This window comes from Ctenopharyngodon idella, chromosome 19 (genome assembly GCF_019924925.1).
Source record: "Ctenopharyngodon idella isolate HZGC_01 chromosome 19, HZGC01, whole genome shotgun sequence".
Classification (NCBI taxonomy): Eukaryota; Metazoa; Chordata; class Actinopteri; order Cypriniformes; family Xenocyprididae; genus Ctenopharyngodon; species Ctenopharyngodon idella.
In genome coordinates, this window is record NC_067238.1 from 17983851 (window position 1) to 18055939 (window position 72089).

At 38.1% G+C, this 72089-nt stretch overlaps 1 protein-coding gene and 1 long non-coding RNA gene across 2 annotated transcripts; one reads left to right on the plus strand and one right to left on the minus strand.

The window, feature by feature from the left end:
* Window positions 1-13743: 13743 nt before the first annotated feature.
* On the minus strand, window positions 13744-16986 carry scrt1a (scratch family zinc finger 1a). The gene is made up of 2 exons (XM_051873815.1): window positions 16188-16986; window positions 13744-15629 (listed from the first exon to the last, which is right to left on the minus strand). The coding sequence occupies exons 1-2, from the start codon at window positions 16300-16302 to the stop codon at window positions 14905-14907; spliced, it is 840 nt and encodes a 279-aa protein (XP_051729775.1). The 5' UTR covers window positions 16303-16986; the 3' UTR covers window positions 13744-14904.
* A 9623-nt stretch (window positions 16987-26609) lies between these two features.
* On the plus strand, window positions 26610-37574 carry LOC127501248 (uncharacterized). The gene is made up of 4 exons (XR_007926563.1): window positions 26610-26803; window positions 33043-33078; window positions 33282-33409; window positions 35384-37574. It is a non-coding gene; the product is annotated as an uncharacterized LOC127501248 (long non-coding RNA).
* Window positions 37575-72089: the final 34515 nt, after the last annotated feature.

A 72089-nucleotide genomic window follows, 5' to 3' on the forward strand; every position in this document is an offset into this window, starting at 1 on the left:
TGATGGTAAGTCAATAAAATGGGGTTTCTTATCTGGCTTGCCTTTTTGCTTAAATCAGACACACAAATCTGATATTAATATCTGCCAAAGCTGACTGCTCCTGTGATAAAGATCTTGCAGTAATTAAATGAGTGTCAGATGCTGGATCTACATGTCTTTTGCTGATGAATAAAGTGGCATGCATCTAAAACAACATACAGAGATAGTTTACACTGCTAAAGCAAGCATGTTCATCTAAAGACAGTTTTGTGTTGTTAATGTGTGTGTGTTTTGCTTCAGACTCCTGGTTGTGTCGTCAGATTTTCAGCTTCCTTCATGTTCTGTCTCACCTTGAGACAACCTTACCAACATGAGTGCTGTATCCATCAAGACAAGGTTACATAACATCCTGCTTCTCTCTGTAAACTCGATCAATCAATCAGTCGATCAGTCACAAAGGAAACAGTCTCACACTCACTGCTCTAGAAATGGTCCCATTAACCACCAAAACATAGTGGCTGTTCTGATCTCTTTACTTTAGTGTCTATCTATCTATCTATCTGTCTATCTATCTATCTATCTATCTATCTATCTATCTATCTATCTATCTATCTGTCTCTCTGTCTCTCTATCTGTGTCTATCTGTCTGTCTGTCATTCTCTCTATATCTATCTATCTATCTATCTATCTATCTATCTATCTATCTATATGTGTCTATCTATCTATCTATCTATCTGTCTGTCTGTCTGTTATTCTATCTATCTATCTATCTATCTATCTATCTATCTATCTCTCTGTCTGTCATTCTATCTATCTATCTATCTATCTATCTATCTATCTATCTATCTATCTATCTATCTATCTATATGTGTCTATCTATCTATCTGTCTGTCTGTCTGTCTGTCTGTCTGTTTATCTATCGAACTATCTATCTATCTATCTATCTATCTATCTATCTATCTATCTATCTATCTATCTATCTCTCTGTCTGCCATTCTATCTATCTATCTATCTATCTATCTATCTATCTATCTATCTATCTATCTATCTATCTATCTATCTATCTATCTATCTGTCTGTCTATCTGTCTGTCATTCTATCTATCTATCTATCTATCTATCTATCTATCTATATGTGTCTATCTATCTATCTGTCTGTCTGTTTATCTGTCTGTCTGTCTGTTTATCTATCTATCTATCTATCTATCTATCTATCTATCTATCTATCTATCTATCTATCTATCTATCTATCTATCTATCTGTCTGTCTGTCTGTCTGTCTGTCTGTCTGTCTTTCGTTGTATTTCTGCTGTGATGTGCTCCATCATTTTTCATTTTGCCGGAGAATTTTGATAAACCCTTGCCATAATAAAGATGCATCTTTAAGGTCAAGTGGAGGAAATTCCAAATAAAAAATTGATTTAAATCAGATTATGTCATGAAGCTAAATCAGATTATTCATCAGTATTCCTGACAGATCCCTTCATCTTCCTCTGACCCCCTCCATTCCTCACTATTGATCCTGGGTGAGTTTGTCCCATTAAACAGCCGGAGTCAAGCAGTCGAGTAAACAGAAAAGCCTTTTCCAGTCCCACCGTTTCTGCCCGCTTCTTTAATTATTTTTCACAATGACGCAGCACATCTCAACAGATGGCACACTTGGCTCCGCTCGGACATTCTGCACGTCAGACGTATTAGACTCTGAGTGTCCGGTGGTGAGCAGTGGGCCGATATCCTACAGCAGACGAGCTGTCTGTGTTTGATTTGTTTGAGTCTCGCCAGCAGGACCTCAATAACGGCCCGTCACGGCCTGAACCCAAACCTCCCGCAGGGAATCATCCTCTGGAATAGGTTGAGTGTCTTGCGAGTGTTTTGCAGGTGATCTGAGCACTTTATAAAGCTTTAAACCATGTTCCAGCCGTACAAGACCAATAAAATGAGGCAATGCTGTGAAACAGAGACTAAACACTGTCTGTGCACCGTCATCACCCAGAGGAGATGTTTATTGCTCTTTCAGAGCTCTGGATTTCTCAGTTGTGTTTCATTTTAGATGATCCTATTCCTCAGGGGAAATAAAAACAGACACAAATGAGTCTGACATACAGTAAGAGTAAAGAGCCATACTGGCAATAAGCATTGTTCTGCTTATACTACGGTTACCACACCTCAAGACATTGTATTTCAGTCAGACATCATATCTTGTATTTCAAGACATTTGTCAGGTTTTTGACAAATGCCTCCGCTAATTCCAAAATGTAATTTTAGAGCTAGTAACGGGGGCTTGAGCCATTGGTAGCAGACTAATGCAGTTATTAGAGAGAGAGATTAAGTGTGTGTGAGTTCGTCTCTCAGTGTTTGGCAGCAGTGTCTCTACTAATAGTGAAACTGTTTATCTGCTTCAAGAACCGCACAGTTATTACCTCGCCAGTGAGAAATGTCATGTAGCTTTGAAGTTGCCAAACTATTTTACTGATTAATTCATCAGAGCAGCGCTGACAAAATGTTTCTGTGCGAGTGTGTCCGACTCTGTACTGTACGTGTGTGTGTTTGAGTGGGAGAGAGAGTGGGACAAAGAGTATGTGCTTTCCGTACATAATAAAACATAATTTTATGGCAAAAACATGGAAACAATTTGATGTTTTTATCCAGTTGTTTAATATATATTTTTGCTTGGTCAGTGTCAATGTGGGTTTTGGTTCTTTTGGTGTTGTGTCTGTAGGACCTTTTGAAAAAACCGAAATCATTTGGCGAAGTGATATGGAACTGCAATGCGGTGAAGACCTGCCTGGAACTACTTTAGCCGTGTGTTTCCCTGAAAATAATTGCACACCTTAGAATGATCGTCAACCAATCAGATTCGAGCATTCAACAGCCCCGTAGTACAACTGTAAATAATGACTGTCTGAATGTAGTTTTCTTTATTGTGACTCTGCAGTTGTGAGTTGTTGCACCTCTTCATTCAATTCACAAATGATTTTTGTTGCAAGACCATTTACTAATTAAAAAATTCTTTTTACAGTGATGCTATTATGTTAACTAACACTAAATGAATTAAAAACATTTTTATGAATTGAAATAAAGCTGAAATAAAATATATAAAAAGTTTGTTGAAGCACTAATATTAGCTTAATAAAAAAAAATAAAAAAAAAACTAAAACTTGAACTAAAACTAAACCTTAAACTGAAATACAAATAAATAATAATACTTTTTAAATAATAAATAAATAGAACTGGCAAAACTACATAAAATCAAGAAAAACACACAAAAATTAAAATAAAAAATATAATAGTATATATTAATGAATGTAGTGGGTTTGATGTTTAACTGTAAGATAGATGTGTTCAAATCATTGCATGCATGTATGCATATTTACATATGTGCATGTTTGTTTTGATAGATGTTAAAGGGGTGGTTGATTATGATTTCACTTTTTTAACTTCAGTTAGTGTGTAATGTTGCTGTTTGATCATAAACAACATCTGCAAAGTTACGACACTCAAAGTTCAATGCAAAGAGAGATATTTTCTTTTAAAGAATTCTGTTTAGGGACTACAACAAGCGGCTGGTAGGGACTACAACAAGCTTCTTCCTGGGTTGGTGACATCACTAACCCTAAAATTTACATAAATCCCGCCCCCGAGAACACGCAACAAAAGGGGGTGAGGCCATGTTATTGCAATAGAGTACATAACACAAATGCAATAGCATGTCATAAAAGCAAGATGACAACATGACAAGTTATAACCGTAATTAAAACTATACCTGTTCTGTCTTCATGCAGCATATATTCTCTGACTGTGTAGGATCTTACAACAGTTCCCACACAAGCGATTTATACATTATCATGACAGAATATGCTAATCAATGATTTTAAGATAGTTAATTCCACATCAGCTACATAAATTTATCAACTAACCTTTCAGAAACGTCCTGTTGCATTCTACATGTTGTCACTTCTTCTTGAGTCTCTCCATTATTGTCTGACTTCGGTTTGAACATAAAAGGCTGAACAGTTTCTGACATTTTCAGTGAGGTAATCGGACATGATTACCATGAGCTCGTGAAACTCCACCCTCTTCTTGGGAGCAGCAGCTCATTTGCATTTAAAGGGACATACACAAAAACAGGGCGTTTTTGCTAACCCACAAAAAGTGACAAATTTAACATGCTATAATAAATGATCTGTGGGGTATTTTAAGCTGAAACTTCACAGACACTTTCTGGAGACACCAGAGACTTATATTACATCTTGTAAAAGTGGCATTATACGACCCCTTTAAAATAATTGCATGCATATATTCACTCTCACGCACAAAAAAGCTTCTTTTTGTTCTCTACATTTCTCCTCTTCTATAGCTTGCTTTCTAATCAAGTTGTCTAATAAACCTGGCATTGTATATTACGATTATTGTCGGCTCTGTGACAAATTGCTTTTGTTTATCTTTTTTTTTACTGTAAGTTGTTTTGAATAAAAGCATCTTCTAAATGCTTAAATTTAAATATTTGCAATATGCATATTTGTTCAGATGGTCCCACAGATCCACTGTGTTTGCCTTTAATGTGTGTTGCAACAATAAATAGTTGAGTAAAATAGTTTAATTAGATGAAACCATTTGTATCACTGCTTTTTCATATCTAATTGAAATATAGGCTAAGTATATTTTAAATGAGCATTTCTCTTGATTCATCTGCTTTTCACTGAGTTTGCAGTGCATTCTGGGATTGCTCTATCTAGCTCAGCTCATTTGTTCTTGGAAGAATATGATGATAAAGAGATCTCCGCTGTGATTTGTCGCTCTTATGGGCTCATCTCTTACACGAGAGTCCTGTGAATGCACACGGACGATCGGCCCACAGATCCAGTGTGGAAATTACACAGACACCGATATGAATGTGAGATCTGTCCATGCGCCCACACACTCGTTTACCAAGCCCAGTGCTTTCCACTTACTGTACAACCGGCCCAAATTCTCAGACAGACGCCCGCACACTGGATTTCTTTAAAACAAGAGTCACTGGGCCGCGATTCGCTGATCTCAATTGTGGATCACAGCACATGTTGCTGCTCCTGCTGAATATGCATGAGCTTTCCGTCTCGGTGACACGCTCAAAAGAGCGATGCCGTGTTTTTAACCTCTGGATGACTCGACTGAATCACCTGCTTTGTTTATAAAACCCAGAGAGAGAGAGACTAAAGAGACAGGCAGGCAGCGAGAGAGGCGAATCAGTGAGAGAAGGCGTACGTTTTGCACATTTTCTCTGCTTATCCTGCCAGAGCAGCGCGCTCTATAATAACACTCCTACACACACACACACACACTCAAACTAACTCATAACCTCGGCGCGCCTTCCAGCTCAACTGCCCCTAACCAAGAGCTAATCACCTCTCTCTGCCTGAGGCGACGTCCATGTGTCAGCGACATGCCCAAACCAATGCCACACGTCTGTCTGCAACTAACACACACACACACACACATACATAGAAACACTAAAAGTGGTCCTGGTGAATGTCACGAAAACATGCACAGGTCACGTTTCATCCCAGAGTCAAAAGAAAAAGAGAACGAAACAAATACATTTTTAGAAACAACATGCTTTTGTGATTGTGACATTATTTTAATGACAATTAAACACATTTCCCAGTTTTATTTGTTATTCTCAATGATTTTCATTACTGTAATCCAGTTAAAAATGATCATAAAAGTAAAAACGTCCAGATGCATTATGGTAATGAGAACTTTTGGGAGTGGAATGTGCTTTAAATGGCATGAAACTAACAATCACGATGCAAAATTGTGTTGAAAATAGAAAAAGACCAAAATATAATTCCTTATTTTGTGGTGAAATATGACCCAGACGAGTTCTTGACAGGTTTAATGGGATACACCCACACATACACACTCGTGGGTATAAATATAGCCTACATGAACACACACACACACTCACAGCAAGAGAATCATTATTGTGAATGATTCATCAGCGCATGATGTTATTACAAAGAAAAAACTCTTTGTCTTAGAGAATGGAGGGCGGGGCCTGATTTATTTATGTGGAATTGATTGGATGGTGAAAAGTGTCTTAAATGATGTAAGAGGCATTGATGACGCCCCATTTGTTTCAGTAGCTTTATTTTTCACCAAATTCAGACTGTAGCACAACTCACAAAATCACGCAATTCTTTGCTGTGGTGATGATTCAGTTGAAAGTTGTGTTGACTTTTTGCAATACAAATACCTACAGTCTCTAATGCTCACCAAAGCTGCATTTATTTGATTAAAAAAAAATACAGTAAAAAATACAATAAAAACAGTAATATTGTGAAATATTATTACAATTTAAAATAGCTGTTTTCTATATGAATATATAGTAAAATGTAATTTATATCCAGTGATCAAAGCTGAATTTTCAGCATCATTACTCCAGTCTTCAGTGTCACATGATCCTTCAGAAATCATTCTAATGTGATGATTTGCTGCTCAAGAAACATTTCTGATTATTATCAATGTCAAAAGAATTATATTTTTGTGGAAACTGTGATACATTTAGGTTTTCAGGATTCTTTGATGAATAGAAAGTTCAAAAGAACAGCATTTATTTGAAATAGAAATCTTTTGTAACATTATAAATGTCTTTATTGTCACTATATATATATATATATATATATAATTTATTTATTTATTTATTTTTTAATCATTGTAAGCAGTTTAACTGTTCTTTTCCTCATTACTCACACACACACACACTCATAGAGTAAAGTCAGTAAGACACGTTGCCATTTCAGGCTGATTTCTCATGCAGCTCCCTCGGGCTAATTGCGAAGTCTTACTCAGAGCCCCAAACAGCCAATCGGGAGGCTGGAAGTGAGGGATGATTTCAGCTGATCTCAGAGAGGCGGAGGCAGAGTCTGGGTTCGCACCGTCACCCTGCTGTCCTCGGAGGGGGAAACACAGGGGGCTGTGCAGAAATGTGCATCTCCTGCGCTGCCTGGCAAGACGCTCGCTGCATGTCAGCCAAACTGGGTCAGCACCACCCCTCGCTCGCTCTCTCTCTCTCTCTCTCTCACACACACACACACACACACACACAGAGCGTTTCTTGTGGTTTTGGAAATATTTGCCTAGCTACTGCACTTGCCCTTTGGAAAGTGCCTTTTCTGTCAAGACACGTGTGTGAGCAACAGCCTGTTAAAGGTTGATTCAATCACATTTATGAAATGTTAAGTGCTTCCTCCGTCTGGTGGCGAACACGAGACGGATGGAAAACAGCTCGGAGTGAACGAATGTGTGTGGACGGAGGGTCTCTGTTCAGAGAGGTGTCAAACCGTGAGGTTGCGTTTCGCAACACTGAACTGAACTGCCAATCAGCTGCTCGAGAGGGTGTGATGTCACCGTGTCACATCCAGACCTGTCAGAGATAAACATGCAAACAAACTAACACAATGCTAACTAAAATATCCAAAAACTACTTTAAAGCATCCCTAAAAAGGGGATCATTTAACATTGTAAAGCTTGACATATAAAATAATAGTCAGAAAAATAAAATCTTTTGAAATGCAACAGTTTATTGAAACTTTTTTTTTTTTTTAATCTAAAAGCAAAGTTTGCATATGTGTATCATATTTGATCCATCAGGCGTTTATGGCTCATATAGTCTGATATAGTAAGAATATGGAGGAAAAACAGCTCAGTTTTATTCTGAGGCTCAAACTGAGCAAAAATATGCAGTTTAATGCAGATGCTGATATTAATATGGACAAAAAGTGTTGAAATTCTGATGCTTGTAATGTAAATCAATGAGATCTTTATAACAGTATAGCAGATAATGACATAAAATGCATATAAATATAAGTCATCGCTCTATATTTGCCAATGATATGATATTTAAATGCTTAGTTTTATGATCAAAGCTCTGTAGTTTTGAAACATATAATGCAATGCAATACAATGATGATTGAGAGATGAACAAATAACCCTTCCTCAAAAGCCTGATGATCATATTTGATACTCATGATTTTTATAAATGATGTCTGGATAATCAAGTAAAGCTGCTTCAGTCCAGTTGAAATATTACTAACAATATCAAAGTTATTTTTACGTTTACTTGATAAAATCAGTGTAGATTTGACAGACACGTGAAGCTCGAGCTGAAGGAGGACGCTTGTACAATTATGCTAAAAGACTTTTACTTGATAAAGAGTCTAAACTATCAATCAGAGACAGAAGGACTGGAGGAGATTGTGTGCGACAGGTTTATCAGTGAAGTTTTGATCATTTTTGAGGCCTTAGAAATGAGCACATTAAATATGATCCAGTAGGCTTTATGGGGTAAGATTGTATCACCTCAAAAGGTGAAAAGGACAGAAACAGTTTATTTTTGTGACATTATTCACAGCACGAGTCTGTCTGCAGTCCTTTCTCTCTCAACAGGAAGTGTGAAAGAGCGCTTCCTCTCCAGGCAGGAAGCAGCAGCGCAGGTCAGGCTCTGCAGGAGTTTTGCTCTGACGTCAGAGTCCTGGCAGCTCCGCAGACGCCCGGCCTGAGCGCACCTGTCTCCCATTTAAGTAATGGATTCTGCTGATGCTGCCCCTCGCTGCACAATTAGATGTTTCCTCTGGAGACCGGATCCGACTCGGAGCGCAGGACTGATAATGATCCGCAAGCTCAGAGCCCGGAGATGTCGCAGAACCGCAGTCTCCAGCTCAGCAGGAGATATGCTTCCTTTACAAATAAGATCCGGCACGTGATTGTCACTAAACCCTCGTGCAGGAATCTCTGACCTGTGGAGGCCCGCTTGTGCCACAGAAGAAAAATAGGTCACACTTTAGATCAGGGTCCAATTCTCACTATTAACTAACTATTAACTATGACTTTTACCTCAATAAACTCCTAATTACTGCTTATTAATAGTTAATAAGGTAAATGTTAAGTTTAGGTATTGGGGAGGATTATGGGATGAAGAATATGGTCATGTAGAATAAGGCATTAATATGTGCTTTATAAGTACTAATAAACAGTCAATATCCTAGTAATATGCATGATAATAAGCAACTAGTTAGTGAGAATTGGACCCTAAACTAAAGTGTTACCGAAAAATATTTTGACATAAAAAGTCATAATTATGACAATCATAGTTGGGACATAAAATGTCAAATTCATGACAAAAATTTGAAATTGACATACTAAGTCATAATTATGACAAAAGCAAAAATTATGACAAAAAACTCAATTATGACATACTAAGTTATAATTATGAGTCAAAATCATGACAAAAATTTGAAATTAACATACTAAGTCACAATTATGACAAAAATTCAAAATTATGACAAGTCATAATTATGACATTAAGTTATAGTTAAAGTAAAAATTATGACATGAAAAGGCAAGATTATGACATACTAAGTTATAATTAAGACTCAAAAATTTTAAATTATTACATACTAAGGCACAATTTTGACAATTTAGGTCATAACTGTGACAAACATTTCTAAATTATGACAAGTCATAAAAATGACATGCTAAGTAAATTATGAGATAATTGGCATATTAAAGTTGGCATATTAAGTTCAATTGAATTAAATTGAATATTAAGTCATAATTATAACATACTGAGTTATAGTTATGACACAAAAAGTCAAAATTATGGCATAAAATGTAGAAATCATGACATACTAAGTCATAACTATGAGATAAAAAGTAGAAATTATGACATAAAAAGTCAAAAGTCATAATTATGAGATGAAAAGTCTTATGACTTTGGTTTTTCCATCTCATAATTATGACTATGTCATATACATATATATATATATATATTTTTTTTTTTTTTTTTTTTTTTTTTTTTTTTTTTTTTGCTTATGTGGCAGAAATGTGGTGTGGAAACAGATCCAACATCCATGATCTAAACATCGGCTCTCGCTCTTATAGTTTTTATTTCGGGTTCTCGATGCTGTACGTGTGCAAATAATAATAACAGAAATGTTGAAGTTCCAGGGAAATACATTCCTCTGACCTAATCAAAAGTGCAGATATTATTACTCTGTGTTGTTTCAGCGAGGCAGGCGTGTGTGTTTCAGAAAGGTCAGTGTTATGCAATACAGTCTCTGCAGCCAGATTCTGACCACAGCGTGAAGTCTGGAACTATTTACTGATTATTTTGACTAAGAAGACTCGCCTGACTGTCATGTACTGTAAAGTGACATTTATTCATGCTGTTCAGTCAAGTCAGTTTAATTTGTGTAACACTTTTCACAGTGCGCATTATTTCAAAGCAGCTTTACAGAAAATCATGATGTCAATGTTTATAATATCTTATAGCTGCATTTATCAGGTCGATATATACTATATAGCAAATCTCAAGTATACTGTATGTATGCAGATAAAGTTGGACTTATATATATATCTTTATATAAAGAGCTGGGCGATAATGAAATCAGGCAGTTGAGATTTGCTATATAGTATATATCACTTAACATACCGTATATATGCGGATAAAGTTGGATATAATAGGAGCAGGATAATCTGAATACATTATATTACAAAAATAGATAGTAAAAAATAGATTTAAATAATAGCACATCGGTATCTGTGAACAGTTTTACAGAAAACACAAGGAAAAAAACAGTAGAAAATGCATCAGCTGTCGATTGGATGTTGAGATGTGGGCGTGGCTCTCTAAAGTGGAGGAAGGGGCGGAGTTTAACAGACAAAATGATTGGAGAAATCCTGTATACGTCACCAGAGAGAAGTCTGTCATCTCACCGAAGATCCAGTTATGACTTTTTGATTAAAAATTACCAGGTCAAAATGTAAAAAACATCTATAACAGCATTTAGAAAATAGATAGGGTGAATTTCATTTCATGCTGACTTTAAAGTATCAACCCTATACTTCAGTGTTTTTGAGTTTCCCATGGTGCAAAGCTGGATTTGACTCCTGTGGAAAACACATACTGGGATGTTTTGAATAAATATATTCGACTGAATAAGCAAAAAGGAATAGTTCATCCAAAAATAAAACTTCTGTCATCATTCTGTCATCATGAGACACAAAAGGAGAATCTGTAACATTTATATTTAGGAGTGTATAAATGTTCATTGTGACCACATCTTTCAAAAAGACTCCAAAAAAGAACATAAAACGCCACAAAAGCATCATTCCAGTGATCCACATGACCATATAACATATTCCTACAATAGATTTGTGTGAGGAACAGACACAATTAATTTCATTATTCACTGACTTGATGAGCAATTTTTGGGTGAACTATTCCTTTTATTCCATATAGTCTTAACTCGAGTTGTGTATAGGTTCAAAGTAAGAAGCCGGATGATTCACGTGTCACGGGTTTGGAGGTTGTGAAGAGACACAGGGAGAGTCGCAGGGGTATTACTCAACACACGCAGGGTCAGAGCAAAGTGTTGTGTGTCATCCTGGAGAGATGTTCAAGACTGGAGGGATTGTGATGTTCCTTCACCCCTCTGCTGCTAATGTTCATGAGTCATTCTGGAGGAGCAACACTGTTTGCAGCACGTACACACACACACACACACACACACACACACACACACACACACACACACACACACTCTTACTCTACACCTCTGCAGTTTCCATCAATTAAAGGATTAGTTCACTTCAGAATTAAAATTTCCTGATAATTTACTCACCCCCATGTCATCCAAGATGTTCATGTCTTCTTCTTTAGTTGAAAAGAAATGAAGGATTTTGAGGAAAACATTCCAGGATTTTTCTCCATATAGTGGACTTCACTATAACGGGTTGAAGGTCCAAATGTCAGTTTCAGTGCAGCTTCAAAGAGCTGTACACGATCCCAGACGAGGAATAAGAGTCTTATCTAGAGAAACCATTGGTTGTTTTCTAAAAAAATAACAATTATATACTTTTTAACCACAAATGCTCATATTGCACTGCTCTGTGATGAGCCATGCATTATGTAATCACGTTAGAAAGGTCACGTGTGACGTAGACAGAAGTACCGATCCAGTGTCTACAAAGAGAACGTGCAAAGACTAAGTCAAACACCCTTTACATAAGAGGTAAAATAATGATGTCAGATGATTTTAAAGTTGGAGGAGAAAATGAGATGGAGTTTTTCGCCCTCCGCGGTACTTCCGCCTACGTCACACGTGACCTTTCCAACATGATTATGTAATGCGTGGCGCATCGCAGAGCAGCGCAAGACAAGCATTTGTGGATAAAAAGTATATATATATATATATATATATATATTTTTTTTTTTTAGAAAATGGCTGATGATTTCTCTAGATAAGACTCTTATTCCTCGTCTGGGATCATGTAGAGCTCTTTGAAGCTGCACTGAAACTGACATTTGGACCTTCAACCCATTGAACCACAGTGAAGTCCACTATATGGAGAAAAATCCCGGAATGTTTTCCTCAAAAACCTTAAATTTCTTTTCGACTGAAGAAAGAAAGACATGAACATCTTGGATGACATGGGGGTGAGTAAATTATCAGGAATGACTAAAAAATACCCTGATGCTATTGTGAACAATTCAAAATGTAATAACTTGCTCCACCTCTGAAACCCGTTTCTAACCACCTGTCTGCTGCACGATGGAACCAACGCATGAAAATAGTGTAGCACGAATGCATTTTTGGTTGTTTCCCAAAACCCTGTTCCTTATCTCCACACTAAACTGGTTGTGGGCCTACTGGTGTGAATTATTGCAATTTAAAGGAGTAGGAATAGTGGATGCATTCAAGGCATTTCACTTCTGAATGCATCAAAAAATTCTTTTTCGAAATTCTTCGGAAAAAATTCCGAAGTTCTTAAAATCAGCATGAAACCAAAACTCTGTTTATTTGGTCTGATTGTGAATGATTCATCAGTGCACATTAGTCTGATATAAAAAGTTTGTCTTGTAATAAAAAGAAGGACTCAATGCCCTCCCCTCCAACCACTTGTCATATCGAGACCATCTTCATGATGCAAATCAATTTCAGATCAATAAAACCCCATCCTGCATTTAAGTTCTCAACAAATTTCACTCAGGAACACATCAGATTACAGAAGCAAAAAGGCTTGCATTTCATGTTGAATCTTGCAAATGACCTTGCAGCCAAAGGCTGTAGTTTGCAATATGAATGAAAAACCTCTCTTTCGTCCCCGTGCATGCACTAAAAATATTCACGCTTTCTAAAGCAGGGGACACAGGTAAGGCGTTTGGTGGGCTTATGTAAAAGCAAAAGCCCCAGTAATGAAGCCACAGTCAGCAGGAGGCACTTTGAAGTGCTTTAGTCCTTGTTGATAAGAACTCTGCTGGGACCTGGATAAAGCTGACGGCCAAATTCCCTCTGTCACACGCATGTCTCAAGGTTACCGCTGCAGCACGGCCAAACGCATAACTGTACACGAAGAACCGTAATGCAACTGCTATATTTGCCAAAGCATAGGGGATCTTTCCAGAAAGAGAACGCTTTCTTTGATCACATGCCTTTTTTCTCAAGAGCTCCTGGTGAACACAATGCGGATAAAATTCAATCATGTGTAACAAAGGCGTCAGTCAAGGATTTAATTGAGATGAAAGCATGCTTTGAAGCCGTAGCATCTTAGAAGTGATTTTTGGAAGGCACTGACACATTACGCACACCGCATGCACCACAAACGTTGCGTCACTGAGCTGACATCATTGCACGCTTACTCAAGCGAGGTGCATGCATGTCTCTCTCTGAATCAGCATGTTTCCGGCTCCAGCGCTCTGAACAAACAGGACCACAAACACGGAGTTACTTATTGGTTCTTTATTATGAAGTGAGAAAATGCCCGGTGTCGTTTGTGCTTTACATTGTTCAAATGCTGGGGGAAAAAAACCCAGGGAAAAGAAGTCCAGAAATAAGTTCATTTGATTCTTTACAGCTTGTAGAAATATTCAATTCCAAAGGATTATTTACAAGGCGTCTTGCATTAAACAGTTAGTTCTCCTTGTCCGTAAATACAAAAACAGAGGTTCGACTAATACAAGGCCTGTCTACCTGAATTGCTAAGGTTTGTGCTACTATTTGTATTATCATTTTTTTCAAAAAAAGTCTGAAATGTTCTCAAAGAAGTGCTTTTCAAAGATCAATCTGCTGTCCGTGTTGCGGCGTTCGATCTCCTACGACAGCGTTCCCAGGTTTGCGCTGCTACGTTCTAAAACTACGTTATTAAATAAGAGGCAGGCAGTGCATAACCACTTACAAAAGGACCCTATATCCCGTCCCCCCCGCCCCATCCCGTGGAAGTATCCGCTAATACTACTCTGGCATTTCCCTGATATTTAACTTCTGAACGACTACTGGTAGTATTGGATAAAATTGTGATTAAAAATGCTATAGTTATTACTCGTTTTAGCTTTTAAAAATACCATGCATTATTGCTCTATTCTTCATCATGACTCCCGAGAAATATTGCCGACGGATGCTATCTAGGTTTTGGCAAAAAATCCAAAGCTTCATAAAATTGGCATAGATTTCATTAGTAGTAGTATTTTTTTTTTCTTTTTTCTTTCTTTTTTTTTTTTTTGCATGCAACAAATTTATAAAGTGGCAACCAAAAAATAAGATATTCAGAAAGTGGCAAATGCTTTGGCATATTGATGACGAAGGCTTGGCAACTGAACGACAAATTAAAGTGCAAATAAATATATAAATACATAAATAAGTCAATGAATAAATAGTTTTACCTCAATGCTGAACACTTTTGTGGCCACTGGCAGCAGTACAATATTATCCAATACTTAGAAAAGGTTTGACCTTTCGAGAGAAACAAAGACATTTTCAATGTCCTCTGAGTTTTGGCAAAACGGGTGGAATTTGGGCTCTGAATACGTGAACAGCGGGAGAAAGAGTACACTTAGAAAAGAAAAGTTAAGGTACATGCGATTAATCCTCGTGGCTCAGCGGCGCGGTTCACGCTTCCAGGGGGCTCAGAGGGGCGAACGCTCCCTTGAAGCAGGCCGACTCGTAGTGCTTGTTCAGGTAGGACTTTAGGGCAAAGGTCTTGTTGCATCTCTTGCACTTGTAGTGCTTAAAGGCCGAGTGTGTCTGCATGTGCGCGCGCAGGTTCGAGCGGTCGGCGAACGCCTTCCCGCAGTGCGCGCATCCGAAGGGCTTCTCGCCCGTGTGCGAGCGCATGTGTCCCTGTAAGAGCCAAGGCCTGCTGAAGGCCTTGCCGCAGATGTCGCACTTGTGCTTGAGGTCGTGGGTCAACAAATGCATGGCCATGGCCGGCATGGAGACGTAAACCTTCCCACAGGTGGGGCACTTCTTGGCCATTTTGCTGTCCATGCTGCGGTGCGTCTGCTTGTGTCTGCTCAGGTTGGAAGACGTGGCGTATGTCTTTCCGCACTCGTTGCACGTGTGCCGCTGATGGCTCCTCGGGCTGCTGATGGCTTTTCTCCTCGACCTCCCGTCCGTGATGAAGAAGGCGTCCACCGTGTAGCCCTCGCTGACCGCGTTGTCTCCGTTGATGTAGCCCGAGGAGATCTCCGACTGCGGGCTGTCGGGCTGGTCCGAATCCGGCGCTCCATAATCGCTGTGGATGCTGTCGTAGATGGGTCCGGGCGAGGGCACCTTGATGCCGTTGTCGCTCTCGCCGTCGTACGGGGCCGGGGTCAAGTAGTCGCTGATGTACCCTGAAAAGAAGTTCAAACGCGTCCTCCATCAGACAGAGGTTTTCTACATGAACCCACATGCGCATGCAAAAAAAAAAAAAAATCAATAGCAGCTCTCCATTTCAATTAGCGTGGCAACCGCTTCGGTTATAATTGCATTGAAATTAGGTCGATGTGTAGGGAATGCACGAACAATATAAGAGCATGCATGAATATGTCTGCTTATGCAAGTGTATGCAAAGCGCAGGTTATGTAGAGCGTGAATAATAACATGAAACATGATCAAGCGTTCGCTTAATAGACTGCGTGCGTGGATAATTCCATGACACGATTCGATAACTGCCAAGTACTTGTTGCTAGCGCTGCGTTTTCTAAAATAAAATGCGCTTTAGAATGCGTGCTTGAAAGAGCGCAACACCTGAAATGTGCCGACTCGACAAAAACTGCTGCGCCTCACGGTGTTGAACACAATGTGACCGTGGGTCAATGCCGAGGTTATGATTATAAACCATCAAACGTCAGTATGCATGCACATTGCGTGTAAGCGATGTTTATGCGAGGTCAAATAAAAGAAATTACCTTTCTCATGAAAGCGCAGGCTGAGGTCTGCCCTGGATCTGCCATAGGAGCTCTCCAAATCAGCGGATGAGAAATCATCAAGCTTAACCTTTTTGACCAGGAAAGACCTTGGCATGTTTCAGGTTGAAGGGGAAAAACACTCGTCCACCGGTCGAATCGCTCGCTTTTCCTCATGCAACGTTGAAAAAAATGCGTTTTTTTTTTAGTTTTTTTTTTTTTAGTATCGTTCCTCTTCGGTGATGCCGAGATTCGGATGCCAGCACAGGGTTACGGCAGACCCTCGAGCCCCTGAAAGCGCTTGTGTTGATGCAGCGCGACGCCGCGATGCTTTCGGCAGAAATGCAACTTCAGCACTGGACAGCTCCCGTTCGGCGGCGCGTATTCAGCACTGGACAGCTCCCGCTCTCTCGCGCTCTCTTTAGTTCCGCTGGGACCCTTCACGACGATCGTATCTTCCAGGTTCGAGCTTTAAGTTTAAACTAACTAGTCCTCTAGTTTCCGAGCTGCTTTTCTACCCCTAAAGACACAGAAAGGACAGTGAAACAGCTGAGTCTGCGTCAGCCTGCTCGCTCCCCTCTCTCCTGCTTTATCTCCCAGCTGTTCCGTCTGAAGGCGTCGGGCTTTCTGAAGTCTGTTGATCAGCTGTTGGGATTTATATGGCTGCGATCAGGTGGGAAATGAAGATGGAAGTACTTAATTTAATCCATAAAAAAATCTCACGGGACCAGCATTGAACTGGCTGACTTAATGACGCTGTGAGACGTCCACGCCTTCGCCAGATTTTTTCACGACGCCTGAAATAAAACAGAAGGGTTTATTTATTCATAAATACGTAACGTTTTTATAAATTATGATAATTTAAATGTAACAAATTATATGTTTAAATTATTAATGCTGAATAAAAAAAACTAATGCAAGTGTTCATACTCAATTAATCATCTTTTTAAGATTCTGTTGTTTTGCGTTTTTTAAAAAAAAATCTGCCCTCCCGCGCTGCGTTTTCGCGCGCTGCTTTTGACGCAAACCACTAAATCAACAACTAGCTGTGGCCTCAGGCTTTCAGGTCATTCTTTTACATCACGGTCTATAAACCAATGGCTTTCTTTTCATGCAAATCACACGAATTGGGTACCAGAAGGTCCGTTTCCTCAATGATTCCAGTAGGAGCCATATGTCCGCAATTAACGCGGATCCTGGAGCTGTAGTACACACTGTTGTCTGACATCGTGTTCTCATTGTTCACTCCTTCAATGGGACGAATAAGGACGTCCCGCAGTTGGATTGCCATTTTCACAAACATTCAGACCTGGAAAGAAAGCGTTATCGTGATAGATGCTGCTTTGCACTTGGGTCTGTGGAGAGTCACTATACATGTCCATTTTATCACATGCACGCATTGCAATTTCACTGCATTCTTCCAATTTGATAGATGATCTTTAAAATAAATGTTTATTGTAAAACAATCTGTCAAATAAAGAGTTAATTGCATTGTGCCATTTAGAAATATATATTTGGATGTAATTATTCGTTCAGAAAGGCATGATTTGACATTACAAACACAAGGTGGAGAAACTAAAATAAAGAGAATTTAATGCTGATATATTAACAAAACCAAGCGATAAAAAAGAACAGACTTTATCTTGTCCTTAAAGAGTTAAAAAAGGGGAAAATGTAATAACCTGTGGATGCAACTTCAAGAATTTTTAATAAAACCCTCTCAAATAAAATCTAAAAAGATATAGGGATTAAAGACAAAATGCAATCTTTCATATATTTTCTTTCCATGAAGGGACTGAATACACAGAGATGGGGACAGGCCCAAAAAATCTTCTTCATTTTATTTTACACATGTGAATGTGGGACAAAAATGGCTCTTGTTTTCTAGAATGGTGTTCATGTGCATGCATGTGTGTGTAACAGTTTGACCAGCATGCAGTGAGTATGTAGGACACTGTTGCACAGCCGCTGACATTCCCAAGCGCGCAGGGAGGACGGCGGCAGCAGCCCACGGCGACCTGACGTGTTTATGGGGGGAGAAGGACGTTTGCACACCGAGGCTTCCCGGGAAGTGCTGACATCAGCTGGAAAAACACAGGCGAAAATATTGAAGTGCGCCTCATTTGCATAATAATAGTCTACGGTGTGTTGAGACACACCGAACAAACGTCTCATCGGAGTTGAAATCAAAAGGACTTCATTGACATTTAATTCTCACGTACGCCGTTTTCAATGAGACCGATGCGAATCAGTACACAAGGCACTTCTGGAGCAGGTTGGGAAGGACATGTGGAAGGTCAAAGGGAGGATATTGTATAAACGCACTGTATACTTCTGTACTTTAACCCTAATATGTACACTTTTTGCAATATTCACAAGAAGCATCTTTTCATTTGATGTTCCTTAAGGTGTCTTTGAATACATTTAGTTTAGCTATTTTTATATATAGTTTGGGGTTTAGTTTGCATACATGGGTCAAAAACATTTTTAATATCTTCATTTTCTATATATGTAAGTACATAAAGGCAGTGTTGAACGCCATATGAACATATGTTCATGTTCAGATACAGATTTAGTGAGAAAGTGGCAAGCTGTCATGTAGAAGTCAACCCTGACCCTAAAAGAAAACTTTTGAAGTTATTAGAAAAAACAAAAAAACATTTAATGCATGCATTATTTTTTTTCTTCTAGATAAATGATATTCAGGATGTCATCAAAGGTAGGTTTTGTCAGATTTAGCAAATAAAATGGCAATCTTGCATGTGCACAAGAACATAAACTGAATTATCGTTCAATAATTTTCATTGACAAAACACTGGTGTTATAAAGAATATGCATCTGATAACATTTCGACACATGCTACAGTATGTGTTCTAGGGTTAAAACATTTGGTTTGCACACTTATAAGGGATAGATCACTCCAAGAAAATCATTTACTCACCCTCATGTCATTCCAAACCTGTATGACTTTTAAACATTAAAAAAAAAAGTGATCTACTTGCATGTTGCACAGAAGAAAGAAAATCATACAGGTTTGGAATGAGATGAGGGTAAGTAAATGATGAGAGACGTTACATTTTTCTCTTTAAGAAGCTCTAGACTGTAAAATTGTTTTGTTAGGTATCCTAAATTAATTTAACTTGTTTTATTCAAGTCAAAAATACAATTTAATTTGCCTGAATCAACCCGACTTTGTCATTATCATTGGTCAGATCAGGTGGAAATAGCTCTTTAAGGTCACACTTGCACTTTTTACAGAGTAAAAGAACATCAGATGGATGGATGAAGCCATCATATACCGCTGAAAAGCTGACAAAAGAAAAAAATAAGGTTAAACTCACAGATTCAGACAATACAGGGAAGTGTCACAATCTATTTCCACAGTCATGCGTTCATACAATCACAAGTTATTGCACCATCTATCTCTCTTACCACAGCAAACGTGCACACACACACACACACACACTCTTCTGCAGAGCGGTGCTCTTGTTCTCGTGAGGGTGTGTCGACGGAGACCTGATGCCCCTTTGCATCTGCCACAGCTGACCAGTGACATTGACGGACAGATTTAGGCTTAGCAGCTGCCCACTTTCTCTCTCGCTCTAATTACAGGATCATATAGAAAATCTGCAATAAAAGGATAAACTCAGCATTGCGCTTATTAGATAGATAGAATGACAGATAGATAGATAGACAGACAGATAGATAGACAGACAGACAAATAGATAGACAGACAGACAGACAGACAGACAGACAGATAGATAGACAGACAGACAGACAGACGGATGGACGGACGGACGGACGGACGGACGGACGGATAGATAGATAGATAGATAGACAGATAGACAGATGGACGGATAGATAGATAGATAGACAGACAGACAGACAGACAGATAGATAGATAGATAGATAGATAGATAGATAGAATAATAGTAAACATTACAGAACAATTTACACGATTTGAACAGTGTTTCGGTATGTAAAATAAAGGAATGATGTGTAATAATCACATTAAGTTGATTACAAAAGAGAAGGAACACTGAAATGCCTGAAGCTGTATCATACGACACTTTAACACACGGAAAAATGATTTTGGTTTCTCAGTTTCAGAGAACATTGGGATTTATTTGGGGTTATGAGAAACTCAAAGATTGTGTGTATTGCAGCAAGCGCACAATAAGGCCATTACATGAATGTTATTGGTACAGTAATTGTCTGTTGAAAAAATACAATGTACACTCTACTTCTGAAAGAATAACACAGAGCTGTGCAAAAACAAAATGCTTAGCCATCAATATTTTAGCTTTATTTTAGTATAATTCAAGCTAAATTCAGACATAGTGGTATTATTACGGAGCAAACATCTTATGAATAAAGCACAATTGTTTTATAAAAGTTTGCTTATGGCTTTAGCGCTGGAGAATAGCAGTCTCTACAACAGCTCCCGGTACATCCGGAAGAACAGTCCGTCTGGGAAGTTGCTTTGTCAGCGAGCTGACACACTGAAGTGATCGGACGGATCATCAAAAGTTATAAAGACCTCAGAACAGCCTTTGTCTTCTCAGAAGATGCGACTCTAGACTTCTGATTCATTCTGCTGAACGCAGCGATTTCTTTGGTGAATCAGTGCAGGCGAAACAAATCAAGTCAAGTTTATTGTCACTCCTCAATCAAAGACCATTTCCACCACATAAGAAAAAAAATGCTTTCGCAAGTCATTATAAAAATAGTCAATTATGACCAAAAGTCAATTTCGTCCTAATTATGACTTTTTATCTCATAATTATGAGATAAATAGTCAAAATTTGGATAAGTTGAAATGAGATAAAGTAAATTATGACAAAAAAGTCATAATTAACACTTTGTATGTCATAATTTCAACTTTTATCTCATCATTATTACTTATGTCATAATTCCGACATTGTCTCATAATTGACTATCATAATTTACATTTATCTCATAATTATTTACAGAATTTTTCTTTTTTGTCTAATAATTGACTAATCTCATAATTATGGGATAAAAAGTCAAAATTTGGACGATTCAAAATTAGATAAGTAAATTATGACAATAAATTGTCATAACTATAACTTAGTATATCATAATTTCTACCTTTATCTCATAATTATATTCTCATAATTATGACTTATGTTATGACTTTTTATCATCATTTTGACATTTTATCTCATAATTTGGACCTTTTTATTTGATAATGTTGACCTTTTAATTTATAATTTTGACTTTATCTCATATTTATGACTTAGCTCATAATTATAACTTATGACTTTTATCTCATAATTTTGACTTTTTATCTTATAATGTTGACCTTTTAATTATAATTTTGACTTTATCTCATAATTGACTAACTCATCATTATGGCTTATCTCATAATTTAGACTTATGTTATGACTTTTTCATCATCATTTTGACCTTTTATCTCATAATTTTGACTTTTTATCAAATTATGTTGACCTTTTAATTTATAATTTTGTCTATCTCATAATTGACTAACTTATAATTATGACTTATCTCATAATTATGACTTGTGTAATGACTTTTATCTCATAATTTAGACTTTATCTCACAATTATGACTTATGTTATGACTTTTTCATCATCATTTTGACCTTTTATCTCATAATTTAGACTTTATCTCATAATTATGACTTTTGTTATGACTTTTATCATCATTTTGACTTTTTATCTCATAATTTAGACTTTTTATCTCATAATGTTGACTTTTCAATTTTTAATTTTGACTTTATTTCATAATTGACTAACTCATAATTATGACTTATCTCATAATGACTTGCATTATGACTTTTCTCATAATTATAACTGTTATGACTTTTATCTCATAATTTTGACCTTTTATCTGATGTTTACCTTTTAATTTATAATTTTAACTTTATCTCATAATTGACTAACTTATAATGACTTATCTCATAATTATGACTTTCATTATGACTTATCATAATTTTTATCTCATAATTATCTCATAATTATGACTTGTGTAATGACTTTTATCTCATTATTTTGACCTTTTACCCCATAATTGACTAACTAATAAGTATGACTTGCATTATGACTTCTCATAATTTTGAATTTTTATCTGATAATTGTGACTTTTTCTCATAATGTTGACATTTTAATTTATAATTTTGACTTTATCTCATAATTGACTAATTCATAATTATGACTTGCATTATGACTTCTCATAATTTTGACTTTTTATCTTATAATGGTAACATTTTATATCATAATTATGATTTTCCTAAGCGTGTTTTTTTTTCTTATGTGGCAGAAAAGGGCTTCCATACTCTTCTCATTAGAGAGGGAACAAACCGAAATCTGGTTTGTTCAAATTTTTTTTTGATCCATTCATTATTTGTGGAGGTAGTGATAAGAACAATCCCCACATGCTAAGTATCAATCTTCAGTGTGTAACTCGTCCTGCAGTGTTTGTGCTACAGACATAAATGCGACTTTACAAAATCATCAGATTTAACGATTTATGCCTGGCAATGGACCAAATCAAATCAAGCTTTTGCAGTATAATGTAAGGCAAAGAAAAACAGGTGCTGTATGTGTAGAAGCAGGTTCAAACTGCCTGCAGGCCTTTTATTTCCACTGTTACTCCTAATGGAGAGTTTAAACCTTAATCTCACAGGAGCGTCACCCTTCATCCAACGCTTCAGTGCTCATGAAGATAGGGAATCCTCCATGGAGGACCTTTTGACCTGTACCCTCCTGACCCTCTACGCTTCAGTGGTCATTAGAGGGGACAGGACAGGCCGCTCTCTCCCTCCCAGCATGCTCTGACAAGCGCATGCATACGCTCACACATGGGGCTTCTCTTGAGAAAATCAGCTATCAGTCTAATCTGTGTGGCTCAGGAGGCTTGAGAGACATTAATCTTATTTGTCATAACCGGTCTCCAGGGAACAGACCCCACCGGCCCGACCCACGGCCCAACTGGAGGGGAAAGGGGGGCGCGCCCCGGGAAACCCCATATCGCACTCGTGCAGTCCCTGAAGCTAATTAGATGTGAGAGTTAAAGAAACTACGAGGGGGACAAAGGCAACATTATGTAGATTACATTTCGTTTTGGCCTTTTCGAGAGCGAGCGGAGAAGATTAAGAAAACAGGGGCATGCGGACGGGCTGATAAACCTGCTTCAGCTCAGACAGCCGTGGATATATTCGTCGACTGGATGGTTATTTTGGTCAGTCCCAAATATGCTGATTCGACAAAGAGTTCCTAAAAACTTAAAGGTTAAAGCTATCTAATCCAGTAGTTCTCCAACTAACGACAACTAGCTAACTAACTACTAACAACTAACTAACGACACAGAAATGTGTTTGTTCTGATGGGTTGTGGACAGCAGGAAAAACAACTAAATGCACATAATAAAATGCAACTAAACTTATAATTATGCATAGTTAGGATAGATAATATCACACTTATCATATATTTTGTTGTTGATATGAAAGGATGGTCATCCTATCATATAGTATTTGGGTGCAAATTCATCTGTTACTTAAAGAAAGTTAAATAGAGATGCAACGTAAACATGCCCACATCTCCAAAAAACATGAACACACAAGGTCAAAGAAAAACTATCCAGACTATGTTAAATTCAGATTGAGTAGCAACATGTCATTCAATTCTCATTAAATGCAAGACCTGATAGAAATGTATATACTTTAAATGCAATGTAAGTCACTTTGGATAAAAGTGTCTGCCAAATGCATGAATGTAAATGAGGATAAAAGTGGTTTTGTGCTCTGAAATATTGGCAACTGAGAGCATAAAACCAGAATAATTGAACCTTTAAAAACCCAATAATAAAAACGTTTCAATGTTTGAGTTTAAGTACATTTTTGTTTACTTTTCTATGATAAACAATTGGGTTTTCTAATCTAATAAATGTTGCTTTTTTATGGTTAAAACTGGTTTTGTGCTGTGAAATATTGGTGGCTGAGAGCATGAAATAATAAAAATTGAAGAAACCTTTAAACCCATTAATAACAACATTTCAATGTTTGATTTTTTTGTTTACTTTTCTGTGATAAACAGTTGGGTTCCTGCTAAAAAGAATCTGGTTCCAGAAGCAAAACCAGTCGAAAAGCAAAAGCACTGATCTAATAATTGTTGCATTTTTATGGTTAAACCCCAATAATAAAGTTTCAATGTTTTAAGGACATTTCTGTTTACTTGGGTTCCCACTGAAAATATTTTGTTCCTAACGCACAACCAGTTGAAAAGCAAAAGCATTCATCTAATAAACATTACAGAAACTAAAACCAGTATGAAATGGACTGAAATCAGCATTAATCAGCGTGGAGCACACAACAGTTGAAGACGACCAACAGTGGCAGCCGACAATTTGAGCCAAACGTGGCCGGAGGCTGTGGACAGTTAAGACCTCTTCTGTTCTGTGACCTTTAATTGGGACAATGCCGCATCCACAACTCTCTTTGTCTTTCGGCCTGTGGAGGCATCATTAAGGCGGTGTGTGGGCGAGGAACTGAAGCCAGCACTGTCATTGTCATTAGCAGAGTCCAGCGAAAGATGTGTGAAGACATCCAGGCCACTGCGTTCAATGAAGAACAAATAAAGAGAGCAGGACAAAGGAAGGCCAACTGGTAAATTGAGGGTACACATGTGGAGCGGAGAACTCTAACCTGTTTTACATAGAGCCGATCAACAGGGGAATAGGGCGGATTAGCATTTTTATTGCGCAGCGAAAAGCCCCAGCATCCTCCATCGTGTCACCTGTCCCATGCCTCCGAGGCTCTAGGATGGCGACGCGCCCCTGGCTTTCGCTCAACGTATACGGCCGCTTGTGTAAACGTGAACACGTGTGGTGTGCCTGCAGATTATGCATGTGTATGAGACATAGATGATTTGTGAATAACATCAATAAAATGTTTCTTCCCTGAGGAAATTTATTTTGTAGTTTTGTGTTCTCAATTACGTTTCACTGAAATAAAGAGAATGAAATGTTTCTCTTTCTAAAAACAAGTGAGTCAAGTGTTGAGTTCATATTACTGAATTGAGTTTCATATTAATATGTAGGAAGCTCATACAGTATGACAGAAAAATCATAATTGAGATATCTGATAATATCTCATTTTTTTTCTCCTAAAAAGCAATGAGATTAAATGGAGAGGAAATGGAGACTTTTACTTTTTCTCAGATTTTTGACCCCTCAGTAATCTTGCATGTCTCATCTTGACTTTCAGAAGAGATCTTAAAGTCTCAAACTGTGCCAAAATATCAAAGTATGCGATTTAATCTCAATATAAACTCAAACAAAATGGTCTGGACTGCTCTCTACATTCCTTTTGTGTCCTACATTACTCATTTGTGTCTCTTATTATATAAAGGTGCGTTTTGGGTGAGATGCTTTATCCAAAGCAACTTTACATTGCATTTTTAGTTCTTGCATCCTTGGGAATCGAACCCATGTCCCTGGCATTGCTAGCGCCATCCTCTACTGTAGTGTTGCCAAGTCTGTGGCTTTTCCGTGGAATTGGGCTACTTGTCGCCGCGGATTGTTTTTCATGTCAGCGGCTTGAAGTGACCCCAAAAAACATGATATTTAGCCAAACCCCGCCAAAAAGCGGATTGGGCTAGTTTTGAGTAGCAATTGGCAGGGTTTTGTTGTGAAAACCTGGCAACCCTGCTCTACTGTTTGAACCTCAGACATTTTATGGTATAATATGAGAATGATGTTATTTTCTCTATATTAGCAGACTCCATACAATGGCATTTCCCTAACACCAGTAAATGTTGATCATGGTCCTATAACACATTGCTTTTTTTGCTTTCCTGCAACTTGTCCCATATCAGCTTATAAACCAAAACTGACCTGTGCCCGAAATCACCATCATCTCTTTTGGGTCTGTTTCAGTTAGTCCTTCCCTAAGCTAACACACTCTCAAAGGGATATTTTATTTCTCGGATACACAATGTCATTCTCAGATACAGTATGTTTCATTCAAGTATAAACTTTGTCTCAGAAGTTACTATATTGCACTTAAAATTCCGTAGGACACATAAAAATATAAATTATTGTCACGATGGGCAGTCAACCAACCCATCCCTTGGAGTATTTATTAAGCATTTATCAAGCTAATTTCGCTGTGTACAACAAACTTTTCCTCGAGTGGTCCTGCCACGAGTCCATCCAAGTAAATATTTTGCTTTTAAATTATTGTCTGATGAGGGAGATTACAGTATACCAACCTGAGAAACATATTTCTTTACAATATTTCAGCAATCATGTCGTGTCTGACTTTTTGTTTGGAATCTGAGCAATGGTTCGCGATGAATTCTGAATCATTCGAACAGAAGTGATTCGTTCACTTAAAAGATTTGTTCAAAAATACCGATTCAGACACGATTCACGAACAAAACATTCACTGACGCATTGAATCATTGTTAAAACTGTTTCTCCCGCGGTAAAACTGGAGAACATATAACAAAAATAGCGCTGGATAAAGTGTATATTTTTTTATCAGCACTCCATGGAAACAAAACTTACAAATGCATCCTGTCGTTTGTCATCGACGAAGGCGTTTTTAATCAGTTCAACATCTGCACGTGCTACAGGTAAAGACATTTCAGACCTAAATATTATCAAAACACTATATAACAGCCAACAAGTAGGCCTACTTTGTTTGAAAAACACATTACTGTTTTTTTTTTTTTTTTGTATCATTTCAAATCCATGGTACTAATAGTAATCATTCAATACCGTAATATTGCCATCCGATACCGTCCCTATACCGCGGTATTTCCACAGTATGCTACTTTTATGAAATTTTGAGAACCATCATTTAGCGTCATGTGATGTGAATAGAGATGTTTTGTGATTCAGTTATGTTAATGCTAGCACTCTGTTGTAACTTTGTATTGCTGTTTGTTATTATGATATTTATGAATGACATAGCATGTATTTTTTTTTATGCACATTTGATTTGTTAGTAATAAAAAGCCCATATCTGTGTTTATCTTCAGTGTTTTACCTAGAGTACTTGACTGGCACTGGTTGGCTTACATTATGTAGTATAGAGCTGTAAAATTATATCATATTAGATCAGACATGGTCTTGGGTGAATGTGATGAGAAATGTTTGAACTCATATTGAGATCTAACATGTTAAAATATGAGATTTAAGACTTCTGATTGCACACTTTGGTATCTCAGTATCTGATCACAGTCTTCTCAAACTTTAGAGGAGACACAGAGGAGACGCATTGCTATCTGTGAGAAACAATTGAGATATTAAACAGATCTCATTTGTGATTTTCTTTCCCACGGCTTCACACATCCTCTACCACCTGAGGAAGACGCTGTGATGGAAATGGGCCCTGTTTTCAGCCAATCAGGTGTTCTGCTGCCCCACGTCCTCTTCGTTTTCACCCACTTCTCTCCATTACGTTGGTGCTCGGGCTCTTGATGAGCCGAGTGCGTTCGTATCGAGTGTCTGGGTCGGAGGAAGATGGGGGCAGGCGGAGTGGTTTAGTCTCTGAGAGATGAAGTGACTGCCGTAGCGTCGGTGTAGTGCAGTCAGCGGAGGTTTGTGTGGCTCGAGCAATCTCATTATCCCTTAAATGGGAGACGCCGAGTCTATCAGTGTCGGGAGACTGACATCAGATAGGGGGAACGGGGGCGTCCGTGGCTCTCCATGCAAATAACCTTGCTTCCCTTCGCTCTGTCTGTCTCTCTCTTTCCTCAACAATCTTTTGAGAGCATTAAGCTGCTGTTGGCACATTCAGAATATATACTGAAAAGCATGATATATCAGTAACATACTGGCTATATTGGTCAATATTGGATATTTGTGCACGCTCATTTCCCATACTTGTACATTCAGCCTGTGTTATTTTAACAACCTGAAGCCTTTTTACTGACTGCAGCATAGACCTGTTGAAACATTGTTAAGTGAGTCAAAGTTAATTATCTAAGGGCTGTCTCTCATTTGATTGTCATGGTTTGATACTCGTCCATGTTTGTGTTTCAAACACAGAGCACAAAACACTCGAAAAAAGCAGAACTGTGAGTGAGCACAAAATCAGTTAGAATTATGTCTAAAATTAGGCTTTCAATTGATTACAAATTTATTGCATGACATGTCAGTTAACTGATCAGATATATCACAATTAATAGACATCACATATGCAGATAAATGTCTTTGAGCATTGCTTCATGTTTTGTTGCTTTTCAGTATTTTGCACTATGAACGGCACATGATCATTATGTTATCTGAATGAAAAAGAGAGCCAAATATTATATTAAATGTTAAATACCATGGATGAATATTTACTGAGTAATCCACTGTTTTGTAAATGGGGATCAAAATGAGACTTTTCAGAGCCAAATTATAAGTGAAGAGTGATGACTTTAGAAAGCAGCATTGTTGTTTTATTTGTACACAAAGATAAGTAGGTCTGTTAGTAAAACCTCTTTAGCAACTTTAGCAATCTTTGCAGTACAGAAATGAGAAAATGCACTTTTCATGATTTTCTTTTCCCAAAGTTGCATGCCTGTAACTCAAGAAATATCTTTAGTTATCCTGTAACTCAAAGATATTTTAATATCCTTTTTGGTTTTGGTTCTTAAAGGATTAGTTCACTTCAGAATTAAAATTTCCTGATAATTTACTCACCCCCATGTCATCCAAGATGTTCATGTCTTTCTTTCTTCAGTCAAAAAGAAATTAAGGTTTTTGAGGAAAAGATTCCAGGATTTTTCTCCATATAGTGGACCAACAGGTTGAAGGTCCAAATGTCAGTTTCAGTGCAGCTTCAAAGGACTCTACACGATCCCAGGTGAGGAATAAGAGTCTTATCTAGCAAAATGATTTGTCATTTTCAAAAAAAAAAAAAATATATATATACACTTTTTAACCACAAATGCTCGTCTTGCACTGCTCTGCGATGCGCCACACATTACGTAATCACGTTGGAAAGGTCACACGTGACGTAGGTGGAAGTCTACAAAGTGAATGTGCAAAGACTAATTCAAATGCCCTTAAGAAAAAAAGGTAAAACAACGATGTCGGACGATTTTGAAGTTGGAGTTTTTTGCCTTACCACGGTACTTCCGCCTACGTCACACATGACCTTTCCAAAATGATTACGTAATGCGTGGCGCATCGCAGAGCAGTGCAAGACGAGCATTTGTGATTAAAAAATATATAATTTTTAATTTTATTTTAGAAAATGACCAATCGTTTCTCTAGATAAGACCCTTATTCCTCGTCTGGGATCATGTAGAGCCCTTTGAAGCTGCACTGAAACTGACATTTGGACCTTCAACCCGTTGAACCCCAGTGAAGTCCACTATATGGAGAAAAATCCTGTAATGTTTTCCTCAAAAGCCTTAATTTCTTTTTGACTGAAGAAAGAAACATGAACATCCTGGATGATATGGAGATAAGTAAATTATCAGGAAATTTTAATTCTGAAATGAACTAATCCTTTAGCAAACTTATCTTTTGGTAGCTTTGTTTTAAAGGCTATGTATTGTTCCATTCCAGAGATACAGGGATGTCAATGTGGCTCCATGAGTAAACTGTTAAATTGTACACATATTCAGTGGTCAAAAACCAAACGTTGGTCACTTTGCACGCAACTGATACTTTTTTTTATTTTAAAGAGTTTTCTTTTAAATAATGTCTGAAGAACAAATCACATTGAAACTAGACATGTATATTGTCCCCTCTATCAAAACAATTGCATAAAACACCTCACTAAGTGCCAAAAATATTCTTTTTCCAAAGTTTACAAACTTTTCTTTTGGCACTTAGTGAGGTGTTTTATGCAATTGTTTTGATAGAGGGGACAATATACATTTCTAATTTCAACGTGATTTGTTCTTCAGACATTCTTTAAAAGAAAAAAGTATCAGTTGCGTGCAAAGTGACCCACGTTTGGTTTTTGACCACTGAATATGTGTACAATTTAACAGTTTACTTATGGAGCCACATTGACATCCCTGTATCTCTGGAATTGAACAATACAGAGATATGGAGATATGGGCATCTCAATGCAGCTCCATGTGCAAATTGTTGAATTTTACCCATTTTTAATGGTTGAAAACCAAATATGGTTTCTTTGCGTGATCAGGTAGTTAAACTTTGCGCTCTGTTCCTAGCTGTTGTAGGCTACTCTTACTTTTATGCTTTAATGCATTACTTTTTGTTGAATTTAATTAATGAAACAAACACATTAAATTGACGGCCCTACTAAAACTTGCACTCATCCATATGTGTTCGTGTGTGTAGTTTGTGCGATTCTCTGTGTTGTCTCTGAGTGTTTTTCATTGTCTGCCTCTGTATCATGTGCTGGTCCCTGCGGAGGCGGCCTGCATGCCGTAATCAGTGATTTGGATGCAGAATGCAGGTCTGCAGCACTGCGGATGCATGCTGTGCTGTGCAGGGTTTTTTGGCAGCGTGCATCACTGTAAAGCAGACGCACTTCACCTTGTGTCACGCCGTCACGCGCCACAACTGTCAGGTGTCGACGTCAGGGTTTTATGCCATCTGGAGCCGAGATTTAGACCGAGACAGAGACTGGTGCGTCACAGCTGATTCTCGCATTTATCCAGACTGGCAGGTCACCACAACAGATCATATAAACATGATGTTTCACTGTCCTCTGCGCTCTGCCAACACAATTTTATTGCTCAGAAGTTGCTCTTTTATTGCTCAGGAGACTTAATAGAGTTCTCATTTTTGTTTTAGTGTCTACTTTGTCTTTGTTGTTTCTTGTAAAATTCTTCGAGAAACAAAAATAGAGTCAATAGTCATCATGCAGTAAGAGTATAGAGCTATAAAATCACTGTAACTGCCCTGCACATTTTACTTTCGCTTTCAAATTAGCACCAATTCAGAGGCGGCAATTGCTTGAATGGTGGATTATTTTTTATGAAAAACACAACAGCTAGAAAAATAACAAATCCTTTGCAGTTTCCCTATTAGCACTGGGTTTAGAATCCAAAATACTGCAAAAATCTTCCGCCATCGTCTTGTCAGTCAGCTCCTCACTCTCATAACTACTGCTGCTGATCTGTGCTGCGACTCTCGTTCGTCTCACGCTGCATTGAGCAGATGTGTTCAGTTTTTAATTGTAGCTTTAATTGTAGCTTTAGTTTTAATCGCAGCAAGCCCAGTTGAGTTAAATAAAACTGTCTTGTAGGTTGGTCAAACATTTAACCCTGCTGGGTTTGTCCGTATTTAACCCATCTTGGGTTGTTTTTAACCCAGCAGTTTTTGAGTGTAGGAGAAACAGTTGAAATATTAGAGAGATCTGTGTTTTTGTTTTGTTTTTCTCTGTTAGAACTATTTTTACTGATACTTTTCAGTATTAATCATCTGTATTTCTCTCGGCTCGTCAACCATCTTGGCCTTTTACTGAGCTTTTTGATATGCATTTTGGGTTAGGCTTTGCTTCAAAGGGTGCATGTGATGCAAAATTTCATATCTTAGAAGAGTGTGTAATGTTGTTGCCTACCTTTTGTAACCGCTTTGATGTCAGCAACACACCTATGATGCCTAAAAAATGCTGTCTAGGTAGGCAGCTCACTTGGTTCTGTAAAGAGCAGTCTGACAATGATTGGCAGACAATGATTTGACGTTAGGGAGTTATGAATGTATGTGTGTGTGTGTGTGTGTGTAGGTCAGCCGTTCTCTGCTATCCTCCAGATGGCCCAGGTGACGTCGAATATGTGTATGTTTGAAGATGGAGAGGACGGAAGATACACACTCTATCAGACATGTGCTCCTCAAACATCTCCATGTAAACATCTGTGGAGACATGACAGCGTCAGATTAATCACTGCAGTCTGGAACACACCGCTGTGCCACACACACACGCGCTCACATACGCCAATGTGTGTGTGTGTGCTGAATACTAATGCAGATTAGTCTATATCCGGCTGTCTGTGTTTGGACACCCTCCATCTTTTGCATATTGACAAAATGCTTTCCTGCGGTGTCGTTGACTCAAACTGTACGGGACACTATTGTAGCACAGTTACGCAGATCTGTTTAGATGGCATGGAAAAATGCAACCTAACCACAGCTGTGCATAGTAATATAAATCACGTAGCATTAGCAATATAAATTAGCTGAGTAACTTTTTAAAAAGCGGGTAAAATTCTTCCTAATATTTTTTGTTGACGACGGCAGAAGTCCGTCCAAATAAACTTTACTGAGAAACAATGCTCAAAGAAAATACAAATCAAACTAACCATATAATTGTAGATACTATAGTTTGGAGGATAGTGAAATAAATAGATTATTATTGTTGACATCAGTGGCTGTGTGTCCCTTTTAAAGTTTGATTTAAAGGACATTTTTGTTTACGTCTGGGTTGTAATATACTTGAGAACCAGCTCTAGTATACAGTGATCTACACTATAAAAGTTTTTAAAAGAAGTCTTTTCTGCTCACCAAGGCTGCATTTATTTGATCAAAAATACAGTAAAAACTGTAAAATTGTGAAATATTATTGCAATTTAAAATAGCTGTTTTCTATGTGAATATATAGTAAAATGTAATTTATTTCTTTGATGTAAAGCTGATTTTTCAGCATCATTACTCCAATCTTCAGTGTCACATGATCCTTCAGAAATCATTCCAATATGCTGATTTGCTGAAAGTTCAAAATAATTTATTTGAAATCTAAATCTTCCGTAACATTATAAATGTGTTAACTGTCATTTTTGGATCCTACTGGAATTTAATGCGTCCTAGCTGAATAAAAGTATTAATTTCTTACTTAATTAATCTTACTGATCCCAAACTTTTCAACAGTAGTGTATATATTTCTTTTGTTTTTCAGAAGCCCGCGGCTGCATCAGTGGACAGTAAGTGATTGGTGAGTTTTATCATTTGCATTTTATTTACTTTATGATTTTTATCCCCATTGCAGAAGAAGCCAAACTAACACTCCAAATGACTGTCTTCAAACTTCCATTTGCATTTCATTTGTTCTTGAATGCGCCCTGGAGATTCCCATATTCATAATGGAACTGCAATGTCATTAAAACACGTTTATTGTGTTTCAACTGCCTTTCGCAGGGAGCACAGAGGGCCCGTCACCTCACGAGCGAGGTTAAAGACGCCATGCGGCAACATCGCAGATTAATCCCAGCGTCTCCGCCCGTCAGCGAGAGATTTACGCGCTCTCTGCAGTAAGAAAGAGGCAGGTGAGCGGAGCACCAGGCAGTTGGGTTTGCGATGATGTGTTAATTAGTCCCTGACTGATTCGCACACTGTGGGTATCGTACGTGTGTGTTTGCGCTGTCGGCTGTTTATGGGTTTCCCTCGCTACCTCAGACAGACTGAAGCGCTTGCTTTGTCCTCCTGTACCTAGGTTACTTTAGTGTTTTTTTTTTAGTTGTCTTTAAAAATGGCAGGTAGGATTGCATCAGCACCCAGGAGGCACCTGGACTCTCAGCTGAGCGCCCAAGTTTAGCCCGAGGCACGACAGCGAAGGGAATGTTTTGCTTTTGCGTGCACGTACGCTCGCCATCACAGCTGCTGAAACTTCTTTTTTTGCCCGTCATCAAAAGCTCAACTGCATGCGTGAACCCTGGTATTCATAGTTTTCAGTCACGTGACTGCCACGGAGATCTGCGGGGCAAAACATGCATAGATCTGAATTACAAACCTGTCAATTTTCCATCTCAAAAGAAGAAAATCAAAACATGTGAAGTTTTGGGCTCTTGTGAATCCATATCCAGCAGCTGCTGCAGTATTACAATCACTAAAAACAGCAGGACGTTCTAAAACGTTTAACGTGAAAAAGTCCCTTAATGTACTAAAACAGTCATATTAAAAGATCAAATTCAGTATAAACCTTCTTGAAGTTGCATATTAATATACAGGTGAGCAGATGAGACCAGAATATGAACGCAATCCGCTAAATGGTTAAAGGGATAGTTCACCCAAAAATGAAAATTACCCCATTATTTACTCACCCTCAAGCCAACCTTAGGTGTGTATGACTATCTTCTTTCAGAATCAGAGTTATATTAAAAAATATTCTGGCTTTTCCAAGCTTTATAATGGGAGTGAAGCCCAAAAAAGTGCATCCATCCATCATAAAACGTACTCCACATGGCTTTGGGGGGTTAATAAAGGCCTTCTCAAGCGAAGCGTCACAAGTCATTTGACTTGCGTCTAAAAAGTGTTAACTTTCGCATTGTAGTACTCAATGCCATGACGTTCTACGCTATGTCCTACATTATAACGCATAGTATATCATGTCATTGTGTACTATGTCATGGAAGTTAACGCTTTTTAGACGCAAGTCGAAAGCGCATGGCTGTCATGCCAGAAGCTCGTTATTTTACTTAAGTTTTAAATATGGTTATTTTTCTTACACAAACTCATCGCTTGCTTCAGAAGGCCTTTAATAACCCCCCGGAGCTGTGTGGAGTACGTTTATGATGGATGGATGCACTTTTTTGGGCTTCAAAATCTCATTCTCCATTCACTCCCATTATAAAGCTTGGAAGAGACAGGATATTTTTTAATATGACTCTGATTGTGTTTGGCTGAAAGAAGATAGTCATATACACCTAGGATGGCTTGAGGGTGAGTAAATTATGGGGTAATTTTAATTTTTGGGTGAACTTTCCCTTTAAGTGTTTTCTTTATAATGGTTTTCTTGGGAAACGCTTAACGCGTTGTTTATTTTCTGGGTTAATCTGCTTGCGTGTACATAGTATGCATTATCAATAAGGTGTATACTGAATTTGGTCTTTTAATATCACAATTAATATCTTACTACATTAGCATTTAGCCCAATCCTGGTGAAAATGACTGGCGGGCAATGGAGGAAAGCTTTTTTGCCCTCCAGCTGGGCGTTCCTATAAGGGTATGACGTTATGTTAAAACTATGAATAGATTACAGTAAAATAGTGAAAAAATATTATAATTTAAAATGACTGTTTTCTATGTGAATATATTTTAAAATGTAATTTATTTCTTTGATCTAAAGCTGAATTTTCAGCATCACTACTCCAGTCTTCAGTGTCACATGATCCTTCAGAAATCATTCTAATATGCTGATTTGCTGCTCAAGAATTATTTATTATCATCAATATTGACAAAAGCTGCTTAATATTTTTGTAGTGTTGATCATTGTATTATGTTTTTGTGATACTTTTTTTCAGGATTCTTTGATCAATAGAAAGTTCAGAATATCACTGCATTATTCACTGAAGCCGAAGCAGCTGGTGCCGAATGTGAAACCTTTTGTTCGTCTGCTTGAGAATCTCAAAATACCATCCCAATCATGGCATCGTTCAGAACATCTGCATTTGTTACAGTTGTGAGCCAGACTTCGGTCTTGACGGTTATCGATTGCATAGGATCTGACATTAGCAGAAAATCTCAACTACAGCTTCCTATTGACGAACAGGCCACAATATACACCATTAGTGCTTCAAACTGTGATTTCATAAATTGTCATAGGCCTGTCATCAAAAGCGCCACTGCATACATGAAGTCTGGTATGGAGCGATCAAAGCGATTATCGTGATAGCACTGCATTATTCACTGGAGCAGAAGCAGCTGGTGTCGAATGCGAAACCTTCAGTTGGGACTGCTTGAGAATCTCAAAATATCTTCTCGATCGTGGCCATCGTCCAGAACCGTCTGCGTTTGGAACAGTTGCGAGCCAGACATCTGTTTTGATGGCCATCGATTGCATGATATGCGTAAAAATCGGAATATCTCAACTACATGACAAACAAGCCGATTCCGCTTCACAAAATACATTGTTAGTGCTTTAAACTGTGATACATTGTTGTAGGAGCGTTGTGGTTGAGTACCAGCTGGATGGAGACTTGGAAACGAACCACAAAGGCCAAATCGCTACGGGCGCCCAAGCGTGTTTGCCTTCTCTAGAAGTCAGGCTTTTTGCTGTTTGGAAGTCAAACGCCGTTTGGTATGTGTTTGTTTTTCTGGGTCTGTGTGTGTCTGTCAACACAGACGGCTCTCGAGGGGGGACGGCCGTCCTCCAGCAGACAGCCAAAGGGCTAATTACGGAATAATAAGGAGGGAGAGAGGACACATGTGCGGGGCTGCAGCAACCCCCACAACACACACCCGTTACGGCGTGCTCATGTTAGAGGGGGTATCGTTCCAAAAAAGGGGGGTCCCAAAGGTCCCTCGCGCCCGTCCGCACACCTATCGCATCCCTCTGCGCAGGTGCTGAGGGGGCGGAGAGACAATTTCCAGCAGATGATCCTCGCTCACAAAGCCTGCGGCCCCGCAGTCCATCAATACCAGGCGGGAGACTGTTATTGAGCCACCGGTCGGCTCTATCTATCACAGGCCGGTGAGGAGCAGGTGCGGGCCGGGCGTGCGCCATCAGACCCTGACGACGGGAAGCGGCGAGCGCCGAGGGAGGCCCCACATGCACGTCGCATGCACACTTTTCCAATTTGCCATAATTAGCCCCCACACGGCCCGGGCTCTGACCGGCGGGAACCGCGGCCTCTGCTCTGGATCAGCTGCGTTAAACCTCCTGTGACATCTAAACTCTTAATTCATTGCTACATTAACAGAGTCGATTAACATACGCGCGTATCCCCTTGTGATCTCTTAACGGGCACCTTGATATCAGCCGCCCGTCTGCCCATCACAGAGAAGCCGTTTAATTGGAGAGGTGTCACAGATGATACACTCCGAACAGCCAAAACAGACACGAAGATCCCAAATGTGACCCTCGTTTAGATGCCAGACGCCTCCGACGGTTATTTAGAGGATATTGCTGGAGAGATTTCACAGCGTAGCGCGCCGTTTAACCAATCAACGAATTATCAGATCCACAATCGGAGGAATCAGCCATATTAGCAGGCAGTTGAAACACAAATGCGCAGCCCTGAGGGTGCCGAGGATTTGATTTGGGAGACGATAACAGCTCGATGAACAAGCTCTGCGGTGCGTCTCCGTAGAGGAGCAGAACATGTGCTGCATATCTGCATAGATTAGGGCTTCGCTGCTGCGATTGGGACGTAAACTAATAGTTGGTTTCAAACCTTGGTTTTGTCACTGCTGTTATCTGAACAGTGCAATCTGTTTGAATCAAACTTTACAGCAGGTCTGTTCTGGTTCTTGCAGACAGCAAGGAAAAACAATGCTCAAAACAGATCAAACTAGCTATATAATTGTGTATAAATAGGCTTTTATTGTTGACGTCAATCAAACTCCACTGTAATTTGATGCAAAATAAAACTACACAAGGCCAAAAAACATTAAATACTTTCAATAAGGATAAAAAGTTTAATTATTAAACGTTTTCTAAACCGTGCAATGTATAAGTGCAAGAATAAGTATGTTTAGTCTGCAGTGTCACGTCCAAATTTTTTGCAGTTCATATTAATGCATTTTAAAGTTAAGTGTTATCTAAACTGTGCTATGCTTTTGTTCATCTCTTGTAAGTTGCTTTGAATAAAGGATAATTGCATAAAAATGTAAACATTAAAAGGATAAATACGTTTAGTCCACAGTGTCATGTAAATATTTTTGCTGTTCATAGTAATATTAATGCATTTTAATTTTTGATTTATTTAAAATGCAATGTATTAAAAACATTAAATATATATACATTAAAAACATAGGATGTTTCCATCCTGTGTTCGAGTGCATTTTGGGATATTGCATAAAAAACGCTGGATGGGAATGCCGAGATGCGCATCAATTTTAAAAACGCACACATTTTTATCCGATAAGAAGACATGCATAAACGTAAAAAATAATGTGTTGGCTCTGCAATTTTTTTTAATTTTTTCAATTACAATTCAAATTTTTTGAGTTATGACAACTTTGAGTGAATTTACTTCAACCAACAAGCTTCACTGAGTTAGAGGAGCTTAATTATTTGTAGCATAAACACACATTTTTAAGTTGATTGCTCAAAAAAAAAAAAAACTACCAGAGTTGTAGCCATGGAACCAAATAATCTTATCTATTTCAGTTCAAATCCACAGCTATCATAGCACATGCTAACATAACTTATTTAACGTATATTTAATGAACAAGTAAGATATTACTTGTCACTGGCATTAGCGCAGTCATTGCTTATAGAGTCAATAGTGTTTTCCTTTATGTATCTGCTCTTCAGCACAATGGTAACCACAATAACTTCAACATTACAAAAACTCTTTTAAATGTCAAACATAACAGCATTAAAGGGTTAATTCACACAGAAATTAAAATTCTGTCATTAATTACTCACCCTCATGTCGTTCCACACCCGTAAGACCTTCGTTCATCTTCAGAACACAAATTAAGATATTTTTGATGAAATCCGAGAGGCTCGTCCATAGACAGCAATATAATCACCACTTTTCAAGGTCCAGAAAGGTACTAAAGACATTGTTAAAACAGTCAACGTGACTGCAGTGGTTCAACCTTAATGTTATGAAGTGACAAGAATGCTTTTTGTGTGCAAAAACAAAACAAAAATAACTTTATTCAACAATCTCTTCTCTTCTGTGTCATTCTCATACGTTGTTTACGTCCATCGCTTCCGAGTTTACGTCAGAACGCCGGCTCATCATTGGCCGCATGCGTTGTGCTGCTCACGTGATCAGCTTTGGCCAATACTGATCCGGCATTCAGACGTAAACTCGGAAGCGCTGCACTGTGCTTACTGCGTCAATTACATGAGGATAATGACAGGGAAGAGAAGAGATTGTTGAATAAAGACGTTATTTTTGTTTTGTTTTTGCGCACAAAAAGTATTCACTTCATAACATTAAGGTTGAACCACTGCAGTCACGTCGACTGTTTTAACAATGTCTTTAGTACCTTTCTGGACCTTGAAAAGTGTTGATTATATTGTTGTCTATGGACGAGTAATTTGTGTTCTGAAGATGGTCTTATGGGTGTGGAACGACATGAAGGTGATTTAATTAATGACAGAATTTACTTTTTAGGTGAACTAACCCTTTAAACACTAACAGTCTTTCTCCTCACTAAAAACAAATAAATTAGCACTTAATTTCAACATTTATTCTTCTTATCCATAGTCCTATGCAAAGCATGCCGGGAACTAGAAATCCACTACCTAATTTCTGAAGTTATCAAGACAATTTCATTACGTTACTACAACCTAATTTAAAAAAATAGACAATTAACACAGAACTGATTACTGATGTAATGATCAACATTATTATGTCAACAGAACTCTACAAAATAATGTTTGCAACTTAAAAGGTTTAATTAAAACAATAAATTTGAATTTTTAACTTGCAGCCATGCATTTATTTAAGTTGTGGTAATGTAACAGCTCCCCTGAATTACTTTTTAGAGTGATGGAAATACTTTTACAGAATAAATCCCTTGATGCGCAACAAAAAAAAAAAACAATGTGACATTGTCTCAGCAGAGGCTTTGATTGGATAACTGGACTAACCAGCAGACCAATCGCATCACAACATCTCAAATGTTGGTTTGGTGGTTCTGAAATGCCTGAGCCAAAGTCTGTCATCAGAATGATTTGGTTTAATTCCCTCCAGAAGCGTCTCACACAATTGCGTTCCCAAACACCAGCGTCCGAATGCAAGATCACATGACAGCGTTTATTGCGTTTCGTCTGCCACTCTTGAGACGCAACTCATTTATGCACTGTAAAAAAATCTGTAAAATAACATAAAAAGTACTGGCAGCTCATTACCTGGACATTATCCAGTAATTTTACAGACATTTTCGTTAACCCTAAAACACAACTTAATGAAGTGCAAAATTTTCCGTTAAGCACATTGTGCCCTATTTTTACGGATTTTTTTTTTTTGAGTGTGATGGAGGGGAAAAGAGCCAGATTGCAGCAACTTCCATTTTTATTACTGATATTTTGCACCAATTTTCTCAGGAAGTGATGATTTTGTTCTCTTGAACACATGGGAAGCTTTATTCGCAAATGTTTTATGCGATATTCCAATTTTGCACGTAAGTTGAATTCACAACTTCGGATGGAAACATAGCTAATGTTATGTAAAAATGGTTGCTGTTCATCATAGTAATATTAATGCATTTTAAAGTTTGACTATTAAACGTTATCTAAACCGTGCAATGAGCACGCATGGAATAGCCCATGTTACATGCAAATATAATCAATTACTCGTGCAATAACAATAAGGATGTGTAATCACAGGCTGCTTTGCCACATAATTGCATGGGAATTTGTTAAAACGACTCTGTACGTATATAATTCCTCCATAACGCTGTAATGTAGGCTCGTTTGCTTTCCGCAGCTTACTGTAATACAATGCAGAGAGCGTTTAGCCGAACCTGAAGAGGCTAATTTGACTCACAAATGTCCCGTGAATAAAGGCCGCCCAGATCCGAGGAATTTCATCAGTATCAAATGGAGCTTAAACAAGTTAGAGTTAGCGTAACAGGGGGTTACGCATCCAGCTCAATTTGCTCTCTAACAGCAGCACGTACAATTTGAGGGTGAAGTAAACGCATTTGAGAGGAATCTTTACCACACATTACAGAAGTGTGTTTCAAACTGAGGCCAATTTCGTAAGCAACAGGACATTCGTCCTCACAAAGAGCCCGGGAGGCTCGACAATGCGCTCTGGAACATCTGTAAGGCCCCTGGCTTTGCGGTGTCTTGTGGGTAAGTGTGTGTGTGGGCCCCGCTAGAGCTCAAACGCAGCTATAATGATGCTTAACCACCTCCCTCGCTCGCTTTTGAGCACATCGCCCCGCTGTGCAGAGAACCAGGTGCTGGTGGAGGAGGAGAAACACTCTCAGACAGCAGGAAAAAGCAATATGTGTGTGTGTGTGTTTGGAGAGCCGCAGCCCGAGAGAGCCAAAAAGTGGGGGAGCGCGAAAGGAGAGGAGGCCCATTTCAATAGACTGCTGATTTCAGATAAGTGATCCCCTTGAAAAAGGAAATGTGTTGGTTTTTTTTCCCTCCCCTCAGCAGTTTGGCCTGAAAGGAGAACCATCCACCTGCTAGCAGCATCAATTGGCCCCTCGTGTGGCTTTTTCACCACTTCCCTTTCAGCCGCTCGCGTCGCTCTCCCCCTCACGGTGCGTCCCATTCAGACGGGTGAATGTGCAGGCGGTGGGGAGTATTGACACTGCTCTCCCTTCCCAGCACCCATTGTTCTGATTCGCCTGCGCCAAAGGGAGAAGACCAGCTCCAATCTGCGTTTGCTCTGCCCTCACGTCGCCAATCTTCCCTTCTCAGATCAACCTCGGGCCGATTATCGCTTTATTTCTCTTGGCTCGCGGATGCAGCTGGGGATGATGGGTGTGTTTCAGGTAGGGGATTGTGGGAGAAGATGAGGGAGGCCCGACAGGTGCAAAAGTTTCAATTCCAGTGAGAATTGATCCAAGCTTGGCCCACATTCCCTTCCGTGAATTTCATGCAACACGCTCACATATGCGCGGTATTTTGTATGTTGATTATGATCATAGATATTCTCATACATTTAAATTATTAAGTATTTGTGCATGGCTCAGAATGTTTGAAAGTCGGTTCATGTTTAATCTGTCACATTTGACAAACATTTGTCATTTTGCACGTTGAATGCGCATACATGCTAAGTTATGTCTAAATTAACGAATGACGAAATACTAAAATTAAAGTTTTAGGTTTTTGAATATAAAATATTTTAATATATCTTAAATTCAAAATGCAAATGCAAATATTTGAATATAAAAATAGGCTTTTTGCATATAAAGTAATTAAATATGGTTTAATTGTAAAGTTTAATGTTTTTGAATATAAAATATTTGAACGTAATTCAGATTTGCAATATAAATACATATGCAAATAAAAATTGGTTTTTAAATATAATATTTTGTATATTAAAATAAGTTAATAAAATTAAGAAAATATTTAAATGTATTTTGAATTTTAAATAAATAATATTCGAATATAAGAATAAGTTTTATAAATATAAAATAATGAAATATTGAATTTAAATTTAAAATGTAATGTAAATTTAAATGTATTTAAATATAAAATTATTTTTGAATATAAAGTATTTGAATATATTTCAAATTAGGAATATAATTACAGTTCAAATAAAAATGTTTTAATATGATTTTCGAATATAGTATTTTGAATATAAAAATAAGATTTATAAATACAAAATGAAATATTGACTAAAATTAAAGTTTGATTTTGGAATCTAAAATATTTTTGAATATACAATATTTGAAAATATTTTATTTTTTTAAATGCACAAAAATATTTGAATATTATCTTTGACTATTTTTTTTAATATAAAAAAAGTTTTATAAATGAAATATTGGCTAAAATGAAAGTTTTGTTTTTGAATATAAACACTTTTTTTGAATATATATATATATATATATATATATAATAAAATATTTTCATATATAATATAAATAAATAAAAAACATTTACGTATATTTGAATTTGATATATAAAAGTTCCAAAAAAAGTTTTATGAATATGAAATATTGACTAAAATTGAAGTATAATTTTTGTTAAAAGACTAACTATGACTAAAACAAGAAACTGTCTATAAACACTGAGCTATGGGTGAAATTTCAGCAGTCTGACAGGAAACAGCAGAAGTGTGATGCGTCTGTCTGTCGCCTCTCTAAATCCTCCACATCAGAGCTGCAGTGAGACGTGATTTCCAGACGATTACAGTCACAAAGTCATAACTTGAGGTGAGTTGATCTGGAGATATTTCAGATTAAACTGGAAAATGTTGCTGCGTCATCACATTTCTGTCTTTGTGATGAACTCAAACTGCTCTATTATGCATGTTGTGTTAATGTAGACTCTCTGTAGCTTTTAAGATCTTCAGATAGTTGGAATAGTGCACATGAAGGACCCTCACAATGTCATTCAAACTCTCTCTATTCCAGCCAAGATCATCTTCATCCCTTTTTTGCAGATCTCCATCTGCTGCAATCAAAATGACAAAGCAGGTAATTGTAGTCGTGGACTAGCAGTTAGCATGCATGAAATGCTGAACATTACAGTAATGGTAATGTATGGTTCCCAACCAGTGTTATTTTAGTATCATTGACATGCTGTTATATTTTCATTACTAGTTTGAATTAGTTTTTATTTTTATATTTCATTTGAATTTTTCTTAAAATTTTAGTAAGTTTAGCCGTGTTTCCACCGCAAGAGAGAGCTAGGGACTTTTATATATAAAATAAATGTATTTCAGTTAACATTTATTTTATTTCAAGTAACTTGTTTTTTAATGGTTTTAGTTAGCTGTAATAACCCTGGTTTGTGACATTTAGTACATTTGTAACAATTTGTAACATTCTACAAATGTTTCTAGAACCTGTATAGGTTTCCAGATTTTTGCAAATGTTTTTGTATGACTTTTAAGCATTTCTTTTTCTTTTCATAACCATAAGCTAAAGCAGTGGTTCTCAACCAAAAAAAAAAAAAAAAATGTTAAAATGTATATATTATTAGTAAAACAATTAATATTAACATCATTATTAATAAAGTCAACTAATCTAACGTAATTAAAATGCTATAAAAATACATAAAATCAATTTTTTTCCCCCCTCAACAACTGTTTCTCTTTGTTTCCTAGTTTCTGTTTATAAAAAAAGATTAAAACTAGGAACTTTGTCATAATTATAGGAGAAATACTGGAGGAAATGAAAATTGTGTTGGACAATGAGGGGCTTTCAAGTTGTAAAGGTTGAGAACTATTGAACTACAGTTTTTAGCTTTAGGAATCGGTTCCCAAAAAACAACCATACGGAAACCTAATGTTAGGGAAACATCTGTGTTTTCTGCGATGGCTCTCATGTTGAAGGTGCAGTTTCAAATTTGACCGAAACATGCCCGATTCCACCATTTCCTGTCTCTTGTGTCAATAAAAAAAGTGGCAAACTAAACTAAAGCCCCTTTTCCATTGTACCGTTCTTGTTCCTTAACCATTCCACTCCATGATAACGGAGCTCTTTGGAATGTAATACAAATGCGTCTGAGAATTCCGGGCTGAGAACGGTTTGATTAGTTTTGATTTCAAACTCACTCCCAACTGTTGCTTCCGCATTTCCAGGATGCGCTGCAACAGAAACCATCTCTCAAGGTCTGTGGATTTGCATGGCCGGCAGGTGTTCATCTAACACAGAAGATGCACCATCAGATCCATAGCAAGAGCTCCAGATTTATCCCGTTTAATCAATGCATGCCTGGAGAGCAGACGCCAGCTCGAATACCGACTCCACGGCGTGCACAGGCCTCGGGTACCGAGTCAGCGGACGCTTCTGAATTAAAGCAGAGTGCGTGGATGGGTAAGAATTATGAGGCTGGATCTTGGAGAGACAGAACAGCCTCCATGGGCTTCTCACCAGCCAAGTAATAACCTGCAATCAGGCAATTATTCCCTCTCTGCAGTATGCAGGTGAGCCGAAGCTTCATCCCGCTAATGAACACAAGGAAACGGCTTACATTTCCCCGTTGGCCTCACACCGCACTCTTAATACGCCAGCTTTATGACGCTCAGATGTGTTTGTTAACTTAACTCTTAACTGTGCGGCGTTATGTCTGACCGCTGGGGAAGGCTGGAGCTTTGAGGAGAAAATAGGCGGCTTGAAAGCTGGCGTGTAAAATATGGATGTAAACCGACCTGTTATCACACTTCAGCCCACGGCCTGCGGCAAATGGAGTGGGGAGGGTTTCACACACACACACACACACACACACACACACACACACACACACACACACACACACACACACACACAAAGAGCTCTCTCTTAAAGATAAAGGTTCTTCTGTGCACTTTTGCGCTTTTGGTTCAGCTTATCAAGAACCATTTTTGCTGTATAGGGTTTTTGAGTCAGTAATATGGTTCCTCTGGGAATAATAAGCACTGGATGTTACATTACAGTTTAAAAAACATAAAAAGAAATCTGTCAGACTCCAAACTTTTGAATGGTAGTTTATCGCTGTTCTTCACATGATGATCCAAATTAACTCTATAGTTATTTTCTTAAAAGGGACCTATAATGCCCCTTTTTACAAGATGTAATATAAGTCTCTGGTGTCTCCAGAATGTGTCTGTGAAGTTTCAGCTCAAAATACCCCACAGATCATTTATTATAGCTTGTCAAATTTGCCCCATTTGTGTGTGAGCAAAAACACGCCGTTTTGTGTGTGTCCCTTTAAATGCAAATGAGCTGCTGCTCCCGGCCCCCTTTCCAGAAGAGGGCGGAGCTTTAACAGTTCATGCTTAGGTTGCTCAACAACAACAAAGCTGGAGAATCTCACGCAGCCAAAATGAGGATTGTGAGTGTTTCAAGTTTAATCATAGCACATATTCTTCCATTTCTATCAGTGTTGCCAAGTCCACGGTTTTCCCTCGGAATTGGTCTAGATTTAAGTTGTTGCCGCAGGTTGATTTCCACCCCGTATGTACGACTTCGGCGCTCCAACACCACCAACCCCCTCACCAGACATACAAATTCAGTGGAGGATTTGGTCGCTCAATGGAGAAAATCGCATTGGGCTATTTTTGGGTTAATTTTGTTGCACAGACCTGGCAACCCTGGTTTCCATCCATGCTGAATACTATATTGTTAGTTGGTTGTTTAATAATTGAGGTCCCTACCGGACATAAAGTCTGCTGATTAAATGTGTGATTGTACGTGTGCACTGTGAACAGAAAGGTGTCCTTAGGAACATGTTTTCCACCTGGAGCCATTTGACACCTCCTGCGTCTTGTCAGTGTCAAGAGGTGTGACCTCTGATCTAAATATATCGCTAATAAGTGAATAAGATGCCACTTTGAATATGAGCTCTGAAGTGTAAACTTGCGTGTTGGCCTCAGGGTTTGAGCTCAGCGTGGATCTGGTGTCCTTTTTGCCTTTCATCTGCTTTGAATCGTGTGGAGAAACTGTATATAAATACATACATTTAGCGTGAGACATGCTTTTAGTCTCTGTCTTGCGCCAAATAACAAGATACAATGAAAAATATGCACTTGAGAGATTCTTTCCTCCTCAGTGCATAACTTACATTTTACTCTCATATTCTTTATTCTGTAAATGTTATGAATATAAATTCATGCGCATATTTCCATTTCACAAAAACAGTCATGGTAAAACTTAAGATGCATGTCAAAGCAGGCGAAAGAGAGCGCAGTAATTTCAAAAATCAAATATTTGTAGTAGAACATCCAATTTACGTAAGAAAGTATATTTTATAGGAATAGTAATTGTAATAAGATCTTAATACATGACAATAACATCATGACCTGACCTGTTAACACTTAAATTGTGTTTTTGTTTTTCTTTATTGTCTATAATTTAGTGATTTTAATCTGTTGTGCTGCTTTAGAACTGTTGACAAAGCTATATGCAGATTAGTTTTTACAGTATATATTATATTACATTTTGGCACACAATTCATATAAAAATGTACTTTTTAAAATATAAATTGGCCAGAAATATGAGTTATTGTTACCCCTCAAGTAATATGAGGTGTGTGTCTTGTGCAACAAAAACCTTAAGCATTGAGATGAAATTAACTATAAATCCTATACTGTGTCATATTTGGTACCCAAATTTACAAGGCCTAAAAATATGATCATCACGATCAAAACTTTGCTGATAAACCTGTCGCACACAATCTCCTCCAGTCCTTCTGTCATCTGATTGATAGTTTAGACTCTTTATCAAGCAAAAGTTTTTTAGTATAATTGTACAAACGTCCTTCAGCTCGAGCTTCACGTGTCTTTCTGCTGATTTTTATTAAGTAAACATAAGTATAACTTTGATATTGTTTGCCATATTTCAACTGGACTTGATTATTCAAACATCATTTATTATAAAAATCATGAGTATCAAATATGATCATCAGGCTTTTGAGGAAGGTTTATTTGTTCATCTCTCAATCATTATTGTATTGCATTGCATTATATGTTTGAAAACTACAGAGCTTTGATCATAAAACCAAGTATTATTATTTTAAATATCATCTTACTAAGATATATTATTGGTAGTGACGACTGATATTCTGATATTCATATGCATTTTATGCAAGTATCTGATATACCGTTATAAAGATCTCATTGATTTACATTACAAGGATCAGAATTTCATCTTACTTTTTGTCCATATAAACATCAACATCTGCACCAGATTGCATATTTCTGCTTTTAATTGGCCTCTGAATAAAATTGAGTTGTTTTCTCCTCCATATTCTCACTATATCAGACTAAGATGTATCAAATATGAAATTACAGGGTAAAATGAGCTCAAATAGATGCTTATGATTGATTCGGCTCAGATGTCTTCAAAATCTCACTCCAACCAGGGGACCAAAGTTTGTAACCCTGAAATACTTGTCATATTTTTCTACTCTCAATGCAATGCACACCAAATATTAATGAACAACAATACCAAATTTCATAGTCATAGCCAAACTCCAGAATTATGTAAACAAGCTTCATTATGATGAGTGATGGCGGTAATATCAGCGCTCGTGAGGCTGCGACAGGTTTAGTGTCGTGTGTGTGTGTGTGTGTGTGTGATGGGGTCCTCGGGGTGTGATGCTGCGGGAGCTTCTAATCTTCAGCACTGCTAACATGAGCAGAAAGTGTGGTGAGCTCAGCCCTCCTGCTCGCTCACGGCCTCTTCGGGCCTCTGGGACGTGTGAAAATATATCTCTAGTGCTCTCTCCGACCGCCGCATGCCTGCCACCAATTTGCTGAAGCTATGCAACAGAGCTTATTGAACTTTGCATGCAATATACGATAACCAGGTCGCTGTGGGATTCAGAATTGGCTTCATTTCTTTGGTGCTTTTTTTTCTGCTGATGACACTGGCTTGTTTGTTTGAAATGTGTCCTTTTCCTCCAGGGGCTGGAAAGTGCTGATGAACCCTGTCGTACGGAGAGGTGCCGGCCTGATGGGATGATGGGAAGGAGGAATGAAGAGGGACAGAGAGAGATCTTCAGATCTCAGCACAAAGGCAGTATGGTAATTAATGTGGACAACTGCTTTGTTTTTGACTCATTAGGCTCCACTTTTCACACTCGACTATTTTTATCTTTCTTAAACTCAGTGTGTTTGGTGTCTGTTGATATCTGTGCGGTGCACCTGTATATGATACCAGTATTTGATTTTTGTAAGTTTTCATAGACTATAAAGCATTGGAAGTATTTGTATATGTGACTATTTTTTATGACCATTTAGCTTTTTCGAATCATCTTTTTTTCTTTTTTTTCTTGAAAAAATCAACTTTTTTTGTTTGTTTGTATGTTTTGGTCACATAGCAACTTCCACAAAAGTCATCCAGTCTAAAGTCTAAAGTGACCAAACAACATCAGAGATGTTTCTGATTTTAAGGCTGTTTTGATATTTTAATTGGGAAACTAGACAAAAAATTGCTAATCAAGAAAATTTATTTTTTATAAAGGTATTTTTGTATGTGTGTTTCCCAGGAATCGAACATTACCAATCAAAGTACAGGAACACTGAACACCTGCGTTCTGTTCGCTGGCTGCTTGATGCATATTGCACACAAAACTGGTAGGAGCATTTATCAATATTTTCCAATAATTCCTTTGTTTTCTGCACAGTTGAGCCCCACAGATAGTAAAATAGCATGCAAAAAACAGAACGAAATGCAGTCGTAATGACCAGAATTGACCAGAATAAGCTGCAAAGCTGTCAAACTCTGGCTAAGACTCTGCCGGTTCATGTGAAGGTGATCTTTCAGTGGTCAATATTGGAGCCATTGCTTTCCACAGTTAATGACATTTTCCTTAGGCAACACCTTCACCGAGAGCAGCAGTGACCTCTGCTCGCGTCCCCTGAGGTCAATGCCGGACCCTTGACCTCTCCAAGTCAGAGGTCTCGGCCAATTGCAATCAACATCTGAACAGACGGAAAACTGCGATGGCCTACAGATAAACTCCCTGTTCAGCTCATTATATCCTGATCGGCTTTGTCCTAAACAAACCTGCGCTTGAGCATTGACATGTCTTCTTTCCCTCCTCCAAAACATGCTTGTTTTCATACAAGTAGTTTCACAAATATGAGCAAAAACATCAAACAATTTCTTTTTCTTAGGAGTCTGTGAATATTCTGTGAATTTGTGTATCTGTACAGTATGTAGGTGGTTGCTAGGAGTTACGGGTGGTTGCTAGGGAGTTGCTATAGTGCTCTGGGTTGTTTGTAGGGCATTGCAAGGTGGTTTGCTGCAAAGTCCTGTGTGGTTGCTAGGAAGTGGTTTTGGGTGGTTGCTAGGGAGTTGCTAGTAGCTGTTTGCAATGGTGCACTAGGTGGTTTGCAAGGTGGTTGCAAAGGTGTTTTGTGTGATTGTTAAGGCATATCTAGGTGGTTGCTAGGGAGTTGCTTCTGGGTGATTGCTAGGGAGTTTTTGGTGGTTGCTAGGGAGTTTTGGGTAGTTGCTAGGGTGTTGCTACTGGGTGTTTGCGATGGTGCACTGGGTGGTGTTTAGGGCATTGTAAGGTGTTGCTAAAGTATACTGTGTGATTGCTAGGTGGTTGCTAGGGAGTTGCTAGGAAGTTTTGGGTGGTTGCTAGGGAGTCGCTAGTTGCTATGGTGGTATGGTTTGTAAGGTGGTTGCAAAAGTGTTCTGTGTGATTGCTAAGGCATATCTGCATAGTTGATAGAAAGTTTTGGGTGGTTTCTAAGTGGCTGTTAGGAAGTTTTTGGTGGTTGCTAGGGAGTTGCTACTGGGTGGTTTGTAGAGCATTGTAAGGTGGTTACAAAAGTGTTCTGTGTGATTGCTAGGGAGTTTTTGGTGGTTGCTAGGGAGTTTTGGATGGTTGCTAGGGAGTTGCTACTGGGTGTTTGCAATGGTGCACTGGGTGGTTTGTAGGGCATTGCAAGGTGTTACTAAAGTGTTCTGTGTGATTGCTAGGTGGTTGCTAGGGAGTTGCTAGGGATTTTTGGGTGGTTGCTAGGGAGTTACTACTAGGTGTTTGCTATGGTGCACTGGCTGGTTTGTAGGGCATTGTAAGGTGGTTGAAAAAGTGTTTTGGGTGATTGCTAGGGAGTTTTTGGTGGTTGCTAGGGAGTTGCTATGGAGATTTGGGTGGTTGCTAGGGAGTTGCTACTCTGTTTTTGCGATGGTACACTGGGTGGTTTGTAGGGCATTGCAAGGTGGTTGCAAAAGTGTCCTGTGTGATTGCTAAGGCATATCTAGGTGGTTGCTAGGAAGTTTTGGGTGGTTGCTAGGTGGCTATTAGGGATTTTTGGGTGGTTGCTAGGGAGTTGCTAAAGGTGTTTGCTATGGTGTACTTGCTGGTTTGTTGGGCATTGCAAGGTGTTGCTAAAGTGTTCTGTGTGATTGCTAGTTGGTTGCTAGGTGGTTGTTAGGTGGTTGCTAGGAAGTTTTAGGTGGTTGCTACGGAGTTGCTAGGTGGTTGCTAGGGAGTTTTGGGTGGTTTAGGGCATTGCAAGGTGGTTGCATTATAATCCTGATAGTCTTTCAAACCTGTGCTTTGAGCATTGTCATATTTTTCTTTTCTTACAAGTGATTTCACAAGTATGAGCAACAGCATCTCAATTGTTTTTTTCATAGGAGACTGTGTGAATATTCTGTGAATGTGTGTGTATGTTTATTTGTTTGTGTTTGCGTTGGCGCGTGTGTGCTTGCATCTCTGCCGGCCAGCGTTTGTACATGCCCAAATGTGCGAGAGGAAGGTGGAGGTGAAAAGCAGGATTAGAGGAGGCTGAAATATTTTGAGGATGGACTGCGAGGCTGAGCGATTCACCAGCCAACAATCTCAGCTTCACACGTCAGTTGACTGGAGCTCAACGGCCGGCTTAAGAGGACATCTTTGCTTGGCTACACAGACGTCGACTCTTAAAAGGCTGCAGATGAGAGAACAAGCAAGCTAAAAATAATGGTCACTTCAAAGGAAAACAGGCAATTGCCTCCCTTGTTTTTGACTTAAAGGGATAGTTCACCCAAAAATGAAAATTCAGTCATCATTTACTCACCCTCAAGTTGTTCCAAACCTGTATGAGTTTCTTTCTTCTGTTGAACACAAAAGAAGATATTTTAAAGAATGATGGCATTCAAACTCATTCTTCGCTGCTTTCACTTTAATACACAGATCTACACACATGCGATTTCTTTACTTGCTGTTTACGTTCACAGACATAACCGACTATGTTTATGTGAACTTTGTGTGTGTTTGACATAGCCTTGAGTGTATTTGACAGTTTAAGCGCAATAAGATGTAAAAGAGAACTTAGTTTAATACTCACAGAATACGCCGTCTGACTGCCAGCTTTCTGTACGCGTGCTTCAGATGTGTGCGCTCAGAAAACCATATCAGAAGTTTAAACTGATATGGCTTTAAAATGCATGCAAATAATAAACTTTCATGATGGTGAAGAACTGCAATGCCACATGAGCGTGACCACAATAGAGATGATAATCAAAACCAAACAGATGTTTTGTTAGTTTTTTGGCAGAGTATTGGAGACACGAGTTGTACAGGCTCCACCCTCTTTTGGAAAGGGGGCGGGGAGCAGTAGCTCATTTGCATTTAAAGACATATGCATGAAAACAGCATGTTTTTCCCTCTACTCAAAAATGGGCATTTACAACATGGTACAATAAATGATCTGTGGGGTATTTTGAACTGAAACTTCACAGACACATTCTGGTTACACATCAGACTTATTACATCTTGTAAAAAGGGCATAATAGGTCCCCTTTAAGACATCTACCTGCTGTTTTATGCCACTGTTGAGTTGCTGAGCACCCTCAAGTCTCTGATATTCTAGTCTTTACACATGGCTCGTTTTCTACTTTTTTTCATCTGTTTTTTTTTTTATCCACCAGGTGAAGGTCTGATCACCTAGTAAATTAACCAAGGAATTATTCTTGTCCATGGCATAAACAGTGCAAGATACGTGCCAAAGTTTAATATGCATTAACAGTTAGTGAGCACAACTATTAATTTGCCCTTGTTTTGTAGTGAAATTGTCTGCACGCAGTTAAGTAATGATCGCTTACAGGTAAATGCTTTATATCTTTTCAAACTTAAATGTCCGCCATACTTGAAGAATTGCTTCTCACAGTGTGTTCCTAGTTCTTGCAGCTTTACCGTGAATGTTTGAATGTAGCTCGGACAATGAAGACGCCTCATTCCCCGAGAAGACAAAAGGTCACATGCACACTTTTCCCCTGTGTGCTTATGGAAAAAAAAAAAAAAAATCTGTGACACAGATGGCGATGCCAAATCCATCGCAGGTGCCCTACGCGCGGAGGCCGAACAAAGACATTCCCTACTCGGGGAATACTGCTTTGTGTTGTGTTGTGCTGAAATGTCTGCATCAAGCCAACACAATCAATAGCTCAGAACAATGTCACGCATTAACCCCGACAATTTACCTCCTTAAGATTTCGACAGCGCTCACCTGCGTGACAATTAAACGCTTAACAAATGATCCCCGATTCTTGGGCTGTGAAAAAATCCTGATTGTGGCACCTTTAAGTCCTTTTCACAGCCGAGGGGAAGCGTCTCGAGCAACATGAATGCCCTTTTAACGATTTCCTGCTTCATTCAGGCCCTATTCAGCAGCACAAGTGTATGTGGAGTTCATTTCCCTGCTGTTTCAGCCCTACTCGAGAGCTCTCCAGCTTAAATGACCCTGAAGTAGTCATTCATCGTCTCAATAGCCTGGCCGCGGCACCTCAAGAAACTCACCGCGTGCTTAACCGACAATAAAACCCGCAGCTCTCTTTTCGTCCTTGAAAGGGAAGAACGCTATCTTCGATCAACAATTGGGCAATTAATCACAGCGGCTGAGGATACAGACTTCCCTGGCACAAGGAAAAGGCCAAATGTGAATTAAAAGCCTGACTGTTTATGAGGGCGAAGTCCAGTGCGTTTTCTTTTAACAGGGAAGGATTTATTATTCCTAAAATCTCGAAAAAGCCGAAGTGGGTGTGGGGCTTCAGGCAGAAGCTATTCTCATCATTTGGAGAAAGGTTTTTTTTCTGTGTCTCTCGCTTTTTTTTTTTCTTGGAATCTAGATTTAATTTAGTTGCCGATGTCGCTATCAGTGGCGAACAAGCTGGCAGCGCCAGCGGTCTGACGGTCCCTGATAAGCGCAGTGCTCCCAGCTAAGCCTGATTAGTGTTGGCCCCTAAAAGGCTTTGTTATGAGAGGCAAATAGACTGTGGAACAGCAGCCTGGGACCTCACTGATATCAACAATCACAGAGCGAACCCTAACCCCCACCCCTCTGGCTTTCCAGAGCACTAGTCTGAGGAATACCATCTGTGCGTGAGAGACGGAAGAAAGAGCGAGAGATTTTTGTCTTCTGTATCAGAGGCTCTCAACTGGTTTGGCTTCAGGACTCAGATTATATGTTGGGCGTCAAGTGGCGACCCAAGACAGTATCAGAATTGCTCTTTAAAAATGTCTTTAAAATTAGACCTCAAAATAAAATTCATTAAATGTTTTTTTGCTATGTACTTTTGTAGGTTTGTTCATGGTCATTGTTCATGAGGCATTGTTGCATGTTGGCACTGAACGTGAACATGCACAAAAAACAAAATTTTTCTATAAGAAGATTATGTAAGACTTTTGTCTTCTATATCAGGGACGCTCAACTGGTTTGTCATGATATATATAGTGAACATCAAATGGCGGCCCAAGAAAGAATCAAAATTGCTCATCGTTCAGCAAACAAAATGTACTTTTGTAGGTTTTTTCGTTGTTGTTGAGAATGAGGTTTGCATGCAAATGTGTGAACTTGCACCAAAATACTGAGTTCTTTTCTATAAGAAGATTAAAGAATTGGTTTATTATGAGCTTCTAAGTGTTCTCGACCATGTTTTATACTCATTGCGATATAACAACGAGTGCTTTTGTAGGTTTGTTCATATTTTTTGAGAACGAGGCTTGCATGCAACCTGTGCATGTTGGCATTGAAGGCGAACTTGCACCAAAAACAGATTTTTTTCTATAAGAAGATTATGTAAGACTTTTGTCTTCTATATCAGGGACACTCAACCGGTTTGTCTTATATAAATGGACATAAAGTGGCGGCCCAAGATGGTATCAAAATTGCTCATCGTTCAGCAAACAAAATGTACTTTTGTAGGTTTTTTCGTAGTTGTCGAGAATGAGGTTCGAATGCAATGTGTACATGTTGCATGGAAGGTGAACTTGCACCAAAATACTGAGTTCTTTCTATAAGAAGATTAAAGAATTAGTTTATTATGAGCTTCCAAGTGTTCTCGACCATGTTTTATACTCATTGCAAGAGAACAATGAGTACTTTTGTAGGCTTGTTCATGGTTTTTGAGAATGAGGCTTGCATGCAACCTGTGCATGTTGGCATTGAACGTGAACTTGCACCAGAAGCAGATTTTTTTTTTCTATAAGAAGATTATGTAAGACTTTTGTCTTCTATATCAGGGACGCTCAACCGGTTTGTCTTATAAACATACATAAATTGACATCATGTGGCGGCCCAAGGTGGTATCAGAATTGCTCATCGTTCAGCAAACAAAATGTACTTTTGTAGGTTTTTTCGTAGTTGTTGAGAATGAGGTTCGAATGCAATGTTTGCATTGCGAGAAAACAACATTGAGTACTTTTGTATGTTTGGTCATAGTTTTTGAGAATGAGACTTGCATGCAAACTGTGCATGTTGATATAGAAGGTGAACTTGCACCAAAATATAGTTTTTATTTTCTTCCATAATGTTCTTATAGAAGATTTTAGTCTTCTATATCAGGGGATCTCAATTGGTTTGGCTTCAGGGTTTTATATTGGACATCAGTTGGCAACAGTATCAGAATTGCTTATTGTTCTAGTCTAAACTATAATGTTTATTATAAATAATTTACACTTCAATATTTCATAAAAACAAGAATTGTCCATTTTGATTTCATGCAAACATTGTATTCATTTTCCTATCCTAACTATGCATGATTATATCTTTAGTTGCATGTTGTTGTTTTTCATTTAGCATCTATCAGAACCCACTAGTTAAGAGCCACTGTTTGATATGCATGAGAAAAAGCATGCATTTCGTCCAGTGCAATGATTTATTTGGCATTTAAAAATGCAGTGGCTTCAGCGTCACCTAAAAAAAGCAAAGCAAAATGAACAAAACAAAGAAGCAACACCTTCCTGTCCTACAGAAAACCTTCCATCGGTCGCTTGTAAAGTGCAAAACAAAACCAAGCGTATCTGCAGACAGGAGCGGTGCGAATGACTGCGGGCTGTAATGTATTCCTGCTCGTTGGCAGCAGAGACCCTCTTTACACACTCTACAGGTTTTCTTTGTTCCCGCAGACAGAGATGAATCCCCCTCCTCTCCCGGACCCTCTCCCCCCTCCGAACTCGGGGCCGCTGGTGGGGACGCCTTTGTTCACTTCCCTCCATTATGTGAGCCATTACCACAGCGCTCCATATTTAAATGCGCATATTGATGACCTTAAATAAAGAAAATATTAATGAAAGTATAACAAAGACAGAGTGAAAGAAGTTGTGAATGATTTTTTTTTTTTTTCGAAAAAGAGAGGTGAAAAAGTTATTCTGGATATTCTTCGGAGCTGCTCACAAAAGAGGAAATGAGCTGTTTGGAATATTTTAAATTTAATAAGGCCATGAGGTTTTACAGGGAAGTATGTATTATTGAATCTGCATAAACAAATATGAATGGGTAAGTAAAGGCTGAAAACTTTAGTTAGGAAAAATGGGCAATGCATTTGTGGATTCACATCTTGATCGTTTTATTTTATTTTTCAGGTTTTGGAATTATTTTCTCCTCTCTATGGAATACTTCAGAATAAATACAGGTCTGTTTATTTGCACAGTTAATAATTTTGCCTCGTCCCTCAAAGATTGTGTTTACAGTCTTGCACTTACAATGGGCGTCTATGGGAGGCAAGACAATACACAAGTGCATATATGGATTTTTGGTAACACTTTAGTATAGGGAACATGTATTCACTATTAACTACGACTTTTCCCTCAATAAACTCCTAATTTACTGCTTATTAATAGTTAGTAAGTTAGTTGTTAAGTTTAGTTATTGGGTAGGATTAAGAATGTAGAATAAGGTCATGCAGAATAAGGCATTAATATGTTCTTATTAATTACTAATAAGCAGCTAATATTCTAGTAATATGCATGCTAATAAGCAACTAGTTAAAATACCCTAAAATAAAGTGTTACCGGATTTTTTCATACAAAATTGAGTGTTTTTTGAGCTGTAAAGTGTCTAAATCACCCTAAACACATATATTAATATTAAATAGTAAGTCTAATCTTTAAGTTGCTATACTTTATTGTGTATTGTGACGTATCCTCATGCATTACCCCATAGACTTCCATCATATGTGCATTACCGCTTTCAATGAAGAGCCATAAACTGAAGTTGAAAATATTTTGTGTGCTAATAGAAATAGTTTAACTTGTGTTAAACCTGGATCTTTCTTTTAATTGGGAACCATGTGCAAATGTGCTTTATTGTGTGCTCCTGTTGCTGTCTAACTATCTTTATCTCACTGTGTGTGTGTTTGTTGAAGTATTTTAAGGGGAAAAAATAGTGATGCACAGTGAACACAAAGCTGTCATTCCCTCTAGACCTTCTGCTTATGGTGTCCCAGGTGAGAATGACACACAAACTCACAAACAATCAAAGTCTGACATGTTTTCTGTAATTTTACTCCTCCTTCCTTTGTTGTAACAGCATACTGTGCAGTATATTCTTCTTACTAATTAAAAAAAAGAATATGTGAAACAGTATGCAATGATTACTGTTTTTAAACATTGTTGTCATGTGACCTCATTATGTTGCATGTTTAATACAGTAATTGGTGTTATCCAGTATCTTAGAAACAGCAAGTTATTTGGTTTATTTTTATCCAGTTGTGTATAAAATCTCTTAACTTTACTAAAACGAAACTCAAACTATCATCGTTTGTCACATTTTTTTCATTAAAATAAAGCTAAAATAAAATATAAATATTAGTTTTTTACTTTTTTGACTTAAACTTAAAAATTAGAGATTTTGCCTTGGCAACTAACTGAAAGTATAAGTAATGAAATTACTAAAATTGAAAAAAAAAAAACTAATAAAACTGACTAAACTAATAAAACTGACAAAAGCACATAAAGCACAAATTTATTCACTCAACTTAACTTTTTGAGTTATCTTTTTGCGCTGACTCAGTTTTGTATTTACGTAGAATATTAAGTATGTTCAATTTGACAACTTTAATGTTGTTTGAACTTTTGTTTCAACTTAACTTTTTGAGGTACCAATTTCCACTGACTTGAGTTTTAATTACTAAGAATATTAAGTACATTTTAGGTAATTGAGCTTATAAATTTTAGTTGGAATAACTTTATGAAAGTAAGGTAAACGTATTTTTTTTTTTTAAGTTTTCAGTACCAAAGTTTGTTCATTTAACTTAAATTTTCGAGTTATCATTATCGAGACTCAGTTAAGTTGTATTTACTTAAAATAATGAGTATTTTCGGCTTGACAAATTTATTTATTTGAACTTACAGTTCAATAGTTTTCAATACCAAAGTTTATGTTCATGAAACCTAATTTGGCTTATTTTCACCAAATTCAACCAAATAAATAATTATTTTATTTAAATTGTTATTTTATGTCAATTGTAAATAATTCTTTTATTTCAAATGTTTCAGCCATGTTTCAGTTGAGAAATTTATTCCCATTTAAATTCATTTCTACTGCAAATAATAATTGACCTGATTTGACGACTAATAAAGTTAAAGAAACTTACAGTGTGCTAATTCAGAATATTGATAAATACTATATGATAGTGCATAAATAATACTAAAATAACACTGTTCGAACTGGATTAGCAGTACTCTGGCTTCTGACTTCTCCTACATTGATGCATTTAAAAGACACTTTTATCCCAAGCATTTTTGTATTGCATTCAAGCTATACATTTTATCAGTATATGCATCCTCTGGGGAACAAACCCATGAATCCTGGGTTTGCTAGTGGTATATTCTACAATATGAGCTACAGAAGCACGTGTTGCATGTACTCAACTGTTTGATCTGATAGGCTCACAGGCCTCGACAGCAATGAGTACTTTCAGTGGCCGGGGCCAATTAGGAAAGTACCACACTCCTGAAGTGTCACACTTTTTGCAACAGTCTCCAGTGTGTTTACAATCTGCTTCTGACACGCATTCATTCCCAGGTGAGGATCTGCCCCCCTTCGTGCATGTCTAACCCAAAACCCAGACCTCCGCAGGGGCCTTGGGATCCAGGCTCCCCGTGGGACGCAAACACAGATGCCGGCAGTGGTTTATTCCCAAGTAAGGCTCACAGCAGTGCAATATCCAGCCATAACATACACACTCTCTGGGGAACTCACCTCATCTTAAGAGCATCGTGAAGCATTATGGGTCAGAGTGGAAGTACTAGATCACGGTCCGCTGGATGTGCTTTCACTCCATTTGTCGATGTAAACACTTGCGCTGGCTTGAACAACACAATATTTACAGCAGCATATTTAAAGGTTATGATTATGTTTTCTGAAAAGATGTTAAAACTAGAAATTCATCCACCTAGAAAAACAGGCCCACCCAGAATTATTTCAGTTTTGAAAATGTATTAGTTTATATATATGTAGATGATCATGATGAACAAAATGTGTAATAATACTAAACTTTTGTTGGTCACAGAGCTTATTTTCTGCAATAATCTGAAAGCCAATGGAAAAATCCTGTTGGTTTTTGTCAAGGGAACCAGAGTGATATAAACTAAATACGCCATCACTGCAGCGCTCTATTGCTGTTAAACTCTTGCCTGTAAATGCTTGTGTTCACACTGACAGAGATTAAATGACTGGAAGTTCCTGTGCCGTTGGTTGCAGGCGTTCCTCTATATCAGGAGACTGATCATGTGACTTCACTTTCATTTTTAGTCATTGCATTTGCATAAAGTTGTGCTCAACTCTGCCGCATTGCTACAGTAACAGTTGTTCATGTCCACTTTTTATTAGCCCTGTAAATCCTGACAGACGAAATGATAGTCAGAAAATTGAACATTTTATTGAACCTTTAGACAAAAAAAATGTTTTTTGTTGAGTGTCTCATGTGATACATCAGGCTTTTATGGCTCATATAGTGAGAATATGGAGGAAAAAACAACCCAAACTAAGAAAAATATGCAATTTGGTGCAGATGCTGATATTTATTGTACAAGCGCTTTAGGTTGATAACACAGAATACTAATAATCTTTAATAAATTTGTGCATATGCACCATCTTTGAGCTAGTTGCCCACTTGTAAATCAGCTCATTTTGGGGCGATTTTCATGGTTTCTCAGGTGTATTAATGCCAGTCTTGGCCAGATCTCCATGACGACCGTGTGAGAGGTGTGAGAATGTTCTAGAGGGAACCAACAGGTCCTGATGACGATTGGGCCGCTCTCTCGTTCTTCTCTCACGTTTGCTCCTCCTGAGGCCGTTTCAGACACTTGCTCTCGTGAGCCACATCTTCCAATCACAGTAGCAGTTCTTGATTGCTTGATTGCTTTGTTACTGGTCTGAGAACAGCTGTTTTGTTTGTTTGTTTGTAATGTAATGGCTTAGTTTAGATTATAAAGGAGAACTTGATCATTAATTCTGGTCAAGAACTGGTTCGTTTATGAGGCTTTCACACTGACAGTAGCTGGGAACGTTCATTTTCAACTGGGAGTTTGAGGCGTCATGAGCCACTGCTGCATCACAACTAAGTGGAGCAGAGTTTAATGTAAAATATACTGTGAAATGTCTGCTTTCTGTAAGGAAAAGATAAGAATTACTTTATAATTTATGGTGAAAAATTTTGTATTTAACAATGTATTTAACAAGACAATACATGTAATATTTCAGTAAAATATTGTTATATATATATATATGTATATATATATATATATATATATATATATCTGTGTGTGTGTGTGTGTAGCATCAAAATGCCTCCTGTAATGCCTGAAACGCTATTGCAATAATTGAGTGTATTGAGAGAGCAGATGCATTGATCCTAAAAGTTGTTCCATCATTTGGGAGTGTTTTAAAGAAACCCTGACCTGTCAGAAACACTGCAAACTCAACTTCAGTTCGGCATCATCCGTCCTGGCATTATCGCCTGCAACACTCAGAGTTTTATAATCCATATGAAACACGGCGCTCTGAAACTGAGGGGGTCATTACTGGTATCCGCCACGTCCCGCACAAAGACTTCCAGCGATTCGGAAAATCTTCAAAGCCTCACAGATGCGGCGAGGATGAGAAGAACTCGCCTTGAACCCCGCGCCGCGCCGGCCTGATGTACACGTTTGTTTAATTGAACGAGCCAAACGAACAAAGACGAGATCAATTGTTGATTTTAATAAGACATTGTTCACGGGTTCCATCATATTTAATTTGATGGCAGAAGGGGGGTCGTGTAAAGATGAGCGCGCTCGTCCCGTAATGAGCCATTATGCCTGGCCCTCCTGGGCAGAAACTAATTGGCGCAGGATTAGCATTGAAGAAACTGGGCGACCTCGAGCTCTCCGCTCTTCTTTCTGTGTATCAATGACCAGCTAAGTGCCCAGAACGCATTGGGTGCCCAATTTGGAGCTAACCAGCCCCAGTGAGCTTCTTCGACTTCTCACAATTCATTTTCGAAGGTTTTCATAAGTTTGGAATATGTCCCAGTGATAATTTCTTATGGCCAATGGCACAAATGTAACCTGCTTATTCAGGAATATGACTGCCAGTATGGGCTTTCAGTAAAACGTGGCTGCCTATACAGTAGAAAGTTGAAGAAAAAATTGAAATCAGTGCTGCCTGACTAGAGAAAAAAGGCTATTGTCTTCCCTTTTGCCAAATAGGTAGGAAAGCTTCAACACCCATAATGCACTGGACATGTTGCTGTCCAAAGCCACTCCCGTGCTTAAGTAGGAAATACTTCTAAGCAAACTTTTAGTCATAATGGTGTCGACTTGTTTTGTCAAAGTCATCTTCATTTATATAGCGCTTTTTACAATATATATATATATATATATATATATATATATTATTGCTCCCGGATGCAAGAATTCTAAGGCCATGTGTCCACCAAAGTGTTTTTTCCGAAGCTAGTGTATTTTTCCAATTGCGCAGCGTTTTTAAAACAGCAGAAGCATAATGAGCTGCTGAGCTTCTATTTCACGCTGAAGCACTGAACGCTCTGCGTTTTTTACCATTCGCCTCGAGTTGAAAAATGTTCAACTTTGGGTAAAATGCAGCGCTCATCACTGTCACTTTGTACCCAGCTGTCCAATCACAGTGGAGGAGAGGCGGGATAAATACAACACTGACCAACCGCCACATTCTGCTTGTACAATGTCAACAGATGACAACAACAAGCATAATAACAAAACAAAATCATTTAAAACAAGAGCCAGAGCAAATACTTTACATTGTATCGACATTTTTATATAGAAACATTACAGAAACAAACTATCTGTGAAATGAGATAGTAACACTTCTGCAGATATTGAGATATTTTGTATCATAGCAAGCATAGCATCTCAACTGATTTCAACTGGCTAAAACTGCTTTGGTGGACACGCGGCCTAAGAGTAAACGATTAGCAGGAGTGAGTTACTTTCAGTTTCCAGTGAAGGATCCAGAGTGTTTTAGGCAGCGGCTAAAGGCGGTAAAGTATCGTAAATACAGAGGGAACGTTACAGGTGAGAAAGCTCTTGCCATAGTGTTCTATTTGTACCATAATGCTGTTTAAAGTGTAGAGAAAGTATTATACAATTTTCAGTGATAAACCTACAGTAACTCTTCTGTTAATGACCCTCTGTCGATCCGACTGTTCGTGAGCTAAGATACAAAAATGCGGAAGTATAATCTGTAGTTTTCAAGAAAGCCTCTGAGCTGTCAAAAGTCCACACTTTTGATGGAAAAATTAACGTGAATTTCTCTGTCCAGTAAGAACAGAGAACAAATAAACGTGGTTCATTTACATATACTGACGACAGTGTAACAATACAAAGTGATTTAAAAATCGGCGTATTTCCTACTGCTTAAGTATGAAATACTTCTAAGCAAACTTTTAGTCATAATGGTGTCGACTTGTTTTGTCAAAGTCATCTTCATTTATATAGCGCTTTTTACAATATATATATATATATATATAATATATATATTGCTCCCGGATGCAAGAATTCTAAGGCCATGTGTCCACCAAAGCGTTTTTTCCGAAGCTAGTGTATTTTTCCAATTGTGCAGCGTTTTTAAAACAGCAGAAGCATAATGAGGCGCTGAGCTTCTATTTCACGCTGAAGCACTGAACGCCCTTGTTTTTTTTAGGACATACAAAAGTGATTTAAAAATCTGCGAATTTACAAGAGATTTACTTAATGTCGTAATTACTGTAAATAAAGCTCTGTGTGCTTTCGAATCGCTCTCGCTGTGCTTTGATATCGGACACCAATCAGTCTGTGCAGCGCCACATAGCTCTCAGAAAATTACGAGTTTACACGTTGTAATTACAAGTTCAATGAGTAAATGAGCTGATATTAATGAGCTGAATATTCAGCTTTGATCACAGCAATAAATTACATTTTAACATGGAAAAAAAGTTATTTTAATGTAATTTTTGTAATATTTCACTGTTTTTACTGTATTTTTGATCAAATAAATGCAGCCTTGGTGAGCAGAAAATATTTTATCAAGTTTCACTTTTTAAATGGCATCACAGCCCTGTTTTGTTAATTGCATGTGTTGATAGCACTAATAAGTGAGCAGTCAAGTGTGCGTCGACCAACATGAGCACAGCGCTACAGGCTGACCCTCAGAAATTAATCAAAACACAGATTCAGTTTAAACACTACAGTGATTTCTTCCATATCTGAAACACATAGTTAATAAACGTTGATGGCTACGATGTGTCATATTGTGTAGGCACGGCAGATCTCTCCAAACAGATGTTCGTGGAGGGTCTAACTTCATTTAAGTAGGAAGAAATATGTTTTTAATTATCAGACCACCTGGGGGTTGATGGACCCTGCAAGCTTTACGTGGAACAGATGTAGCCATTCTCCTTAATTAAGTTTGATTTCCATTTGACAAATTAAAAAGAATATTCCCCGCACTGTATCAAGGTGTTTCAAGAAGCATTTGTGAATGTTGTCGTCTCATTTTATGCTAAGTTTGTAAACAGTTAATTTGTCATTCTCCTAAAGCACGAGACATTGATAATTGACTCTTAATGAGAACTAGAAAACCAGCGTAAATACTAATTTCCCATATGGGGTAAAGATCTGCCTGGTGAGTATAAAATAACAAACATGTTGTGCGTCTGATATTAGAATTGTTAGCGAAGAGAAGCGATTAGCCAAGGTGAGATTAATCATAATAAGACCTCTCCGTTTGAGATCTCCAGCACCTCTGAGGATCAGGCACACGGAGCAGAAGCCTATTAAGGGCATGAACTTACCTGGAAAACCATTATTTAATAAATGCTGTTAGTTTAATGCACCATTGAGAGATGGGCTGTGTTCCGAATGGAATGCTAGTATATTGCATAGTGCACACTTGTTTTTAAAAACAGTATATGTAGTAGTACATGTTACGCAACAATAAACAGTACTTTAGTAATGGTTTTCCATCCGGTTCATGCACCACACTGATAATGGAAGGTCAAGTTGAATGTATTGCACTGTGGGATACAGTATGCAGTGTGCTTTGGTTGTATACTATGGAAGCTTGTGTCCGCTACTAAATAAAAAACATTTTTCTCAGAATTGCGAGATTTAAACTTACAATTGCGAGAAATGCAAATCTTTTTCCCTTCACAATTGGACATTATATCATGCAATTCTGAGTTTATAACTTGCAATTCTGACTTTATATCTCGCAATTCTGACTTTATATCTTGCAATTCTGACTTTATAACACGTAATTCTGACTGTTTGTGAAACCGGGCCTATAACTCGCAATTCTGACTTTATATCACGCAATTCTGACTTTATAACTCACAATTCTGACTTTATATCACAATTCTGACTTTATATCTCGCAATTCTGACTTTATAACTCACAATTCTGACTTTATATCACAATTCTGACTTTATATCTCGCAATTCTGACTTTATAACTCGCAATTCTGACTTTATAACACGTAATTCTGACTGTTTGTGAAACCGGGCCTATAACCCACAATTCTGACTTTATATCACAATTCTGACTTTATATCTCGCAATTCTGACTTTATAACTCACAATTCTGACTTTATATCTCGCAATTCTGACTTTATAACTCACAATTCTGACTTTATATCACAATTCTGACTTTATAACTCGCAATTCTGACTTTATAACTCACAATTCTGACATTATATCACAATTCTGACTTTATATCTCGCAATTCTGACTTTATATCTTGCAATTCTGACTTTATAACTCGCAATTCTGACTTTATATCACGCAATTCTGACTTTATAACTCACAATTCTGACTTTATATCACAATTCTGACTTTATATCTCGCAATTCTGACTTTATAACTCACAATTCTGACTTTATATCACAATTCTGACTTTATATCTCGCAATTCTGACTTTATAACTCGCAATTCTGACTTTATAACACGTAATTCTGACTGTTTGTGAAACCGGGCCTATAACCCACAATTCTGACTTTATATCACAATTCTGACTTTATATCTCGCAATTCTGACTTTATAACTCACAATTCTGACTTTATATCTCGCAATTCTGACTTTATAACTCACAATTCTGACTTTATATCACAATTCTGACTTTATAACTCGCAATTCTGACTTTATAACTCACAATTCTGACGTTATATCACAATTCTGACTTTATATCTCGCAATTCTGACTTTATATCTTGCAATTCTGACTTTATAACTCGCAATTCTGACTTTATATCACGCAATTCTGACTTTATAACTCACAATTCTGACTTTATATCACAATTCTGACTTTATATCTCGCAATTCTGACTTTATAACTCACAATTCTGACTTTATATCACAATTCTGACTTTATATCTCGCAATTCTGACTTTATAACTCGCAATTCTGACTTTATAACACGTAATTCTGACTGTTTGTAAAACCGGGCCTATAACCCACAATTCTGACTTTATATCACAATTCTGACTTTATATCTCGCAATTCTGACTTTATAACTCACAATTCTGACTTTATATCACAATTCTGACTTTATAACTCGCAATTCTGACTTTATAACTCACAATTCTGACGTTATATCACAATTCTGACTTTATATCTCACAATTCTGACTTTATATCTCACAATTCTGACTTTATATCACAATTCTGACTTTATATCTCGCAATTCTGACTTTATATCTCGCAATTCTGACTTTATAACTCGCAATTCTGACTTTATAACTCACAATTCTGACTTTATAACTCGCAACTCTGACTTTATATCACACAATTCTGACTTTATATCACCCAATTCTGACTTTATAACTCGCAATTCTGACTTTATAACACGTAATTCTGACTGTTTGTGAAACCGGGCCTATAACTCGCAATTGTGACTTTATAACTCACAATTCTGACTTTATAACTCACAACTCTGACTTTATATCACAATTCTGACTTTATAACTCGCAATTCTGCACTATATAGTATGCATGTTGTATACCATGTAATAGGATTTAAAATGCAAAATAACTGATCACTGGACACCATGAGCATGCAACTTCATGAAGCCATGTGACATTATGTAGCAGACTACTACTGTTTGAAATGTTTATGTTGGTAAACATTGGAATATCTCTCGAAACCCTTTGTTGAATTAAACAATCAACATAATGAGGTCATGTGACAATGTTTGAAATCTGTTTCACATACTTTTCAAAAGAAAAGTATGCAGTGTACAGTATATACTGCACAATTTGTCAGTAAGTATTCCCAGACAGAGCGGGGGTTTCTGGGTAGTGGGAAGCAGCTTTCGGGCAAAGCTGGTATTTACTTGATGTGAGCTAGATCCTGTGCTGAATACTAAAAGTTTTGTTTTGCCTCTTTCACCGACAGGTAAACAACTGACCTTCACCTCTCCTTCAGTCATGTGGGGTTATCCAGACGGTGCACAAGTTCATTTTTTGGTCCGGTCCTCTTCAACACTGTAATCACAGCATTTCAACCGTCACTCAGCTCTGAAACTGTCCGCTTTCTCTGAAAGCAGCCTATCGTTGACCTATCAGAGGCTCGCGAGACAAACGGCATATGCTCTGCGGCCATAATATCACGATGAACATTATCATCTTTCCAAACTGCAGCAACGGGGTTCACAAAGCATGCTAAAATATGCAAATAAAGGCTCTTATGAGCTTGCACAGTGGTTAGTTCCCGAGTCGAATGCTAACGATTATTAATTTGGAGGGGTTTTAATCTCAACGCATGGAAAAGGGCCCTTTTCTGTGGTCAGGAATGTTGATTGGATTTTTTGGAACGCACACTCATGGAAAAAAAACTATTTCACATTAGCAAAATAATAACCCAATGACATGGGTCGATTCGTTTTCTTTTCACATATTAGATCAACCAAGTGAGAAATTGGAAAGAAACTGTTGAAGTGTATTTCTCGACTGCTCAACGCTGATAATGAGTCGGGGCACTAATCCATGAGTCTGCCGGGCTGTCCGAGGTTAAGATGCACGGACGCTCTTCGTGTGTTCGAGGGTCACGTATCCCGACCCGGTCCAGAACATCCTTTAAGGGCACTTTCACACTGGAGTTTACAGTACATCAGTGAACATAGCAAAGTCCATTGATTTCAGTAGGGATGAGGATGTCAGTGCTGAAATTAACAAGTTAAATCAGGCTGTTTTGATAGTTTTAGAAGACCCGCTAGACCTGTTTAAGACAAACACTACATGTGAATAGGGTAAAAAAGTTTAATAAACAAATCTCACCATACTTTCCCCAATGATTAATCACAGTACATTAAGATAATTGTTTTGTATCACAAGTTTTCTGAAATGTTATATTTAAATATGCATCATCTGTTGCATCATCTAATTAAATATGCACTCATTTACATACATTTCCAGAACAGAAATCTGAGCATTGGATAAATCCGGGTTCAAAATTATTGTTTGATTTTGAGTTAAAGGTTTTTACAGAGGGGATTTTAGATTTCTCTTTTTATCACTCCATAAATCAGAAAATGCTGTCAACAGCCAGGAAATGAATAAATCTTCACCATGTTCTTAGGAATAAAATGTTCTATACATCAGGTGAATGATATATGAACAAACCCTTCAGAATATAGAGAGGAATAAAACTGTAAAGTTTGGTGAATGTAAAGCTGCTGAAATGGAGATTTCTGACTCAAACCCGTCGCCTTGAAATCTACAGATGCAAATAGATGAAGTGTAATAAAATAAACACTTAAATGTGTATTTTGGATGTTTTATTTCCACAAGTCTGAAAGAAGACATGTTACGGAAGCAAAATAGCCTAAAATCTCTAAATTGACCAGTGCATGAAAAACAAACAAACAAACAATGGTTTTGCCCTTTAGTGTCTTGCCTTAAAATGTGTTTAGGATGTTTCCAGCAAAGGTTTGAAAAAGTGGCACTTCATGCAACCAAAGTCCAAACTGACCCGGCTCTTTCTACACCTTTAAAACGGATTTATTTTGCCCTCTAGAGTTTCATGACTAAACTAGATATCTATCCAACTTTATATAAAGAGTTGGGTGAAAATATAGTTACCTTTTGCAATGAAATAAAAAAATAAAGCAGTTTGTTATATAGTATATATCACTTAAAAACCTTAACGGTTAGATAGTAGATTTGTCCAACTCAGTCCTGGGTGAAAGTGAAAGTCCCTCACACACGCTGGACTAATAATGGGAAATAATGGGTAATCTAGAGGCAGGTTGCGTGTTGTAAATCTGAGTAGTTGTTCTGGAAGGTCTGAGCATGTCAGACAGTCTCCTGTTAAATCAACAGCAGCGTGACATGGTGCCCCGGGCGTCCTGACAGCTCATGATGAATGAGTGTTTGTCTCTGGGGTCTCGTGTTCAGGGCTGCTGGGATATTGGACAGGAGAGTTCCCGCTTAACAGCTGCGTGCTGGACTGTAAAAGTGTTTGTGTGTTTGCAGTTGCATCAATGTTTGTTACTTTTCAAAAAATAAAACAGAACAAATATCATATGACTAACGCATGGTATGTTTATGTTGCTTTTTTGTTCTTTTAAGGCTGTCATTGCATGGAGAAAATCAGTGTGAATGCTGGAACAAATAACAGCATACAGGTTTGGAACAAGATGAGGGTGAGTTAATAATGACAGAATTTACTGCTCCATTACCGTAGCCATCTAAGTTGCACATGCAATATTTGCAATTTTTGATTCTATTTTAAATCTGATCAAACTAGTCCAGAAGGATTTGACTTCTGGTTCATTTACCATACTTAAAATGGAAGGTCAAGTTGAATGCATTGCATTGTGGGATACAGTATGCAGTGTGCATTTTGGCAACCGTAGATGTAGTTGCATGCATACAGAAAATGCACAGAGTATGCATTCATGCACTATATAGTATTTATATTGTGTACTACATTGGGTTAAACTGGACACCATGTGCCAAATTAAACATGCACCTTGATGAGGTCACGTGACAATAATGTAGCATGCTATTGTTTGAAATGTTTATGTTGGAAAACATTGGAATATGACATGTACTGTCGCTTTTTAGGAATTTTTTGGTTCATTTGTCTCCATCATAGCTTATGCACATCTTATCTAATTAAAAATGCAATTTTATTAGCATCTTTGCATTTCCATGCAGCATTTTTTATTCAATAACCAATAATTTGCAAGAAAAATATGTGGATGGAAACTTGGCTACTGTGAATGCAAAGAGAACTGAGATATTTTACTATATTATTCACTTTTTAGTTCACTTAAAGAGGCCTGAATTTGGTACTTTCAAAGGGGTCTTGTACTGACACAAAAGCTTTTCGGCATCCACAAGTTTCGTCTGAATGCTGAAAGAGCAAAATGCATGAAAAGCAAGGAAGCAATAAAGGAAAATCTATCACCACCAACCGTAACATGAACTTAGATTTCACGCCCGAGGCAGAATCGGCGCCTTAAATCATAAAATCATTTTATCTGCTGTGGAGTATTGAGAGAGAAAGAGAGAGAGCATGTGCAAAGACGGAAAGTTTCCGGTGTCTTGGCATTCCGCGGGGAAGATCTCGCATCTCTCCCAGGAATTGCACGGATTAAATCCGTCTTGTGCTCCCCAAACAAACCCAGCGCCGCTGCTGAAGATTTCTAATCGTAGCCTCTGCAGTTTCTCCTTCTCTCTGATTACTCAATTAAGCCCATTGTTTACCTAATCGCTCAGCTAATTATCTTCCCGTGTCAGGCGACGGGTCTGATAGGCTCCGAGAACATGTCAGATACCCGGAGAAGCGGTTCACGGGGCGAATGGATGATGGGACGCGCCGCAGCAGCCGTAGTGCGGAATGTTTCCGGAGATATGTATCTTCTCCACAGCTATTCCCAAACATAATGTACGGAAGCACAGCATGCTGTGACCCAAATAGCAAACTCAATAATCTTCCGAAACAGACTCAGCAAGTGCGAGGAGGAGGAATAAAAAACTTCTCCCACTAAAAATACTACAGGGATTGTTGCACAAAAGCTGCCGGCAGAAAAAATCAACAAGAAGTCAAAACATAAGCAAGATAATTCTACTCAGTTCTAACACAAATACGCTTCTAAGCATTAAATTGTAAAGCGGATGATAATTAATACATTTTCCTTCCCAAAAACAAAGAGTTTATCTTCAAAAACTGCATAATAGAGAGAACTAGACGTGTTCTGAGGGAAATGAGTGTTGTTTTCTTGTGCAAATGTCACTGCCATGATGTTAGTGTGTTTCTAAGATATTATGGTTTCTAAGTGGGTTATTACTTTTTTCATGTTTTAAGGTCCAGCAGGTGAAAATGGTGCATCTGATCACTCATTAAAGTTTCTCCTCAACAAGACTCATGCTCTGAGAAATCATTCATGTCTGGAGCACAAACACTGCTGGATGACGCACACACTGAAGTCTCATACTGAAGGTAAGTGATGTGATCAAACCTCTATGAGTTTGAGCAATAGTAATAGAGTGCATTAGATCCCTCCCCCTTTTTCAACGACACAAAGTATACTTCTTTTTTTACGTGTACGCTAGTCGAACTCACAGCCTTGCAAAGTATACTTCATTTGACTCGTAAGCATACACAGGCATTTGACGCATGCACAGTTTTGAGCAATCTCTCGACACGAGTCATAACCCATGTAAATATATTTGTATTCTTTCATGCTAGAGTTGTACAAATGAGGATACTTTCTAACCTCTTCACACAATCTCTCATCTAGGTAGGCCTCCATTGTCCCTGTAGCTTGCATGTGTTCCTGTCTGTTCTGTTTATGCAGTTTTTCTTTGCCTACCTTGTGAATTGACGCCCCCAGGGCACGGTTGCCACCTTGTGGATAAACTAATTACTGCAAAATTAAATATGCACGTGCGATCTGCGCGTACAAAGTATGCACGGTTACAAAAATCTGGTGGTGAGCGTACTCTTCTGATGAAGAAATTCGCGTCACGCGCACAGTATGCTGACCCTCACATATTCATAAAAAGTGAAGAATACTTTGGGCTTTAGTCATTCGCAGTGTTTCATGGGAGTGGGTGGAGCTAAAGAGCTATTTTAGCAGGTGTTGCTTATTTCCGACTCTAAGTGGTGAAATTTTCTGTACAGCATCATGGGAAATGTAGTTTTTCACTAGGAATTCTGCTGTTAAACAGTTATTTTAAAAATAAGCTGAAATAATGCGGACTGACGGCTTTAGCAAAAGCAAATACTATCGATTAACAACCTTGTAGCTCACAGTAGGGCTGTCTTTAAAGCTTTATAAGTTTGCGTTAAAAATCTATTTCCCTATGAAGGAGGAAATTAATGAGTTTTTACTTCCGGAACCGACTGTTGCACTCTGTAGACCTTATGTGCCAGAGAAACAATCTTTAGTATTTTGTGTTTGAACTTCCGTTTTTGCGGTAGCCCTGTATATTTCTATAGCATCGCTGTCGAAGTGTAATTAACTGGTGAAGTGGATTTACTTATTGTCAAGTTAATAAAAGTTATCATGAGCATTGTAGTGATGAAGCAGATGTCACAACAAATGTCAGTAGAGTGGGAAGATTTTAAAACGAGTGGTTTATTCATAAATCCGTAAGATCTTACCTTCATGCTGTAGAAATACAAACCGGAAGACAGAACACAACTAGCGCAGCGCTAAAAAGGGGCGGGGCTACATTAGGTCTATAGTGATGCTTGCCTTAGTACAGTTTGTTCTTTGTTTTAATATTCCGGACAGCACTAAGCTAACAGTCTTTTCCTGGGTTTATGCCGTCAGAATAGTTATAAGCATAATTAGGATGATAATAAAGTCAAAGGTCAAGAGAAGGGCCTCAGCGGCCGCTGAAGAGAAACTTCCTCCACTCTCCAGTGACTTGAACGACTGCCATTCTGTCAGGCTGTTTTCACGCTCAGTTCGATCACAGCCCTCCTCAGTGGCTACTGTTTACTACTGTAGCGCTAGAACAATAACAGTTTGGTCTTGTTTTCAAGTAAAAGCATCTAAACAAGTTATATTTACCTGCAAAGAGAAGTTGAATAGGTTAACTAGATTAAAAAGTTTTGTAAAGACAAACATGTTGAGAAAGCATGGCCAGATATTTTGAAGCAGTTTAAGGTTTTAAGGCAGGGCTCGTCAACTGGCGGCCTGCGGGCCAAATCCGGCCCACGACACCCCAATCTCCCTCCTCCTCTTTTCCTGGCGGTGTGGC

What these genes read in the sequence shown, in the direction of transcription:
- scrt1a (XM_051873815.1), bottom strand. Translation starts at nt 16,302, where the DNA reads ATGCCAAGGTCTTTCCTGGTCAAAAAGGTTAAGCTTGATGATTTCTCA. An exon ending in CCTGCGCTTTCATGAGAAAG is followed by an intron (nt 15,630 to 16,187) that starts GTAATTTCTTTT and finishes ACTTCTTTTCAG; the next exon opens with GGTACATCAGCGACTACTTG.